Source organism: Cynocephalus volans, chromosome 14, assembly GCF_027409185.1.
Source record: "Cynocephalus volans isolate mCynVol1 chromosome 14, mCynVol1.pri, whole genome shotgun sequence".
In the NCBI taxonomy this organism is placed as follows: domain Eukaryota; kingdom Metazoa; phylum Chordata; class Mammalia; order Dermoptera; family Cynocephalidae; genus Cynocephalus; species Cynocephalus volans.
In genome coordinates, this window is record NC_084473.1 from 25797642 (window position 1) to 25869730 (window position 72089).

A 72089-nucleotide genomic window follows, 5' to 3' on the forward strand; every position below is an offset into this window, starting at 1 on the left:
TTATGCAAGAAGGGTTTCCTTTGCACAGTTCTGGCCTCATGTGTCTGTGCCAAGCCCAAAGGCCCCTGGCATCCTCCAGCTGAGCTGCTGGCAGGGGCAGCTGTGTGGGACAGACTGTACAGCTCTCCTAGTCTCACACTTCCATGCAGGCACAGCGCATCGGGGAAGGTGATGACAGAAGCAGACAATTCCAAAACACAATGTTGGGATTGGCATTTCCTTGGCAGAACTAATACTCTGTGCCTTCTAGGAGTATAGTGTGTGTGCATTTCATGAGCAAGCAGCAGCAGCTGCCATAACCTTGATTGTCCGCTAAGCAAGATGCTGTCTGTGCAGTTCTGCCTTGGAACTGCTCAACAGCAGCAAAAAAAGGGGGGGATGGGGGATTTCCTGTTTTCCAGCAAGACAGTTGTTGGATAGTAATAATTGTTACTATTTTAAAATGAAGGGCTTTCTCATGAAAGACTGCACCCCCTGGTGAACATGTTGTCCCCCCACTCCCCATCCAGAAGTCCCTGTTCCCAGCTTGCACATTACCTTAACTCAAACCCATAACTAGTTCGGGAACATAAGGAATCCATGCCACAGAATCAGGAAATTGGGGGATACGTGTTGTGTACAGTTGGATAAATCTTGGCATATCAAAGATATTCACCATCTTACTGTAAAAGGTATCATTGTTTTCCTGAATAAACTGTAAAATTCTTACGATTCCTTTATTTGCAGTGTAACACCACTCCATCAGTCTGGTCTAGTTTTCTTCAGTTCACAGTCACTGATGGTAAAGTCCAGGGACTGGAGGGAAAGTTGGGATAAACTTGATGAATCTATGCAACTGTAGAATTCCATACTTCCAATGTACTCTTTCCAAATAACATTTAACTATCTGGCATCTTTTTCCGTTTCTGCCAGTGAAGACCAACATGTGTTTTTAATTCTTCCATTTGCACAGACAAAATAGATGGATGATCATAGTTTTTGGTTAAACATATGGGCATGTGGGATATAGCCAGAAGTCTTTAAAGGAGGTGACATTTATTTTAAGGCCCAATTTTTACTTAATGATGATTTGATTATAATGCTCATTTCTGTGTAATGTAATGTGTTAGTCAGTTCAGGCTGTTCTTTAAAAAAAAAAAAAAAAACATAGATTGGGTGGCATAATCAACAGAAATCTATTTCTCACAGTTCTGAAGGCTAGGAAGTCCAAGGCTGAGGTGCTGGCTGATTGGGTTCCTGGCGAGGAGGACCCTCTTGCTGGTTTACAGACAGTGCCTTCTTATTGTATCCTCACATGATAGAGAGAGAATTATCTCTCTACTGTCTCTTTATATAAGGGCTTTAGTCCTAATTACCTCTCAAAGGCCCCACCTCCAAGTACCATCACCTCAGGGATTAGGGCTTAAACATGTGAATGGGACACCAACGTTCAGTCAATAGCATGTAGTAAGCCGGTGGGCCAGATATTGGCCCTGTCTACACAGTTATTGTGTTTTGGAATAAACAGGGTGACTTGAAGCATCATAAACTGGTAAAACTAATACTGACCTTCTATAGAGTTTATATTTCTTTCTGACTACAACCTCTAATAAGAGTGCTCTCTGGGTAGGCTGCCTCAACCAGAGCATAGGAAAGAGAGTCACAGCCAGTGGCATTTATGGTGCTTAAGAGCCTGTTTTGCAACAATTGCCCTCAAATGCTTTCCCTTTTGGGGGACTCTCCTGAGAGATCCAGAGCACCCACCCCCTCCCCGCCACCCAACCCCCTGACTCCATTATGTTCATGCACCCACATACCCACTGACAGCAGGAGAGCTGCAGAGAGATGCCAGTATCTTTCCTTTGTTCAATTTAGCAAAGACTTGCAGGGAAAGCTGTAGGAATGAGGTGCTAATGAGGTGACTGGGGGAGGTGAAGAACATAATGAATGTCAACAGTCAACAGCAAGTGGGCATTAGCAGGGATTAAGCCCGTTGGTGAGGTATACAACTTAGAAATGTAGAAACGTTTCGAGATGTAACAAGGTGATCCCACCAACACCAAACGATTGGTCTCACCCGTTCCCGCTCTGGTCTCTGGTGCGCAGTGAAGGACATCCAGTTTAAACCAATACCTGTCCAGTTGGTTTTTAGGTCTTTAGGCAAGAAGTGTTCCCTTTACCTTTTAGTCACTTAGGAAAGCAGTTGTTTGTGTCTCTCTCGCCCTCTAGACTGAGTTTCTTGAGAGCAGGACCTGTGGCTTTTTCAGAGTTGCCTCCAGTGGAAAGGAGTGAAGTTAGAGAATATATTAGTGCACATAAATGTTCATTTTAAAAGATATTCTCTCAAAGCACCATGGGTGGGGAGTGTGTTAAGCAACTGCACTACATTATCCAAACAAACCAGTGCAGGCCTAGAGTGATCCAAGGCCTTGGTAACCGTGAAAGGCTGAAGCCCTGTAGCCCCTTCTGATGACAACAGCCACACAGGGCAGCCTGAAGACAGAAGTCTGCCAGAAGAAGTCTGCCAGAAGGTCGGGATGGTGCTCACAGCATTGGGCTGAATCAGGCCTCAGTGCTGGGCCGTTATTTACACGGAAGTGACTCTACGGGGCAGCTTTAAATCTGGGGTCTGGAACACCCCCGCTTCCATATTGGTAGCATAGCTCAAGGTGGAGTGTAGGCGTTTGTAATGGTCTGCCTGATCTGCCATAACAAAATACCACAGACTGAGAGGCTTAAACAACAGAAATCTATTTTCTCATAGTTCTGGAAGCTGCAAGTCTAAGAGCAGGGTGTCAGCATGGTCGGGCTCGGTGAGGGCCCTCCTCCTGGCTGGTAGACGCTGCCTTCTCACCGTGTCCTGACATGGCCTTTCTTCTGTTCATGTACAGAGAGAGAGAGCTCTGTGGTGTCTCCTCTTACGGGGACTCTAATCCTATCAGATCAGGGCCCCACCCTTATGACCTCATTTAGCCTTAAAAACCCTTAGAAGCCCCATCTCTAAATACAGGCACACTGGGGGTTAGGACTTCAGCATATGAATGTGAAGGACACAAACATTCAGTCCACAACAACTCTAAAGACATACTGTCTGGCTTTCAATCTCTACTTTGTTACAAACTAGCTGTGTAACCTTAAGGAAGTTCCTTAGGGAAGCCAGTCTCTCCAGCCCAACTCCTCCCCACTGCCTCTCTGCTGGAGCCTTCCACACTAGGGGAGTGGAGCCCCTTTTCCCCAGAGGTCAGAACCATACTTTGCAGGGAGCAGATGTTCATGGAGCACAACTGTCACAGCCACCTGTCTTGTTTCCCAGCACTTCCCCCTTCCCCCACCCCCAGCAGCAGTCCCTCAAGGACCAGCCTTTCCTAACAGCAGGAGAACTCGATGGTTGAGGCTCTGTAGGCACTATAAGCTTTCTTGGTGCTGAGATTCCATGCACTCCAGCCTGGGCAACTTGGCAAAAAAACTGCCACCTGCTTAAACCAACTGTGTCCAGGAGAGGAGGCTAAGCTGTCCAGATATCTGATGTATTTCCTTACAAGAGATATTCCTTCAACAGATTCCGAGGCCGTTTCATCCTGGGACACAGCCTTCCTGGAACTTGCCTGGTGGCAGGCAAAATGACATGATGAAGATGAGAAAAATATGTTGCTTCCTTCCCTCTGCTCACAGTAATTTGCTGTATTAGAAGAGGGGCAAAAGCTGAGCATTATCTTCTCGTGTATTGCTGAATTCTATCTGCTAGTATTTTTTGAGAATTTTTGCATCAATATTCATGAGAGACATTGCTCTGTAGTTCCCTTTTTTGTATTGTCTTTGTCTGGCATTGGGATTAGGGTAATACTGGCTTCATAAAATGAGTCGGGAAAGGTTTCCTTCTCTTCTGCTTTCTGGATGAGATTGGTGTTAATTCTTTGAAAGCCATTGATGCTGGGGACCCAACCTGGACCAAATAAATCCTAATCGGTGGGGGTGGGGGTTGGGCATAGGTGCTTTTCAAAAGCTTCTCAGATGGGCTAAATGTGCAACCAGCCATGGAGCTTCCGTGTTGGGTGGACTTCCTGAGGCCAGTGCAGGAGCATGAATGGAGGAGAATCCACCTGAAAAATGTCATGAATTAAACAACTGGGAGGTTTGGAGAATTTGGCTCTCTGAGACATGCCCCAGGAGCCTCTGAATCTTTAGGACACCATGTGGTATAGTGGAGACATTGGTCATGCAAGACATGTAGGTTTGACTCAGCTACTTGAAAGTCTTAAATTCCTTAGGAATTTCAGCTTTCTTATCTGTAAAATGCTACTCCTTGCGTTGTTTTGGGAATAAAATGAAAGAACAGATAAGAAAATGGATTAGAACTCACACAGCATTTGGGGAAGGTAAAAAATGATGTTTCTGTGGGTCCCAGCTTCCTCCTTACTGTCATTGTGTCACAATGCCCAGTAAATCCCACTGTGAGGTCAGCACGGAGCTTGCGGCCCCTGCTGGCTATAGGACCAGCTTCTTCAGGCTGTGGAGAAACTTCCTCCCCATCCCTGCTCACCTACCCTGACCATGGAGTTTGGGCTCTGATAGGAAGGGGTGGGGCCTTGGTGACTGTGAGACGGGACTTGACCTTGACCAGTGCCCCCTCTCACCTTCTGTAGGAACATGCTTGCCAATTCAGCCAGCGTGCGGATTCTTATCAAGGGAGGCAAGGTGGTGAACGATGACTGCACCCATGAGGCTGATGTCTATATTGAGAATGGCATCATCCAGCAGGTGGGCCGTGAGCTCATGATCCCTGGTGGGGCCAAGGTGATTGATGCCACTGGAAAGCTGGTGATCCCCGGAGGCATTGACACCAGCACCCACTTCCACCAGACCTTCATGAATGCCACGTGCGTGGACGACTTCTACCATGGGACCAAGGTAATGTTTCTGCTTGCCAAAGGTGGCTTCCTCTTTGACTTTTATTCTGCTATTGGGGCTGCTCCAGACTAGACCCACAAGGTGCACCCACTGTGTTGCTAACAGAAGAAGGGTGTCTCAAGGGGCCACTATGGCAACTAGAGTAGGAATTTCCAGTTAAGTGTCACAGATGTCCATGACTATGGAAAAGGAGGCATTTAGGCCCATTGCTGGTCCCATTACTTACCCGTATACCCTGGCTGGGAACTGATTTTATTTTTATGTTTTTATGTCATGCAATATAGACCTAGAAGAAGAGAATTAGCTGCCGTTTATTATTGTGTATGGGGAGAGCGTGGTGTGATGGGTTCTGTCATGTCTGATAAACTGAATTAAATCCCCAAAGACTGTAAAAAACAAATATGCCTCTTCTAGAAGATTAGCTGTCTTCTGTTCTCTCTCTTAGCTTGTTTACTATTTTTAAAAAGAGCTTGATAACTACTTGTGGGGGTTCTCTTTTCAGAGTGACTTATCATGGGCAATATTTAACAGTTACCGAGCTAGACCTGAGCTACTGTGCATTCCTGAATGCAAAGTTCAAAAATTCAGACCTGAGAAACAAACAAATCAGGAGGAAACTATATTTTCCAAATAGAGCCACAAAGGAGTTCTTCTACCCTTCCTCTGTGCTCTAGAAGCCCCTGTCATTGCTGTCATCCCTCTTCATTGTAATCATCTGTCACACTCCAGCCTCTCCCTGGACATCAGCCTGTGGGCTCCTTGAGGGCCAGTCCTGGCCATATTCCTCTGCTTTCCCAGAGCATGGCACTGGCCTGGAACTAGAGTAGCTACCCCATGAATATTTGCTGAATGATTGAGTGAATGATGCTTATCTGTGTGCATTAGATTCACCTATGAAGATGTTTTAAAGTACAGAATTGATTCAGAATCTCAAAGGGCAAAAGTCCCCAACGCTGGCAGCAGCCCCTTCTACTGTCTGAGCTACAAAGAACGCGGCCTCTAATGCTCCCTCAGCAAAAGGGATTCACCAGCTCCTGGCCCAGTGGCCGCAGTTCCATGTCCTACTTTGGCCCACAGCCTCAAATCCCCAAGGGCACTGCACCCTAGAATCCCACCTCTGTTCTTCCTGGGGTTCTCAGGGAGCCCTTCCCCATGCTCAGAGCTCTCTCACTGGGATTCATCTTTCTGGGGGCTCAAGTGTTCTTGCTGCTAAGCACAACTAATAAGGCTTCTCAAGCCCACCCCTGAGGAGCCTGGCTGGGCTGCCAGGGAGAGGCTGGCCTTGGGGACACAGCGCTGTGGACCAGCCCACCTCAGACAGATGGCCCTTAAGGTCTCCCTGAGGATATTCCCCCTTCCCAATCCATGAGCTACAGACTACACTCTTGGAAGGCGGGGCTGTAAAGTGTCCCAATAGCCATGGCCTAGCCTGTGCTGAAGCTTGCTTCCAGGATGCTTCCAGGCTTTCACCTGCCCACACTAGCTGCACCCAGCTAAGACAGGTGGTAGGCAGACCGTCCTGCTTTCTCCTCTGAGAATACCCCTGGACCCTGCATGTGATGCTTCACTAATGAAATGGGGAACTGCATCCTCATAAGCTTGGGGGCCTCTTGCAGGGTACCCTGGTGGCAGTTGAAACTTTTCTGAAGTGAGTATATCCAGGTCACCGTCCCCACACAATGAGCCAGGCCAGGCCTGTTTTGTTTGTGGTTTTTGTTGTTGTCATTTTTATTGAAATATAGCATACAGAAAGGTGCACAAATTGTGAGTGTACAGAATTGTCACAACTGAGTGCACTCGTAGCCACCTCTCAAGTTAAGAAACCAAACGTTACCAGTACTGCCCCTCCCAGTCATTGGCCCCCACCAAGGATAACCAATATCCTGACTTCTAATACTGTAGATTTTTTTAAAAATTACAGTTTTGAGATATAATTCATATACTATACAATTCACCTATTGAAAGTGTACAAGTCAATGGTTTTTAGTGTGTTCATCATTGGTTGGCTTTGATGGTTTATTACTTTATGTTAATTAAATCAACAGCAGTATGTACCTTTGCATTGGCCTCTTTTGCTCAAAATTCATCCATGTTGTTGCATGTTATTGTAGTTCATTCATTTTCTTTGCTTTATGTTATTCCACTGTGATATACTGCACCAGTGGCCTGCTCGTACATTACTATAAGTGGGCATTTGGGTCATTGCAGTCTGGTCATTGCTATTACAAACACTTGCTGTGAACATTCTTGTACATACATGTATGTACACATTTTGTTGGGCAGTTCCTAGGAGTGGAATTACAGGGTCATAGGGAACACGTATGTTCAACTTTAGTAGATAATGCTAAATAGTTTTCCAAACTAGTTGTAACAATTTATACTCCCAGCAATAGTTAAGAAAGGCCACAGTATTAAACAACAACATAACTCTGATAACCACACCAGTCCATGCTGGGGTCCATTCTGCTAGTATGCTCAGGACTTGTACCAAAAATTGTTGCTTGCTGATTACTTTTCCTGTTTGGGGGAGAGCTTTAGTACAGGCCTGGATGCCATGCTGTCACTATGCTGTCTACCAGTCTCATAGAGAGCAGGCTGGCTGATTTCCTTCTCTTGTCTTTTCCACATGGTCAGTTGCCGGGGCCTTGTTAGCCAGGAGTGGCAGGTTTTCCCCTGAGAGCCTTCAGCTCTTTATAGCCAACGAAGAGCTCTGCACATGTAAATTTGTGCAAGGTGGTGGTTAACTCTTGATCTTTTCCAGACTTCTCATCCATGGCGGCTGCTGCCTCCAGGAAATATCTATAGGCCCCAGATCTCCCAGTTCTTGCAGGTTTAGGCTGCCTCAGACACCCTTAATCCACATAAGGCCCTAGTTGTGGGGAATTTAAGGGACCATAGACCCTCAAGCCACTCTGGCTGCCGGTGACCCCTCAAATGATATTTGTTATGTCCATGCCCTAAGCAAGATCACACCCCATCCTTGGCCCCCACCCTCACACTGAGTCTCTGTTTCAGTAATGCAGCCCCTGACCCAGCTACCTGGGCCCCTTGAGAAGACCCACCTCAGAGTCCTGCCCCGCTCCTCCCCTCCACGCTTGGATTTCCCCTCCACATTGCTGCTCCCACAGCCAAATACTTTGGCTTCCTATTTCCTCTAGTTCCTGAGAATCTCCTGGGAGAGAAAATGCTCTCTTGTTGAAACGCTGATCCTGGGGACGTGTGGATTTAATTATTTACACCGCCTGTGGCTGGCACTCGTGCAGAGGCTGTGCACCTTGATAGACCATGCTGACCTATTTAGCACAGTCTGAGAAAGGCGGATTCACTTTAAGCATCTGGGTATATAATAGAGGAATCATCCCAAGGAAAAAAGATCCCTGAGTGATGAACTAAGAGAGAGGCAGCAATCAAGTTGCACCGTTTGTTCCTGCCAGACAGATCATGGGGTCCCGAACCCTGCACCCCCTCAGTTCTTGCCTGCTTTTCGATTTGGCCGCAGCAGCCAGGACTGGAAAAACAACACAGATGAAAGCCTGGCTTTTCTGGGAGCATCTGGGTCTCCATTGTCCTCGGTCTAAAGGGATTTCTCTCTAGCACTCCTTTAGCAAACGCCTCGCCCGCCTCTGCCCCTTTCAGAGACTGTGGCAGGCTCTGCCTGGCTCCCCTGCTCACAGCCTGTCATTTGACCCTCCCCCTGCTCCAGGCACAGCCTCCCCAACACCCTCCAGCCTGCGGACCCTGCCCTCCCCAAGGCCCAGAACCAGGGTTTCCCAGAGGTACCAGGACCACCTGCTTACCTTACATAGAAGTTACAACATTGACTCTTTTGTACCTACCTAATATTGCATAATGAAGAATGTTCAGACAGACTGCTAAGCTCCATGCACCAACGGTTCTCCTGGCTGGGAAAAAATATCAGAATCTGGTTTTTTAAACTACAGCACAAGGAACTTCACTAAGATGTTGGTAGAGGGGGCAGACGTGTACAACCAACCAAAGCTTCCTAGATGCCTTTTCTGCCTCCCTCTCCTCCAAAAATATAAGAACCATTCCCTATGCCAATGGTTTTCAACTCTTGGAAGCAAATTACATTAGAACCACTTGGGTAGTTTTAAAAAGATACCAGTGTCAGGCCTCAACCCAGACCAATTAAAATCAATGTCTCTAGGTCTCCCACCTCCCTCATTAGTACGTTTTAAAGCATCTCTGGTGATTCTAACCACTGGCAGGCAGATTATTCAGGAACTTTTTGTGCTGTTTTGAATGGCAGGTGCCCGGGCTGTACTCCTGTTGCCGTCTGACCTCCACCTTATGTGCCAGGGCTGACGTCTGAACCCCTTTGAAAGCTTGGGCCCGCCATGCCTTGCTCTTGCCCATCTGATTTATTTGCTTCTCTCTTTCTATTCACATTCCAGAGTCGCCTAGTTGGACCCACCCCAGCCTGGGTCCTAGAGCCCCTGCACTTGCTAAGTTTCCCCGGCCCTGTGTTTTACCCTCCTGTCTGTCCCCTGTAGAAATCATCACTGAGAGAGAAGTTGGCAGTGGCAGAGGTGTCATCAAAGGGAAGTCCGGCTGGGGCTGGCCCTCTTCTCTGAGGGCCTAGAGACTCCCTCCTGTCTGCACCAGGGGCTGTCTAGTCACGGAGACAGCCTCCCACAAACTCAAATCAATATCAGCAGCAGCAGCAGATCTTTTCCTGCAGTCAACCTACAGGGGAACCAAATCCTAACCCCTAACCAGAGTGTTTGTCCAGCATGGGATCGGCCCGGGGGACTCTCGGTAGCATTGGCTGGGATGGCCTGCCACATCCCACCTCTGGTAGGGGGTCCTGACTCTTCCTTCCCCCTCCCACTGCAGAGGGACTGGCCCCCATCTGGCAGGGTCCTGCAATATGCCAAGCTAAGATGTAAATGAATTCCCTTTGATGCCCAGCCCTGCCATCATCCTTACCGGGGAACCCATTTTCCCATTGGGCAGACTGTTTCTGCTGTTTTTATCTTTGCAATTTACTCTCTTGGAATTAAACTTTTAAATGCTGCTCACTTCCTTTCTTTTTCCATGATTCCAGTATTATGACCCTTTCTATTGAGTTCTTGCCTAAATACCTTTCCAGTTTTTAAGCTCTGCAATAACACTTCCTGCTTGTGGGGGATACAGACTTACATGCTCCTGCTTATTAATTGATGCTCTCAAGTTCACATATTTCTTCTTTCCTGTAAAAAACTGGGTGGCACCTTAGAAACCATGGAGTCCTACCCTTCCATTGATAGGAGACTTAGAGAGGAGGAATGAGCTGCCCCCGGACCCAGAGACAGTTAGACCAGAATACAGGTTTCTCAGTCTGAGGCCTTTTTCACCACCTGATATAGACTGATTGTGAATGTGTCCCCCAAAGTTTCATGTATTAGAAACTTAATCCCCACTGTGACAGTGTTAAGAGCGTGGGAAATCCTATTATGATAATTGAAAGGTGAGGCCTTTAAGAGGTGACTGTGAGGACCATGCCCTACTGAACGGATTGGTCCATTCATGGAGTAATGGCTGTAGTTCTGATGGCTTCAAACAGAGGATGAGTGAGAAGCTTAACTCTCTCTTGCTCAGCCATTTTACCATGTGATACCCTGCATCACTGTCACCACCCAACAGCAAGGCCATCACCAGATGCACCCCCTGGATTGTGGATTTCCCAGCCTCTGAAACTATAAACAATAAATATTGTTTCTTTACAAATTACCCAGTTTCAGGTATTTCTGTTATAAGGAACAGAAAATGGACTAATACACCACCCCACTCAGGATCTCCTGAAACCCCCAGACTGGACAATTGCCCCTTTCCGACAGCCTGTGACCTCTCGGTTGGCTGCCTGCAAATGCTTTCCTTGACACTCTATGGCTCTAAGCTTGCCTGGACCAGACAAAGACGTCAGTGATCTGATATGCATCAGGCAGACGCTGATGAGCTTCTGCCTGCCCCGGACGGAGCTTTATAGAGCTCATTCCTCCCTGCAGGGATAACACTGGTGTCAGTGCCTTAGACCTGGACAGTTTTTGTCATTTATAAGAGAGGATAGTGAGGGTTAAGTGAGGTGATGCATGACAAATACTTCTCACAGTGCCTGGCACAGAATATACATAAAATAAATGTCAGTCCCCAGGCGGGGGATACCTACTACCATGCCAGGCCTGGCTTTGGCTCTGTCTTCCAGTCTCTTGGGTTCCTTGAGAAAAGATCCACTCACTTGGGCTTCACAATGAACTTGTTCTACTGTCCATCCAAGTGCCATGCCGTCTGTGTCACTGGGCTATGCCGGCAGGGCTCCCTGGCAGGCCTTCTGGGAATCAGCCCTCCCCTGCAACTTGTTGTCCTGGTTCAGCTGCTGTTACATGGTGCCTGTTCTTCCTGCTGCCCTCCCACCCCTCGGGCCGGGCTGTATTGGTTGGGATGAGCATAGCTGGGCTCCTCTGTTCACCTTCTCTTCATCACGCACAGGCACACTAAATAGCTCAATGAGTGCTGCATGAAGTGACTCCTCCTCCCCAGCCACCTGGATGACATCTCTTCTACCCCCTCTCTGTGCTACTTAGTCCGATTGCAGGGGCTGTATTCATTTTCCACCATGTAACTAATTACTGCAAACTCAGCAATTTTAAACACCCATTTATTAGCTCACGGTTCTGTAAGTCAGAAGTCCGGACACACATGGGTCCTCTGCTCAGGGTCTCACAAGCTACAACCATCAAGGTGGCAGCTGGGCTCCATTCTCCCACTGGGCAGACTGTTTCTGCTGTTTTTGTCTTTGCAATTTACTCTCTTGGAATTAAACTTTTAAATGCTGCTCACTTCCTTTCTTTTTCCATGATTCCAGTATTATGACCCTTTCTATTGAGTTCTTGCCTAAATACCTTTCCAGTCTTTAAGCTCTGCAAAGTCAGAAGTCCGGACACACATGACTGGTCCTCTGCTCAGGGTCTCACAAGCTACCACCATCAAGGTGGCAGCTGGGCTCCATTCTCATCTGGAGTTCAGTGTCTTCTGTCAAGCTCGTGTGGTTGGGACAGAATTCAATTTCTTGCGGTTCAAGGCCTGAGGTCCCCATTTCCTTGCTTGCTCTCAGGCAAGGGCCGATCTCAGCTCCTAGAGGCTCCAGCATACCTGCCAACACACTTGCCACATGCCCCTCCATCTACAAAGCCAGCAACAGAATTCTCACCTCGAATCCCTCTCTCATTTCAAATCTTTTTCACCAGGAAGAACCCTGTCTCCTGTATGAGCTCACCTGATTAGCTCAGGCCCACTGAGGATAATCTCTCTTTCTTACAGTCAGCTGTGCTGTGTGACATAATCACGGTTGAGGTTTCCCATCTTATTCACAAGGTGCCTCCCACACTCAGCAGGAGGGGATTGTACAAGCATGTGGGTCACTGGGAGTCATCTCAGAATTCTACCACAGGGGGTTACGTGCAAAATCATGGCCATCCTATAAATATTTTGCCTGATACATCTCCACTTATCAATTTTGCTCAAACTACTTAAACCTTTTTAAGATTCCACATTTACATTTTTTAATCAAAAGTTACTGTGGCCACCCTTCACCTCACAGCTCCCACTATGCCTCACACCACATCCCAGCTCGAGGATCTGCACAAGCTCCCTGTTGTCTAAGATATTGAGTATGGATTTCTGATCCTCGCCCTGGGCAACTGCTGGTCTGGTCCTGCCTTCCCCATCTAAGCCTCCTGGCCAGTTGCTGCAGAAAGGTGATTTTCTCAGTGCACATCCCCCTTGTCCCAGAGCATCCCATGCTCCCTGCTCCTGCCACTCTCCCCAGCCATCCCCAGCACCCCTCCTTCAAGGCCTAGGTGATGCACACCACACTCTTCCACCAGCTAACTCAGCGCCAGGACTCCCTTCTTCAAACCAGCTGAAATAATTCGTCATCCTGGGGCTTTCAGATTTTTTCCTGCATTAAGTTTGTCTCAGCAATGAAATCTCTAAGGGACAGACCACAATTTATGTTGAACTTTATGACTCACCACAGAATTCACAGAGCTCTGAACATGCAGTAGACATCCGAGAAATATATGAACGTGGGCATGGCGTGGAGGTATGAGCAGGGACCAGGGCAGACTGCCAGAGCCAGAATTTCAGCTCCACATTCTCTAGCTGTGTGATTCGGGCAAATTCATCTTTCTCTGCCCCCTGATTTCCTTATCTGGAAAATGGAGATTATAATGGTACTTTATGTCTGTTACTTGAGTTTCTATTCATAAAGAATTTAAAATAGTACTTGGTGCTTATAAAGCACTATATGAGTGTTTGTTAAATAAATAAATAGATTATGTTGAGGACTGACCCCTTGAAACCCTATTTGTACGGTTTCCTCATGAGGAAACATATTAAACTGTTAGGTATCAAATAGGAACTAAAAAAAGTAGATTTCACTTCTACTATTAGGGTTGACTGTGTTTTAAATTTCAAATGGAATCTAATAGTATCGGTGAAAAATTCTAGATAATTTTCTCTCCTATCTTTCTCTCAAAAGCAAAAAATAAAAATAAAAAACTAGGCAGGCATCAGGAGCTATATAAAGATGTTCTGCTTCATACCAGTTAACTTGCTTACCACACCCTGCTGGCAACTTTCATTCTAGATCTACATTAATTGGCCCGGCCAAAATGCAGGCCACACTGACCCTTCTTAGAACAAATATGAGAGAGGAGATCTATCGTTTCTTACAAATGTTTAACTCTAATACAGGACAAAACCTCCTGTGGTGACCAAGTAGCTCCACAAGTCCTAGAATAAAGAGTGTTTGCAAAGAATTTATTAATACAGAGAGATCATTGCATTTTAAAATCTTTGGCTGAGAATAGAAACAAACACACCCTCTGAGATTGAGCCCAAGCATCTTGGAACCCTTTCATCCCTAGTACAAGAAGCTCTCTCTGCATTATTCTCTTATCTTCTTAAAAAAGAAAAAAGAGGAAGAAGATAGATACGTCATGTACCGTATGTATACTTCAATGGTACATATTGCATATGAATGACAGTTTTCTCTTCCTTTTTTCCTTTCTTAAAGGCTGCATATTTTTTAATATTTCAAGAAATATTTGAATGTGCTATTATGGAAAGCTTCATAAAAATCTCAGTTGAAAATATCTGTTCTCCCACACGTCGCTGAGGTCACCTCTGAAGTTGCCATTTTCCTGAGTTGAACATAAGGTACATGTCTTGGAGCGGTTTGTTAAAAGGTAGAGATGTGACTGTAGGTGCTACATCTTTTCCCCTGGCTGGCTTCAGCCGCATTTGTCCCTGAAGTTACCACTGCAGCCAACCACGTTTTTCTCTTCTGATCCTTTTTTATTTCCTGCTAGTTAAAAATTAGGTGCTATAAGGATCCTTAATTACTGACTATGAGAAACTATAACTGTGGGCCAGCTATCATAAGAATTTACTCACTGACCAATGTTAATCTCTCATACTACACACGCATCCACACTTACAGATTCTCACACACACACACTCTCACACTCACACACACAATTTTAGAGCTGGAATTACCATTCGAGATTAATGAATTCAACCCCTAATCCATGAATAACTTTCCTGTTTAGATTTAAACTCTCCACAGTATTCTCAGTTAATATTTTAAAATAAAATTAGTGCTACAGCCTGTGGCCTGATGTTCATGATTCCCTATTTTCACCCAGTGGCTCAGGTCCAATTCCTGGTTTAGGAATCAATCCCTTAGAGATATAAAACCCTTTGAAATGTTAACATCCAAAAAATTAACATAATAAATAAATTAATTAAATATTTATTTAAGCTTGTTATTAAACTTGGTATTTGTTTCCCTCTATTCTTGGGAAGAGTATGTATAGGAAGGTCTGATTAGGTAACCTGGAGGGGAAAAGCTTTTTTTTTTTTTTTTTTTTTTTTAATTTTAATTTTAATTTTAATTTTTTTTTTTAATTTTATTTTGTCGATATACATTGTGGCTGATTATTGCTCCCCATCACCAAAACCTCCCTCCCTCCTCCCTCCCCCCCCCAACAATGTCCTTTCTGTTTGCTTGTCGTATCAACTTCAAGTAATTGTGGTTGTTATATCTTCTTCCATCCCCCCCCCCGGTTTTGTGTGTGTGTGTGTGTGTGTGTGTGTGTGTGTGTGTGTGTGTGTGAATTTATATATTAATTTTTAGCTCCCACCAATAAGTGAGAACATGTGGTATTTCTCTTTCTGTGCCTGACTTGTTTCACTTAATATAATTCTCTCAAGGTCTATCCATGTTGATGCAAATGGCAGTATTTCATTCGTTCTTATAGCTGGGTAGTATTCCATTGTGTAGATGTACCACATTTTCTGTATCCACTCATCTGATGATGGACATTTGGGCTGGTTCCAACTCTTGGCTATTGTAAAGAGTGCTGTGATGAACATTGGGGAACAGGTATACCTTCGACTTGATGATTTCCATTCCTCTGGGTATATTCCCAACAGTGGGATAGCTGGGTCGTATGGTAGATCTATCTGCAATTGTTTGAGGAAACTCCATACCATTTTCCATAGAGGCTGCACCATTCCGCCAGCATTTATCGTTCAGGGTCTTTTGGATTTTAGCCATCCTAACTGGGGTTAGATGGTATCTCAGTGTGGTTTTGATTTGCATTTCCCAGATGCTGAGTGATGTTGAGCATTTTTTCATATGTCTGTTGGCCATTTGTATATCTTCCTTAGAGAAATGCCTACTTAGCTCTTTTGCCCATTTTTTAATTGGGTTGCTTGTTTTTTTCTTGTAAAGTTGTTTGTGTTCCTTATATATTCTGGATATTAATCCTTTGTCAGATGTATATTTTGCAAATATTTTCTCCCACTCTGTTGGTTGTCTTTTAACTCTGTTAATTGTTTCTTTTGCTGTGCAGAAGCTTTTTAGTTTGATATAATCCCATTTGTTTATTTTTCCTTTGGTTGCCCATGCTTTTGGGGTCGTATTCATGAAGTCTGTGTCCAGTCCTATTTCCTGAAGTGTTTCTCCTATGTTTTCTTTAAGAAGTTTTATTGTTTCAGGGTGTATATTTAAATCCTTAATCCATTTTGAGTTGATTTTAGTATATGGTGAGAGGTATGGATCTAGTTTCATTCTCCTGCATATGGATATCCAGTTATCCCAGCACCATTTGCTGAAGAGGCAGTCCCTTCACCAGTGAGTAGGCTTGGTGCCTTTGTCAAAGATCAGATGGCAGTAAGTGTGTGGGTTGATTTCTGGATTCTCTATTCTATTCCATTGGTCAGTGTGTCTGTTTTTATGCCAGTACCATACTGTTTTGGTTATTATAGCTTTGTAGTATAGCTTAAAGTCAGGTAGTGTTATGCCTCCAGCTTTATTTTTTTTTGCTCAGCATTGCTTTGGCTATGCGTGGTCTTTTATTATTCCATATAAATGTCTGGATAGTTTTTTCCATTTCTGAGAAAAATGTCTTTGGAATTTTGATGGGGATTGCATTGAATTTGTATATTGGAAAAGCTTTTTTTTAATCTATACATCTTACTTTTTAAAAAGCAACTTGATTGAGGTATAACCGATGTACAATAAGCCACAAATTTTTAAAGTGTACGGTTTGATTTTTTTTATTAAAACATAGTTGATTGTACATATCTATGGGGTACAGCATTGAATATCAATTCCTCTGTGCAATATGTGATGCTCAAATCAGGATAATTAGTATATTCTACATTATACAAAGTTCTATTAATTTTGACGTATGTACACCTTGAAGCCATCACAATTAATATAATAAACATATCCAGCACCCCCCAAAGTTTTGTCATGTCCCTGTAATCTTTCCCTATCTCCCATCCCCCTCCCAAGTGACCACTCATCTGATTTCTGCCACTATAGATTAGTTTGCATTTTCTAGCATTTCTATATAAATGGAATAATATGATATGCATTCCTTTCTTGTCTGGTTTCCTTTCCTCAGCACTATTAAATTTTTGGCTATTACAGATAAAGCTACTGTGAACATTCGGTTACATGTGCTTGTATGGGCATTGGCTTTCTTTCCCTTTGGTAATTACCTAGAAGTGCATTGTTTAGATCATATGGTAGGTGTATGTTTAACTTTTTAAGAAATTGCCAAACTGGTTTCCAAAGTGGTTGTAGCAGTTTATATTCCTATCTGTAGTTGCTGCATGTCATTGCTGTCTCTTGTTGTGGTCAATCTTTTTCATTGTAGCCATTCTAGTAGATGTGTAGTGGTATCTCAGTGTGGTTTTAATTTGCATTTCCTTAATGACTAATGCTGCATATCTTTGCATGTGCTTGTTTGCCTTCTGTGCATCTTTGGTGAAGTGTCTGTTCACACCTTTTGCCCATGTTTTAATTGAGTTGTTGGTCTTCCTTTTATTGGATTTTGAGTTGTTTATGTAGTCTAGTTACAAATCATTTGTTGGATACATATTCTTCAGGTATTTTCTCCCAGTCTGTTACTTAAACTTTTCATTTTCTTAACAGTGTCTTTTGAAGAGCAAAAGTTTTTCATTTTGAAGTCGCTTATCAATTTTTTTTTCTTTTATAATTTATGCTTTTTGTGCTGTAATCAAGAACTTTTTGTGAAATCCAAGGCCACTAAGACATTTTCTTACGTTTTCTTCTAGAAGTTTTATAATTTTAGCTCTTACCATTAGGTCTATGATCCATTTTAAGTTAATTTTTGTATATGGTATGTGGTAAGAGTCGATGCAACTTTTTTGCATATGGCTATCCAATTGTTCCAGCACCGTTTGTTGAAAAGATTATCCCATGTCAAAAATCAATTGACCATATATGTGCGGGTCTATTTCTGAACCTCTTTTCTATTCTTTTGATCTGTTTGTCTGTCTTTTCACAAGTACCATACCATCTTGCTTAATGTAGCTATACAATCAGTCCTGAAAGTAGGTAGTATTAGTCCTCCAAGTTTGTTCTTTTTCAAAGTCATTTTGGCTATTTTATGTCCTTGGAAGCAAACATTTTAATTTTTTTGTTTGTTTTTATTGAAACATAACTGATTGCACATATCTGTGGGGTACAGCATTGAATATCAATGCTTGTGTGCAATATGTGATGCTCAAATCAGGATAACTAGTATATTCAACGTTACACAATGTAATCATTTTTTGTGACCTTTTACCAATTTCAGGCTAACCTCCCTCCCCCTTTCCCACCTCTGGCGGCCTCAATTCTGCTCTCTGCTTTTGAAAGTTCAACGAATTATTGTGATTGTTATTTCTTTCTTTTTTCCTTTACTTTTTTTTAGCTCCCACTTATGAGTGGGGACATGCAGTATTTCTCTTTCTGTGTCTGGCTTATTTCACTTAACATAATTTTCTCTAAGTTCATCCATGTGAAGCAAACATTTTTAGTGCAGGCTATAAGTCAAAAACTTAGAGAACTATGAACCAAGTGCATTAACCAAGCACTTGATAAATATTTTCAGTCTTTTTCATGGTCCCTTTCTGTTAACTAAAAATTAGGAATTTTCTTTAAGAACTTCTCAAGTTATTTGGAGGAAAAAATCTAAGACACCTTTATAAACACTGATGTATGTCTATTGTCTTCATGTAATTCATGTCTTAATTTAAAGTAGATTGTGGTGACATCAAGAGGGAGAGTTCGTTCTGCTTCCTCTTTGCCTTAATTTAGAGTCAGTGGAGAACAGGCGTAGGCTGGGGAGACCCGAGCAGACTAGATTGGGATAAAACTTTTCCTGGACTGAAATTCCGACCACTGAGCCATGACCACCTTCTCCTCCTCCCTCTGTCAGGTTTTCATTCTTTATGGTGTCCTTTGTTACCACCAGGCCTGGGCCATAACTTCTCTTCTCTGCCTTAGTGCCTTGGCTCTCACTTGCCAGGCATGACACACTCTAGAACTTAGGTTTAGAAGAGCTCTTCCTGCCACAGTGTTCAGAATGGGGCATCTTCAGCTCCTGAAAGGCACCGGGGTCCCAGACCCCCAGCTGGCACCTGACAGCACATGGCTGTCCACAGGACCTGAAGTTTAGCTCCCATTCCCCACCCCCCTCTACAATTAGGGGTGCACCTGAGCTGCCAAGCCAGGGCCTCGGGCCCACTTGTGAGAGCACTTCTATACCCATTAATCACTTATTTTAGTCTTTGAAGCCCCCCTCAAGCAGGTCCTATTACCTTTCGTTTACAGGTGGGAAGCTGGGTTGCAGAGAGGTGAAGTAACTTGCCAAGCTAGTTCATGTGAGGCAAGGCTGTCTGCCTCCCGTTGACTGGCAGCCCCACTCCTCAATGCCACATCTCCAGGAGGCCTCCTGGCAGCCTCCCTCAGCAGCTTTATGGCAATGCCACCACTTAGCTCTGGACTAAAGCGAGGGCCTCGCCAGTGTTGCAGCAGGCGGGACAGGGAGCAAATGAGGTTACATGTGTTTCATTTCCAGATTATTGATGAATTCCTGGTCTCTGGCATCTGTGGGCAGCCTGGACTTTTAATAAACATCATTGTGGCCTGCCGGCCTGTAAACTTACCCCCTTTTGGATCAGAAGGGGCTTTGCTGAGGAGGCCGCTGACAAAGGGACTCTCTGTGCAGCTCTGTTTTAGAATGGTTCCACAGCCCCTTGGCTTCCCAGGGCTGGCAGCCACGCTCCCTCTGCCACATAGCTCCCTCTGAGGATCATTTGCAGTCTCCATGGTAACTGCATGTCGGGAGACAGCCAGCTCCGTGCTGTGGCTTTGTATTAAACACAATGAATTTAAATGGATGCTCCCAGCCTGGAGCTCCTCATTTCATAATTTTAAATGTTGGCACAATTCTCAGTTTTAGCCCTGTAATTCAAGCCTAGGCCACTCCACTTCTCTGTTTCTAAGCTGCAGTTCCGTCTGATTTCACTTGGGCTTTTCTGCATTCTTTGACTGAGGAATCTTGGAGCTGGGGAGCCCCTCAGTCAGGCCAGGGCCACTCTGATTTCTGGAAAGGGCAGCATAATGGAAAGGAAACCTGGGGGCTCTAGAGTCAGAAAGCCCCTCACTCAGTCTGGCTGTGTGATTTCCTCTGAGCCCCAGTTTTCTGATCTATAAAATGAGAAGAGTAACCCCTACCCTACAGTCATATTTTTAAAAAAAATTTTAGTGTGGTAAAATATACATAACAAAATTTACCACTTTAGCCATTTTTAAATGTACAGTTCTATGGGACAAAGTATATTCACGTTGTTGTGCGACCATCACCCATCCATCTCCAGAACTTTTTCATCTTCCCCAAATGAAACTCTACCCATTAAACACTAAGTCCTCATTCCTCCCTCCCTCAGTCCCTGGCAACCACCATTCTACTTTCTGTCCCTATGGATTTGACTGTTCTAGGTCTGTAATATAAGGGGAATCATGCAGTATTTGTCCTTTTGTAACTGGCTTATTTCACTCAGCATAATGTCTTCAAGGTCCATCCGTATCGTAGCATGTGTCAGAATTTTCTTCCTTTTTAAGGCTAAATAATATTCCATTTTATTATATACCACATTTTGCTTATTTATTCATCTGTTGATGGACACTTGGGTTGCTTCCATCATTTGTCTATTGTGAATGCTGTGTGATCATGGTATCTCCCCTGCCAGGTAAGTATTATTGTTGTGAATGCTGTGAACAAGGGCATACAGATACCTGAGTCCCTGCTTTCAATTAGTCTTTTTTTCCATGTGCGTATTTGGTTGCACTTTACAGAGTCATTTTGAGAATCAAATAAGATAGTTGATAGTCATTTTAAGAACATTGCACACAGTAGGCCATCAGTAAATGTTAATTTTTTTTTCCTGAAGTTAAACCCGGGAGCTACTGCAACAGTGGTCTGACTTCAGTGAGAGCGATGTCCCTTTTTGCTAGCAGGCTGCTTCTGTATCCCTGGAACTTCAGAGTCTGCCAGGTGTAGAATTAACACAATTCATTGCAGAGTTTAAAGGAAATGTCGTAACCACAGAAATGTGTATCACGTCTCACCATAAAAACCATGCTTGCTTTCACATTTCTCTCAACAGTTGGTATTCATGTATTCCTAGTTCCAAAATGAAAAAAGTTAGGGCTGATATATGACTTCCTTATCAGTGGTCTATTTTAAGTATAGTACATCCTCCGGGAGACCCTGGAGCAGGGAGGTTCTGTGCTTAGTTACTATTTCAGCAGTATCAGACCTGCTGTCAGTATTACAGAAGAGTGTGGGATTTGGCATAAAAATATCTGGATCGTAGCCTTGGCTGGTCTCTAAGAAACTGAGACATTGACAGTGTCTGCCGCACGCTGTGAGTGTGAAGATCAGATTAAGGAAGTCCTTTGCTGCGCTGATGACCTGCACCTGGAGCACTTTATGCGTGAGGCAGGAAGGGACCAGGTCCTTGGGCTGTTTGGCAGCTCTCCAGGAGATTCTCTCTGGGTCCAGTTTCATCAAAAAGCTTCCATAGGGGAGCACCCCTTTGCTGCCTTGTGCTCCTTGAGGGGTGAGAATCCCGGAACTTGGAGCCATCTTTCTCTGTGGGGTCCTCTGCATTGAGCCTTTCCAGGCTCTGGCAGGTGGTTCTGCCACCACTATTGTTGCCTGAGCAGCCCAGCAGAGTGCCAGCTCCCCTTTGTACTTGGCAATCTGTGACAGAAGGGAAGGAGGGGCAGGAGGCTGTTGCACAGCCTCCTGCCCCGTGCATGACCTGGCTGCTCCCTGCAGCATGGCACATGGCAATCAGGCCTGTTCTTCATTGAACAGGCTGAATGGAGGAGGGGGTGGGGATTTCACACCGAATCACAGACCTTTCTCTCACTTCTCAGCAGTGACTGCTGCTGTGGGGTGCACCTGGAGTCTGTCTACCTGTTGGGCAGGAGCCAGGGCAGGCTGGAATTGGGGCTGCCTGAGCAGATGTGTTCATGGTCCCTGGTCTTCTCACCTATGGGGAGTGAGAGCCCATGTCTCCCAGGGAAGGCCTGCATCTTAATCTCTAAGGGCTGCTCACCTCTTCTTGAAGCCAGTGAATCCAAGGAGTTGTTGTGCCTTGGTAAGGGGCTTTGCTTGGCTTCCCTAACCCCCAACCAGCCTGGGCTTCATCCTGCCTCTTGGTGATTCCTTCCCAGTCTTCTTCTGGATTTTGTCTTCATCTTGGTCCTCTCCTGTGCTGCTGCCTCTCAGGGTCTTATCCCAAATTGTCTTCTCTTGCCCACCCTCTCTCCCTAGGTAAACTGTTATTAATGACTTCTACTTTGTAGCTACAGCCTAGATACCTCTGTGCACCTCCCTACTAGACATCTCTCCTTGGATGCCCCAAAGACTCCAGACTCAACACATCCACCACTGGGATCCTTGTCTTCCACCACAAGCCCACTCCTCTTCCTTCAGGGAATGGAACCCCCATCCAGCCAAGCCAGGGCTTACTTGCTCAAGACCAAAGGACTCCTGAGTGATATAGCCAGAACATGAATCCAGGTCTGCCAAGTTCAGGCTGCTCCTGCCACTGCATCCTGCCTCTATGCACCATCAGAAAATTGAGCTGCATTTCTGACAACCTTTTTTTTTTTTTTTTTGGTGGTTGGCTGGTACAGGGATTCGAACCCTTGACCTTGTTGTTATAACACCACGCTCTAACCAACTGAGCTAACTGGCCAGCCCCAATTTCTAACAAACAAACTTAGGAACTCACATGTCACTCTAAGGCCCAACTGAACTCTGGGCTGTAGGTAGCCAGAGGGACAGAGAGGATGGTCCTGAGGAACTGATGATCATGCATCACCTGCACGCCCTAGAAGAGGCAGTTTTCTCCAGAGGAAAGAGGCATTTGATCTGGTGGTGGGGAGACTCAAGAGGATGGAGTAGAAGTCGGTGTTCAAGCAGCCTGGAAGGGAATTATCAGAGAGGGGTCAGTGATGGAGTGTCCTCAGCTGCCACTGAGCTGGGTGACTTGGTAGTGAAGGCCAGTGTAAGGCTGTTAAGAGTCAGACCCTCCTACATCAGGCCAGTATAGGTGATGAGTTGGGGGCAGGAATGGCTACGTAATTTGTGGGACCCAGTGCAAAAGGAAACTGCGATTCCTTGTTAAAAAAATTAAGAACTTCCAGACGGTTACAACAGAACATTAAGCCAAGTGCCAACCCCTTCCAAGTGCAGACCTTGTACAGCTGCACAGGCCACATGCCCATGAAGTTGGCCCAGACTGGTGGGCTTGTGTTCCAGGATGGGAGAGGTGGTCACTGGGTGCCAACATGGTTCTTAGCACCACACCTGCATCATCTCACTTGATGAAAGCCTCTGCCCTTCTTTTGGGGGGCTCACATGCCAAGGCATGGTGGTGCTAAGAGCTGGCTTTCCAGAGGACTAGTAAGGAGCCAAAGCAGGAACCTGACAGTGAAGGAAGTTACCCTGAGCAAGAGAGAAACTACTGAGCTGGTTATTTTTTTTTTCCCTTGTACTTGGTGAGGGTGTGAGTAAAAGAAGGAAGATCATTTTAATGTGAAAAGAAAAGGAAGTGGTTCAGCAATTCCAAGAGAAGCAGATCCATCTGAACAAATGATGGCTTTCCCAGCTGCATCAAGAGATGCAGAAATGTTTGCATTGCACTTGCTAGTTTATAAAGCACACATAGATACTTGTCTTTTGATTCTCAGTGCAATATTGTTCCCTCTTTAAAGATCGAGCTGCTCTTAATCTATATGTTTAAGTAGTAGCAGATCCTGATTTTCTGATTTCAATCTCTTCCTCAAACACACACCACTTTTCTACGCATCCCTATGAATATAGACTCTAGGAAGTCCCTCCCTCTTCCTCAATGAAAAACCCCATAGATTGGCTCTGGCCCAGATGCCTTCTCAATAGCAGAGCACCATTTATTTGTGCCTTGACCTACTGGTTCATGACCTTGGAGCAAGAGACCCAAAGTCAAGGGGTGAGGGGTGGAGGCTAGGCAGGGGGCAGGGAGAAATCACTGCTTCAGGAAACTTCGCAAAACATAATTAGAACTGCGGTAATGTGGAAGATGGTAAGAGAGTGACTCTTCAAAAGTGTTTGTGCAGATAAAGCCAAGAAGGACCAAAACATTATTCTCTCCAACACAGTGATGTCAGCAAATAAATCATATCTGAATGGGCGCAAGTATCTGAAATGTCTTTCCAACTTGCGGAGCAGGTCCCTGGTCAACATGGAAACCCCTGTGTGCCCCACAGTTGTTGGATGAACTGAAGCATAAAGATGACGTCTGTAAAGGTTTAGATTGAGTTCTAGTACAATTTCCCGCTCTTTGCCGTGTGTATGCCTGGAAACCGTGTCATAAATGGATTACCATTAAGTATATTGGGTTTTTTAGGGAGCAAATGGAGGTGGCATTACTGGGCATCAAATAAGTCCAGATTTACCCAGCAGTATGTCATAAATGTCAAAAACAGAACAATGGTGATCCTTTGAAACAGTAAAATTATGTTTTTTATCCTGCCAAGTGTGTATAATAGTGCTGTGCCTGTTGGTTAAACAAATGGCCCTAATGCCCATATCATTTTAATAGTGAGAGATGTGAGGTCCTGCATTTAGGATAAAAACAAATGCCCCCATACAGAATGGGACATGCTTAGCTGGACAGAAGTTTATATGAAAAGATCATGGCTTGGGTTGATAAATGGGCAGTTTTGGTCAGCCACCAGGCTTGAGGAGGCCCTAATGAGGTCCATGGTCAGGTCTGTTATAGTTGGAGATAGACATGTTCCACAAAGCTGGAATTCCTCTTCCTGGCAATGTACACCCTGAATGTGGGATCTGTTGATATGTGCACGAGAATGCTCATGCATGGTGTGAAGTAGTACGTGTCCATGGACTCAGAAATGAATACGTACAGGAGGAATGCTCATGCAATGGATTAATTAAAATGAAATAAATATACATAAATAAATCTTAAAGATAATGTTGAGTTAAAAAAAAAAAAGAAAGTTGCAAAAAGATATGGACAGTGTGATACCATTTGTACAAATTTTTTAAATTCACCGAACAGAGTAAAAGCATAAAAACATAGATGGGAGGGATTTATATCAGCCTTAGGGAAGAGAGGGATGGCAGAAATGAGATGGAGATTTTGGTTGTATCAGAATATTTTATTCTATTTAAGAAAAAATCTCACGTAAATACAGCAAAAATATTAACATCTGTTAAATTTGATTAGTGGGTACATGGGTATGTATTTTATTATTTTATATACATTTATTCTGCATTTGAAATATTTCATAATTTTGAAGTATTTTAAACATATAAGCACAGCTAACTAAATTTTAAATAGTTTTAGCTTCTTCCAAATTTATTTTTTAAGTGTGTATTATAAAAATAATATATTCTATTAAATAAATTTTGGAAAAGTAGAAAAAATAAATTACTCAGAATCTCACTACCCCCAAACAGCCATTGTTAATGTTTTGGAATATTTCCTTCCATTTTTTTTCCCTTGTGTGGGGGTATGTGTTTTTAAACATAGTTCTGAGCTTATTGTATACACATATTGGATCCTACCTTTTTCAGTCGTTATAGCATAGCCCTCTTTCCTCATTATGACTTATCCTCCATGAACGTCATTTTTACTCACTTCCGTGAGAGATCTTCTACAGCTTACTTAACCAACACTGTTTGTGCATAAGAGCAGCCATGAATGCACAGTCACGTGGCCACCTATTCTTAAACATAATCTGTTTGAAAGCCTCAGGAACAGGATTGGGTTGTGCTCTGCTGCTGATTTCCACAAGGCTATTTTGTGCGGGATGACACTGAAAAGGTCTGTCACATCTGTGATATCACATTTCTGCAAAGACTGAGCTTGTCAGCATTCATCCGTGACTTGGAACTGTACGTATTTTGAAGCCAGCTCTGTGTGCGTCTTGCCTATGAGGAAACAAGTGCTGGAACATCCTGTGTCTGGCCTGGGCTCCTGAGCCTGCAGCTGGGGGAGCGTTTGCTGGTCCTGGGAAACTCTTGTTTGGAAGCCTGGGGTAATAGCAGTTACTCCAGATACTTATATGCCCCTTCCCAGCTTATAGAGAGCTCTCACATCCATTGCCCCCTGACTCCCTCTAGTCTCCTAAAAGGTGGGGCACAGAGGGTGCACATGGCTGCTTCCTAGATTATGACCAGTAAGTGGGAAAGTCAAGACCACTGCTTGATGCTCTGGACTCCTTCCAGAACTCTTCAGTTTCCATCCTTAGACCCAGGCAAGAGGGGCCTTTGCCCTGGGCTCTGGACTACAGAGGATCCCCCTCTGACAACTTGTACCCCTGCTTCATGGGTCCATGGGCCATGTCTACTAGCTCTCTTTTAGACCACTCTGGATCCTTGATTTCAAATGGCCCTGAGCACTTCTAGGACCTACACAACCCCAAATCTGCCCTCCTGGGGGCCAGAGCACCAGTATGTGCACAATAGGCCCAAGGGCAGCATTTTGCAGGAGATGGACAGAGCTTAGACCTACAGGCTGCAGGATGAATCCGGGGTGAGGGTGAGGTTCTGGGGCAGACACAGAGGTTGAGGCCAACTTTCCCTGTAGTGTAGCTCAGAATTGCAAGGACCTCAGGAATTATAAATTCAAGCCTGGGATCATTATGAAGATATATTTGTCAGAGTAGTAGGCTAGAATATATTCTGTGTAATGATTTGTTAGCTTGATCTATAACTTTTAAATATTTAGAGATTTGGCATGTGAACCTCCTTTTCTACTCTTGCCCTGGGACCCACAGATAGTAAGAACAACCCTGGCTCTTTTATCATACCGTGCTGTTCCCAGGTTCCCTTTTTTCTATCCAAGCCTGCAGATGTCCTGAGGGAGTGTGAAGGAAAGTAGTCTAGAACCACAAAAAGTAAAACAATTTAGTGTGTAAAATCCCAGTATGTCATGCACCCCCATATGTATGTGTAAAAGCAAGAAATACATTTCAGGACAAAATAGAGTACAACCACCTGCTTTGAGGATGAATCCGCCTGGCACTGTTGGCAAAATCAAAAATAGAAGCCAGCTAGTAAAGCTACAATCTGCACTGCTATTGCCCTTCTCTGCATTTCTCTGCTGCCCCCATCACAGTTCCTGCACGTACCACAGAACTACCACCCTCTGTTGGTTGCTTTAAGCTATACAAGACATCAGACCACTGAGTTTCCAATGAGAACATGGAGAATAGTCTCAGTGGCCCAGCAGCCAGCATCAGCATGGGAAATCAAGGTTGTGAGATTTTTCATTTTAATTGTTGTTCGGCTACTGAACTAATTTTTTTTTCAATGCCTATTCCCCAGCAATATTTCTGATTTGTGATCAAGGATTTAACTGAATAGCAAAGTATGAAATCAATAAGACAATTTCATTATGCTCTTTTTTCTACCCTGCAGAAAACACAGATAAAGACCTAAAATCTGGATAATTAAACATACACATTAAGGCAGCATTTTACCAAATTCATTCCATGAATGACATTTTTATTTGACTTAAACAACTATCCAAAAAGGAAGCGATTCCATTGTATAGGTAAAGAATCCACACCTCAGAGAAGTAACCTGGCTGAGGTTATCCAACTAGGAGATAGCAGAGCAGGAACTCGAATCTGGAGCTCTGATTCCAAATCACTGTAAGGACTCAAACAGAAGGACAGATGTTTTCCAAACTTTTATTCATCAGATAAAAAGAATCATCTTATATTAGAGTCCTCACAAAGACTCTCACATTGTGGAGTGCTCTCTCAATTATTTTAATTTTAATAACAAAGTTTTGCTTGGGAACAACATATTAGCCTGAAACATCCTTTGGTGAATGATAGTTTTGGAAGTTCATGGAAATCACCTGACCAAATAAGTTTTTAAAAAGTTGAGGGGGAATCTTTAATACAGATATAGTCATTTTTTCCTAGGGTACACATCGTGATTGAGGTTGAGGTTTTTTAAAGATTTCTTTTTAAAGTGGTATGTTGTTGTGGAGATCGTGAGTAGGACTGTTTTCCATTGATAAATCATATGTGCATCTAAAAAATGCTCTGTCTTAAACAAGGCAGATGGGATGGAAGCTAATGTGCTTGGATAAACTGAACACAAAGACCCCGACATTGAAGATGCATGTGAAGAGTTTGAATAAAATTGCTGTGTGTTATTTGAGATAATAAATAACTGTAATGTGCAAAATATATACATTAATAACTGTAATGTGTCTATCCAAATTAATATATATTAACAATAATATCCAAATTAATGTATATATTTTACACATTACAGTTTAAATATATGTGTGTAACTAAGTTAATTGTTACAAATAGACATTTGGTTATGCTATATTATATTACATTATATGAGGATACTTCAAAAAGTTTGTGGAAAAATAGAATTAAAGATAATGCAAATCTTTCCACGAACTTTTTGAAGCACCTTCATATTATGTTATATTATATCATGTTATGTTATGTTATATTATACCATTTGATTATGTCATCTGTATATTCAAGCTGGCCAAAAATCATTTGGGGAGATCTTCTTATTGGGAAAATAGGGGTTGGCCTTAGGCTTGATAACACACTTAGTGGTTTTTCCAAAGCACTTCATTCCAAGATGAAGAAGAAGCAGGTTTGTGTGCTGGATCCACAGTAATGATAAGGGTCACACAGTGGCTCCTGGCCTCCCTGTAGCCCCTTACAGTTTCCCAAACACTGCTGCATTTGGTCCTACAGCCTCTTGTGAGGTAGGGTCTGAGTTTGTCCCGAGTGCACCCCCAGGACCGTGTCTCACCACATCAGTGACCTGGCTACAGGCAGAGCTGTGACGCGACTGTCTTTCCCGTCTCCCTCAGGCAGCACTCGTTGGAGGCACCACCATGATCATCGGCCACGTTCTGCCTGACAAAGAGACCTCCCTTGTGGATGCCTATGAGAAGTGCCGGGGTCTGGCTGACCCCAAGGTCTGCTGTGACTATGCCCTCCATGTGGGGATCACCTGGTGGGCACCCAAGGTAACATTGCTGGTGGAATCCCAAAAGAAGGCGTGAGTGCTCTTGTAGGTAGAAGGGCTGTTTGGTTGAGCCAGCTGGGGCATGATGCTGTCCTGTATGTGTGGGGCACCCCTCCCACCACCATCCTGACTCCCCTCAATGCCAAAAGAAAAAACACTTAGGATTCCATAAGGGGAGTGGGCAGCCTGTCTTATGTAACTTAGAGCCCATTTTCCAGCAGACAAAGAGGGCCCCATGCTAGAAGAGAGTCCAAGGCCAGGACAGGCCTCAGGAGCGCAGGCTCCTTGCTCTGACTGCAGGCTCTTAGCATCCGAGGTGCCACTGACACCTGGTGGGTAGTGCTGCTGAGTAGTGGACTGAGCAGGACTCGCGTGCAGAGGGTCATGTCAACAGCACTGAGCTGAGGTCTCTGAGCTGAGGGCCTTGCCCTGTCTCTGTACCACCTGGTAGGAATGGCCCCAGTATGCTTCTTTCCTACTGGGGCCCACTCGGGCTCTGAGAATTGCTGAGGCTGGCTCCCACAGAGCCCTTTCTCAGGTCAGCTTCTGTGCTCACCTTCTGTTTGTGCCCCTGGCCTCTGGCTTTCCTGTCCTCCTCCTGCCAGAGTCCTCTCCCCAGATTCCCACTTCCTCATTCTTCCTGGAACCACATATACAGGCATTTAGATTTTGCTTCGTTGTTGGAGTGTTACTGCTTATTATCCCAGGGAAGCAGCCTGCATGTTCATTCTTTCATCAATTATTTATTAAGCCCCCATGTGCCAATACTTCAGTGGGTGCCCCAAAATCATAAAAATGGCAAGCATTAAGAAGTTTTACAAAGTTGTTCAGTTGTAGACAAACTGGTCTAAAGGGTCTGACTCCCTTCTGAGATAATAGTTTAAAGCCTTGCTATTACTTCTGCCCTTAGGCTTTAACCTTGAGTTGGGAGCTATATAGTCCCTTCCATTATTTCTGTCCTGGTGCTTATAAAAGGCCTTGGAGCCCCCTAACTGTCACATCATGAAGGCTCCTCTTCCTGGTACTGGGCTAAAGGTGCAGACGACGCTGAATGTCAGCCATCCCTTGTCTCAGATGAGGGTGTCCTTTGTGAACACCCTCCTGGGTAGATAACCCCTATCCCCCAACCTCTCTCTATTCCTCCCCCTGGAGTTGCCATCAATAGAGGGTCCATTCAGATTCCCAGCAACTCTGAGGCCAGGCTGGCCATCCTGTTTCCAGAGGTTGTGGGGACTCTCATGCATCTAGAATTTTGCATTCTTTTTTATTATAATCAAATAAATTTTTCTAATTACAGATGTAAAAAATAGAAAAGAAAGCACTTAATCCAATAACCCCAACACATTCCTTATTGTTAGTTTATCTTCATTCTTTCCAGTTTTTATACATGCTTTCACAGAGTAACTGTTTCGCTTAAGTGTGAGCCTTTTCTATTTTGCTGCATAGTCTTCATGACCATCAATGTAACAGCCACTTATGTTCTATCCAGCAGATGAACCTCTAGTTATCTTGCTATTGTTAGACCAATGTTGCTTCCATATTTTTTTTCCTAACATAAATAATGTTGGGATGAATTTCCTTTTTTGCATAGCTTTGCTCATGGTTTGCCTTGTTCCTAAATTAGATTTTCCCAGGATCTCTGGGTTTTTAGCATTAGTGTGCCTTCTTTGTGACATTGCTTCCATTATGGGGGCTGGGGGAAAGAGGCCTCAGGAATAAAAGTCATTATTCCTGAGTTTACCAGTAAGGCTGGTTTGGAGGCAGAAACACAGGACAAGCCTGTGTGATGGGAGAAACGTGCCTACAATGTAACAATATGGTTCCTGCAATTCTGTCAAGCTGGACAATCTGCAAAGTACTTCTGCATCCATTTGCTCAGGTGCCCTCATAGCAGCCTGTGGGGGGGGAGGAAGGTGAGGGGCTGGCAGGTTGTCAGTGGTCACATGATGACTCAGCCAACTGAGCTGGGGCCCACGTCTGCCAGCCTGCCTCTTGAACGTCTATTCTCACGTGGCGTTGCCTCCGCGCTTTGCTCTCCAGGTGAAAGCAGAAATGGAGACCCTGGTGAGGGAGAAGGGTGTCAACTCGTTCCAGATGTTCATGACCTACAAGGACTTGTACATGCTTCGAGACAGTGAGCTGTACCAAGTGTTGCATGCCTGCAAGGACATTGGGGCGATTGCCCGAGTCCATGCTGAAAATGGGGAGCTTGTGGCCGAGGCAAGTCTGCAGTAGAGAATGTGGGATGGGGGTACTACTGGGGACAGTTCTCAGGGAGATTTCTGACCACTCATCCTATAGGTTCAGACAAAACATGTTGTAAAACGAAGTGTGAGGTGGGAACACCCCAGATGACAAATCTTGGTCAGAAAATCCAAACTTTCCTGCTGTTTGTAAAAAACAAATCTCTCGTTATGGTCCAAAAACTTTTCTAAGTCTTAGGTAATGATGTTTTAGTTCTAACAGTATGATATTTAAATTCCATTATAGCAGAGAACTTGGAGCACCTCTTAGAAATATTTTTAATGAGATTTGACATTCAGAATAAATAAGAATCAGCCTTCCACTCTCCTGTAGCTCTTCAGAGATATTATAGATATTATAGAGATCTATTCACTGGTACCAAGAAAGATAAACCCCTTTGTACTCCTAGGTTTGGGGGATAAGGGCTAGTCTAAGAGTTGCTGGAAGCTAGAGATTTATCTAGATTTACAATAAGGAAATTCTGACCTTCAAACCAATAATTAGTGCTTGTCTTTGGTGCCCCAGACCTGTTGATAATTACTGAACTGTATTTTTAAGAGGAAAAGATCTGTTTAGTCATTATGAAATGAGGATCAGAACAGCTTTTCTGCATGGGAGTCCCATACTGTTCTGCCCTCTTTAGAAGATTAATATCACAGAAGTGAGAAAAGTAGCAAGCTTGTTGGAATGGGCCGTGTCTAGCATATTTTACTGTCCTTTGAATTCAGTATTTGCTTATATCTCTATGATTCTCTCCATTTTCTTTCTCTTGCTATTATTCAGGGTGCTAAGGAGGCACTAGATTTGGGTATCACAGGCCCAGAAGGAATCGAGATTAGCCATCCAGAGGAGGTGAGAAAGACTTCCAGTGTCCTTTATCAGCTTCTTTCATGTAGATTCACAGAATCTTTTAGGATAAAAGAGACATCCAAAATATAAGTTGTATTGTATCACTTTCTCCATGGGTGAAATTCCCATCTGGAAGCTTCCCAGGGAACAATTTCCTCCATGCTGAGGCCAACTTGACCTTGAGCTTTCTTAGAAGGGACAACTGGGGGGACCATACCTGCCCCATTTGATTCTGATTTCAAGTATCTGAGGAAGACAATGTCAGAACACCAGGGGTCGCTTTGCCCAAAACTGAGTTGAAAGACAAAAGAGACTGAAAGGGCCTTTAGATGTTAGAAGACATTCCAAACTATAAGCCAGCGACTCAGTGTCTTGGGGCTGGGATCCCTTTGAGCATCTGAAGAATACTTTGGACTCTTAACACCAGAAACAGGAAGCACATACTTGTCTAGGCTTCTTCCCTTATTACTCCCTGAGGTGGTCATTGACAGCCCTGCTCTTCTTCTGCCTTCTGGTTTTATCCTTGCAGACATCCACACACATCCCCATAGTCCCCCTGCTAAAGAATTCTGCTCTGGAATCCCTCTGGAGGGACCACATTAGACAAATAAAGCCCTCTTGCCCTATGACCCTGCTCAGACATTATCTACCACTTGTGGGGGCGGGCATCTACTTTTCATTTCTTCAGAGCCTTAAATGCAGAGTGGTGGTTGGATGTCCATGAGGGATTGATGGGGAGGCCTTGAGGGACGAGGAGCAGGAGACAGGATGTGGTTGTACGACCATCATACAGAAACCAAGGTGGCCCATAATGGGTCAACTGGGGACTCCCATTTTACTCCTGCCCTGATCTGTCCCTGCCTGTCAGAGCCCTTAAATATAGGTCCTGTTTTGGCACCTCTGAATTGGTAGAGAAAGACACACCAGATTCAACAAAAGAAATACACTGAGGGTGTGCCTGAGAGAATAGGAGCGAGCAGGGGGTGGACACAGGATGGGACTTCTTTTTTGTTAAGTAAAATGAGGGAAAAAGAAAGGCTTTGACTCAGGGATAGCAATAGCAATAATTATCATCTGTTGGTTAGAGGAGAGGGTCCTGGGTCTACACCACGGGAGATTTTGCTCCCCAGGGCACATTTGGCAGTGTCTAAAGACATTTTTGGTTGTCCCAACTGGGAAGGGAGCAAGGTGCTACTGGCATCTAGTGGTTAGAGGCAAGGGACGCTGCTAAAGATAGTGCACAGACAGCCCCCACCACAAAGAATGATCCCACCCAAAATGTTGGTAGTGCCAGGTGCAGAAACCCTGATCCAGGCTAATTTCCAGCTTGAAATTAGTCATTATTTCTCCTTTACTACATTTCTGAGGTGGCTATGCAGAGAATACACCAGAAAAGAGGGAGAGATGTGACTCCAGGTTTTTAATTTTGTTCCATTGCCTTTTAATTAAGCCCTGAGTAGCGTCAAGCAAGGATGTGCCTGTAGACTAAATCCTAGGATTCTCTCTCAGTGTGAGCCTTAGGTGATTGGAACATGGTGCCCCAACCCAGGCCTTGCCTGTGCCAGCCCCTGTGTGTGCAGTTGGCCCCTCCCGTCTCTGTCAGAAATTCCAGCACTTTCTACACAGTGGGCTTCCAGGCAGAACTAGGCTTGCTTGGAGGAGATGGTGATGCTTGATTTCTTCCTGTCCTTTGTTTCTAACAGCTGGAAGCTGAAGCCACGCACCGAGTTATCACCATTGCAAACAGGGTAAGTAGCTCGATCTCCACTCTGGGATCAGAAAGCAACCTACACAGTGGAGGCTCATTCTGCTCTGGGTGCCAGCACCATGCCTGGCTCTCGGGACCCCCAAACTGTTTGCTGAATGTGCACTGTTATTCCACAGTTCTGGCATGTGTCCTTCTTGCCTCCAGTTCTTTCCACCCCACTAAGCTTGCTGACGCCTCGGTTCATTGCTCAAGTGTAAACAGCTCCCAAGGGAGGCAGGGGAAGGTAAGGGGACCACAGAGCCTCACTGCAACTGGAATCTGTTTCTTTTAGAGGAATAAGTAGACTTTTGACTTAGAGAACCATAATTTATAACTATGCTGCTGGACCGTTGTTTTTGGACTTTTTTCTTGGTATAGTTCAGGGTAAAGCCTTGAGGGTAATGAGGTGTTGGGTGTGTATAGTAGTAGAAACAAGCAAGAGTATTGGGCCAGAAGTTCTGTCTTGGCCTTTATCAAATAGAAACTTCTTGACCATATGCAAGTCACTCAAAAACTCAGATACATTATTTTCTTACATACAATTGCAGTGATAGTATCACTTACTTTTCACAGGATGATTATGAGGATCAAAAGAGCCATGGGAGGGAAAGCATTTTATAAATAGTAGAGCACTGTACAGAGGCTATTTCTCTTTCTAAACCATCATTTAAGGATTCCATTTGCTCAGATCATCTGCCTCTTTTATTTAGAACAGTGGTTTTCAGAGTGTGGTCCCTGGATCAGCCATATCAGCATGACTTGTGAGAAATAGGAACTTAGAAATGCAAATTCTTGGGCCTTTTGCAGACCCACTGAATCAGAAACTGGGGCCAAGCCCAGCATCCTATATATTAACAAGCCCCCCAGTGATTCTACTGGTTGCTTATGCTTGGGAACCTCTCTTCTAGGAGAACCCAGGCTGCCCTGCAGGATGTAAGCCTGAAGGTGTGGCTTTAGGGGGAAAACAGAGAGGCTATTGTGCCAGCTCATCCCAGGATTAGTCAGTAAACTTGTGCCACGCATATCAAACCTCAGGCCAGTTCCTACACTCTATTTCCTCCTAATTTGATAAGCAAAGAAGGTATCAGGATAACATTTGTGGAAACAAAGTTTCCCATTAGCAGTTTGTAAGTCTAGCAACTGGACAAGGACATTGTTTTATTGTCATGACAATAGTTATTTTATCGATTACCCCAGAATAAGGAACCGAGCAACAAAAAAACAGTTCCTTTTTTTTTTTTTTTTTAGCTCAAACATATGCCCAGAGAAGTTAAGCCATGGACCATGGTCTCATAGCTCAGTAGAGGAAAAAGCCAATCAATATTATAATCCAGGTGTCCGTTTGCAAGATCAGTCTTGTCTGGCCTCAACTCTGAACTGATCCCCTTGTATTTTGTTCTTCTCCAGGGTATGTTCTGTCTACTGATAAAGCAGCCTTCAGGTGGCAAGCAGTGTAATTTTATTTTATTTTACCTTATTTTGGCAGCTGGCTGGTACAGCAATAGAACCCTGGACCTTGGTGTTATCAGCACCACACTCTAACCAACTGAGCTAACCAGCTATAGATATAGAATATAATGTATGACCGTCTCTAGGTCATCATGTTTATGAACAGGAAATTAAAATAGGAGAAACAGTCCCTCCTTTTAATTATAATCATGGTTGTCAAATGGGAGAAAATGTAACGTTCCAACTCAATAGTCTTACCCTGATGTTGCCTCACGGGACAGTCCCCTGTGGGCTCCAGCGCTGGATGCTCCCAGCAGCTTGTACTGTGGCTGCCGGCCCTGCATTCCCAGGATGAGATGCCACCTTGAGGGTGGGGTTGAGCGACGCAGGGGGAGGTGCTGGTGTCAGGACTGATTTTGCCGGGTTGCTTTGGTGCCTGTCACATTTATGGGTTGCTGCTCCCCACTGCCTGCTGTTTCTTTTGTTTAGACTCACTGTCCAATCTACCTGGTCAACGTGTCCAGCATCACGGCTGGTGACGTTATCGCAGCTGCTAAGATGCAAGGTGAGTCCTTGGCCCTGGCTGGACAGTGCTCATCATGTGGTGGGATTGGAGAATGGTGGGTCCACCAGCTCAGCACCGTCCCCAGCCCTTCCTTTCCCCTGCTGCTGTCTTCCTCAGACACTGGGTTCAGTTCAGTAGAACCCGAGGTTTTACTGTGCACATTTGTATGCATAGCAGCTTTACAGAAGTGTCTGTCTCCTCTCCTGGGTCTGATAAAATTTTCCAGGATTTAAACTGACTCATTGATTAGTGTCTTTTTGGCCTTTTAGGTTTTATTAGTGAATGCCTTGCAACTAAAATAAAATCCTGGACAGTTCCAGTGGACACTTCAGGGAAGTCCCTGGAGAAATGACAGTGTGTGGGCCTAAGTTTCCTTTATAGCCACTGGAACCCTATGTACAAGTCCTGAAGGGCATTTGCAAGACTCCTGTTGCTGATCACCAGGCTACACCTGAAGGCTTTGTAGTAGCCTGTAGCCAGCCCAGCTCGGGTGCTAGTGAGGACCTGGTAACAGGAGAAACAAAGTCATGGTCACAAACCTGGGAAGAGAAGTCAGAAGCCAGGGCATCCCAGCCTTCACGCCGTACTGCCCTCTAGATCCCACCCAGTAGAAGCCTGTGGGGGTCTCACTTGGACTGTTGTCCCAGCCTGCTGTCTCCCTGCCCCCCAGCCCTGCGACAATGCCCACTCCCAGAGATTTGCTTGAACTGCACCCAGCACCTGCCTGTTCACAAACAGTCCAGATTGCTCCTTAACAAGCGGTTCACCCTGAGTGCCTGTCCACCCCGCTATCAAGCCTCTTCTCCCAGCAGCACCCTGCTCAGTCCCGTGCTCCAGCTAAACCAGACTCCTCTGAGGGCCACCAGTGCTGCCAGCCTTGGAGTCCAGGCCCTTCTGTCCCCCTTGCCTGGAGTCGGCAGGAGAACAGGGAAGCTCTCTGGCCTTGAACCCAGCTGTGCTCTCAAATGCCTGTAAAATGAGAGGCCCCGACCAATGATCTCTCGGGCTTGGTGGCTTCCTAGTTATGGTTTGACCCTTCTTCTTCCAGGGAAGGTCGTGCTGGCTGAGACCACCACTGCACATGCCACACTGACAGGCTTACACTACTACCACCAGGACTGGTCCCATGCGGCCGCCTATGTCACGGTGCCTCCCCTGCGACTGGACACCAACACCTCCACCTACCTCATGAGCTTGCTGGCCAAGTAAGGCACTTCTGCAGGACCGCTGCGGCCCCCACAGCACAGCCATTGAGTCCCAGTGCATGCCTTTCAGGGAATTTGTAGATCTTTAAGAAGATGTCGTAGAGGCCACGGGAAACAGATCTGACCCGTTTGATTTCATTGTGCCCATAGGCTGATTTCTCTTTTGTTACTTTCACCATCATACCTAACTGCCATCCTATTGGGCTTCTGTGACCACTTGATTTGGAGTGAGAGCTTCTGAGGTGTAGGAATAAAACTGTGAACAGTGGCTATTCAGATTTCAAAGGACATTGACAACTTACTCTAAGCCCAGAGGGAAGCTGTAGGACGTGGCCTCCAGCTCATCCTAGGATACATTTGGTCCTTTCTCTTTTCTTCGCCTCTCCCTCCTCTCATGCCGTGCGTGTGTTTTTCTCTCCTTGCATGGGCCTTCCTCCTTCTCCCTCTTCCCTTCCCTCTCCCGCTTCTTCGTCTGCACTTTCTCCCTCTTTCCCCTCACACCCTCTCTCTAGATCTCCTTTTCTCCAGCTCCTCTCTCATACTGCTTTTTCCCATTCAGTCCCAATCTAGAGCAAATGGTTTCACAAACAGTCCACATTTGGTGGGACTCAGTCATGAAAAGGTTTCATTTCATCCCAGCCCCTGCTTCAAGCTCCTCTCTCCTCAAGTGACACTTTGGGCAGAGGCCATTGCTTTCTCTTCCCTTTTGGATATTAAAGTCCCATCCAGTTGAGAAGGTCATCTCGTCCCGTCCCTACCCCCAGTTGGGGTAGGGGTAGGGAGGTTAGGGAAAAAAGGTGGGGGATTCTTCTTCTCACCCAAGCATACATCTGTCCCAGCTCCCAGCACTAGCAGCACCCCCACGGGCTAGGACCCTGATGAGGCAGCCTTAGCCTGGCCGCCTCCTACAGTGTGTGGGGCCCAGGGGGAGCTCACACGGCTTTGCCATTCCCTGCGGTGGGAGAGGAGCTGTCCTGCTCCACCAGATGTCCTCACCCAGAGGCTCAGAGACGGTCCACCAGTCCACTGCCCAGGCAGGTGCCCACTGCTCTCACCTCTGCACTCCACAAGTGAGCATATTGAAATGTCCCCTCCTTGACTTTGGGGTAGACTGGGGGAAAGGGAGAGAAGAACCACTCAACCCAGGAAAGAGGGGGAAGGGAGAGACTCCAGGACTCTCTTTCCTGCAGATGCGTCAGTCTCCCTCCCTGCCTTCTGCTTTTATAGGCCTATAGGGCAGGGATATGCCTCTTCTAGGTGCTGGTGGGGGGAGGTGAGGGTGGTGACCGGCCTCACTGAAAGTGGCTGTCTTTAGATAATGGGCACTTACTCCATCTGTGTGCATAGCCATCAGTCCTGGTTGCCAACAACAGGAGAATTCCCACTTGACATCCTGTTGTGTTAACCCCCTAAAGAGAGGTGTGGGGTGCAGGGCTTCCCAATATGAGTGGCATGCAGCCCATGGGGTCTCAGGTAAAGGTGGCCTGGCACAGTGGCAGTGATTATATTCTGTCCCACAGTGTTGGTGTGATTCCAAGCAGCCACAGCTCTTACAGATTTAAATAAATTCAGAGGGTAAAAATGAAGGCAGAAATGCTAAATCAGCTCTTACTTTAAAAAATGCTTTTTAAAGCATTGTGCTTGCAAAAAAAAAATGCTTTTCATTCGGAGTAATCAACCTCTGTGTCATCATTATCAATACAACAAAACAAATAATTATCAAGAACCTACTATAGTAATTTGGGCTTGGTTCCAAGGTCAAAGAACTTTGACATACCTCCACTGCTACAAGCAAATTTACTGAAAGAACAAAACGATAATAAGTTCCCAACCCACCCAAATTATAGTGCCCAAACCCACACAAATTCAAGTAGACAGGGGAAAGAAGTGTTATTAATTAAATAATTTAAGTTTTTACATCTAGCCTGTTTTGTCAAATTTATTTTAATTATTTAAATAAATTCTATTCATTAAAAGAGAATTATCATTTCATCTGTTACAGGAATAGTTTGAATCCCTTTTTTAATCAGTGCATATTGTAAATGTATACTATTTTATAGGATTTGGAGCATAATTTTGACATTTTAATTATTTATATGAATTTATGATTACTATAATTTTGCTTCTGTAGCATAGCACATTGTTGGTTATAACTTACATGATGCAAAATACCTGATAGAAAACCCATACACCAATTATTATTCCTATATGAAAATATTAGCTGCTTCATAATTATCTGCTTTAGGATGTGATTTCTTAGGCTATCAAGGAGTAAAAAGTACAATCTATAGGTATAAAGATTTGTCCTTTATTTAAAATGTGACTTCTTAAAGAGACCTGAATTTTTTTATTTTTTTAATTGAAACAAAGTTGATTTTACATATCTGTGGGGTACAGCGTTGAATATCAATACCTGTATGTAATCTGTGACACTCAAATCAGGGTAATTAGTATGTTCAGCATTATACAATGTAATCAATTTTTGTGGCCCTTTTCCAATTCCTTCCTTAGCCCCTTCCTCTCTCCCATTCTCACCTCTGGTAACTTCAGTTCTGTTCTCTCCTTTTGAAAGTTCAACATATTATTGTGATCGTTGTATCTTTTTTTCTCTTTTTATTTATTTATTTATTTATTTATTTATTTATTTTAGCTCCCACTTATGAATGAGGACATGCAGTATTTCTCTTTCTGTGCCTGGTTTATTTCACTTAACATAATTTTCTCAAAGTTTACCCATGTTGCTGCAAATGGCAGTATTTCATTCTTCTCTATGGCAAAGTAGTATTCCGTTGTGTAGATGTACCACATTCTCCTTATCTTGTCATCTGACAATGGACATTTAGGTTGGTTCCAACTCTTGGCTATTGTGAACAGAGCTGCAATAAACATGGGAGTGCAGGTGTCCCTTCGACATGACGATTTCCATTCCTTTGGGTATATACCCAGCAGTGGGACTGCTGGATCGTATGGCAGGTCTACCTGTAGTTGTCTGAGGAAATTCCATACCATTCTCCATAATGGCTGCGCCAATTTACAGTCCCACAGCCAGTATAGTAGGAAGTTCCCCTTTCTCCACATCCTCGCCAGCATTTGTTATTCTCTGTCTTTTTGATAATAACCAGTCTAACTGGAGTGAGATGATATCTCAAGATAGTTTTGCTTTGCATTTCCCTGATTCTGAGTGGTTTAGCATTTTTTCATGTGTCGGTGGGCCATTTGTATGTCTTCCTTTGAGAAATGTCTATTCAACTCCTTTGCCCATTTTTTAATCGTGTTACTTGTCTTTTTACTAAGTTGTTTGAGTTCCTTCTATATTCTGGGTTTAATACTTTGACAGATGCACAGTTTGCAAATATTTTGTCCCACTCTGTAGGTTGTCTTTTCACTCTGTTAATTGTTTCTTTTGCTGTGCAGAAGCTTTTTAGTTTGATATAATCCTATTTGTTTATTTTTCCTTTTGTTGCCTGTGCTTTGGGAGTCATATTCATAAAGTCTTTGCCCAGTCCTACTTCCTTAAGTGTTCCCCCTATGTTTTCTTTTAGGAGTTTTATAATTTCAGGTTGTACATACTACCCAAAGTGATCTACAGATTCAACACAATCCCCATCAAAATACCAATGACATTTTTTGCAGAAATAGAAAAAACAATCCTAACATTCATATGGAATAGTAAAAGACCCCAAACAACCAAAGCATTCCCAAGCAAAAAAATAAAGTCAGAGGCATAACACTGCCTGGCTTCAAATTATACTACAAAGCTGTAGTAACCAAAACAACATGGTACTGGCATCAAAATAGACCCAAGGACCGATGGAACAGAATATAGAACCCAGAAATCAACCCATACACTTACAGCCAACTGATCTTTGACAATGGTACCAAGACCATGCGTTGGGGAAAAGACTGCCTCTTCAATAAATGGTGCTGGGAAAACTGGACATCCATATATAGAAGAATGAAACTAGACCTGTACCTCTCACCATATACCAAAATCAACTCAGAAGTTTTTTTATTTGAACATGTAAAATTTTCAAGTACTTGACAAAGCCAGTTGCGTTTTAAACTTTAAAGAGTTTGAATGGGGGGGGTTCTATCTCCCAGATTCAGGGTAGCACAGGGAGACCTCGAAAGTCCTTCTGGACTGTGACCACATTCATTCACACCTACTTAGCAGGCACTACTTGTACAAGAGCCTTTTTGGAAAGTTACGTGCTTAGTAAGACTTGTTGGTTAAGAAGTAGAAGTTGAGCCCCTGCTCCTGGGTCCCTGACCTGCAGCCTGTGATTCTGTGAAGGGCACCTCTTCTGATCTAAGACCTGCACAGGTATCTGGAGGGCCCCTGAGGAGAAAATGAAACCCAAAGATTCCATTCTTCTCTGGTGAGGTTTGCAGGTGTGGAGGGTGTGGGGAGCCTTCAGGGGCTGTGGAACGCATGTCTGCTCTGTGGGAGAGTCTCTTCTGCACTCTCTGCAGCCCAGGAAATATCAGCCTAGAGCACAGAAAGAGCTAAGTCATCTTCCTGTGGAGCTGGTCAAGGATGTTCGTCATCTGGCAAGAGCTGTGGCTGATGAGGCCTGGGGCCCTGGGGATACAGCCCTATGTGCAGCCTGACTGGGAATCGCCTGAGAGCTGAGAGAATATGCCTCCTCACCAAGTCAAATAACACCTTTGGCTGCCAGATTCCCCTTCTGAAGTGGCATCTTTGATGGACCACATGCACTCACAAGGCTTTGGTGCCTCCTACAGAGTGAAATTAGACTCCTGCACATGACGCTCAGGCCCCCGCTGTGTGGCCCCAGCAGTTGTCCCCTCTCCCACGGGGCCCCCCTGCTGCAGCCAGGCCTGTCCCCACCCTCCAGGGGCACTTCCAGCCAAGGCTGCCCTGCCTGGCAATGTGGGTTTTCTCTCGCCTCTGCCCCTCATGCCTCTGAGCCCTTGGCCTATAGAGACCTCTGAACCCTGGCTGGCCTCCTCCCTCTTTGGCAGAGGGTCTGCAGCCATGTGCATCTCCACTGTCCTGCCCTGAGTCTTAGCTGGCCGAGGAGTACCTGGAGAGCCTGGCCGTGCCTAAGCCACACGCTGCCTTGTGTGGAGAATGGCCTTGATACCTGCCTGAGGGCCGAGGTCAAGAATGGCATTGTTGGTGATGAACCAACTGACTTGCATGTATTATTGGTTTATGAAGTCAGACTTCTCTTCTGTCTTGTCTCTCCTTTCCTTTCGGGGCCATCAACGCCCCACATCCAAGGAAGGAGGGCTGTGGCTCCAAGTTGTTAGCAAAGCTTAACATTGTACTTATGAATGTTTAAACTGGTGGGGACTAGTGGGGGATGGGGGAGCTGATGGGAGGGAGTTGGCATATGATTCTGTGACACTAAAACCCCTGCCACCATCTCACTTTAGCTAAACTCTAAGTTCAATTTTTCTCTGCCCACTATCTTAACTCTTAAAAATTGCCATCCCGGGCCGAGCCTGTGGTGCACTCAGGAGAGTGCTGCGCTGGGAGCACAGCGACGCTCCCGCCGCGGGTTCGGATCCTATGTAGGAATGGCTGGTGCACTCACTGACTGAGTGCCGGTCACGAAAAAGACAAAAAAAAAAAAAAAAATGCCATCCCAAAGACTGTCACTGAAGTTTCACTCCTTTGACTCAACAGTCTGTGCCACACTCCACGCATAACTCCCATCCTTACAGATGAGCAAACTGAGTTTCACACAGATGAAATAAGTCATTAGAGCCACACAGCCACTGAGTGGCAGAGGCAAGACTGGAATCAGCTTTGCCTGGTTTCCAAGCCAGGGCTTTTTCCCTGTACCTGTCCCCACCCTCTGGGGTCCTGTCCTCCCCTCCCTTACTGATCACTTCCTTCTGTCTACTCAGTGACACTCTGAACATTGTGGCATCAGATCACCGGCCGTTCACCACAAAGCAGAAAGCTATGGGCAAGGAGGACTTCACTAAGATCCCGCATGGAGTGAGCGGCGTGCAGGACCGCATGAGTGTCGTCTGGGAGAGGGGAGTGGTATGTTTTCTGGAACCCCTCCCCACTCTAATCCTAGTAAAAATTTTCACTCTGACGATCTTGCCAAAGAACGTTCTTAGGAAGACTGTTTCAACAGCAGCTCCTTGTCTCACTCAAAAACAAAACAAAAAAGGTCTTTCCCCCCCTGATTAGAAAAGTAATAACATCTATTATAGAAATTTGGAAAATACAGAAAAGTATGAGAAAAAAAATTCCCATAATTCCATGCCTAGAAATTAAACTATTAACATTTTGGTGTGTTTCTTTCTAGTTCTATGCATGTACTATACATTATTTTAATAACTTGTTTCCTCTTTTTTTGTCATATAATAGTATACCTTGAGTGTCTTCCTATGTTAGTAAATTCTTTTAAAACATCATTTTTTATGGCTGAATAATATTTCCTCCAATGAAAATACCATACTTTATGTATTTCTTCCCTATGTTTAGAACTTTTTGGCTGTTTCAAATTTTTGCACTTACAAATAATTCTGTAGAAAACCTCCTTTGTTCAGGAGTATATGTCAGCATTTCTAGTTATTTCCTTGGGGCAGATTTCTAGAAGTGGATTTCTGGAGCAAGGGATATGAACATTTTTAAGGCATTTTAAAGCTATTTTGTTTAATTGCTTTTTTTAAAAGATAGGAACTGGGACTTCATTTGAATACCACCTGTTCTGCCCATGAAGAATAAGTATTTTTGGTCTTGATTTATCAAAGATTAAATTCAATATGGAGTATGAGCCCCAAAGAGATTTGAAGTCCTCAAGACAAAAAACTCTATCTCAGGGAAGGCCCATGGGATGGCTCAGGAAGTCCTCCTCGAAGAGGGTCCCCGGTGCTCTCATGGGTGGGTGGGTAGGGCAATAAGATGCTTTTCCAGAGTATGGAATATAGAGCCCTTTGTAGATGAAGGGAAGCTCCTAACTCATCCGCAGTGGGAGCATGAGCGGAGCTGGTTTTACATATAAGAGGTAGATTTGCATCAGGTACGCAGCCTTTCAGAATGAGGGCCCACTCACCATTGTTGCTGGATGAAAGCAGAAAGGCGTAATGAGCCCATGGGATCAAGCCACACAGGTTGGTTCATCTGAGATGGTGCCCACAGTACTGTCCTCTTAGGAACATTGTCTCTACTAACTGAGCTCAAAGGCCACATGCCAGGCAGGGTCAAAGATGACCAAGGGTTTAAGGCATACACCAAGAGCCTGACTGACTTGACACTTTTGCAATATTTCAGGTTGGAGGAAAGATGGATGAGAACCGTTTTGTGGCTGTCACCAGTTCCAATGCAGCTAAGATTCTCAACCTGTATCCCCGCAAGGGCCGCATCATCCCCGGAGCTGATGCCGATGTTGTGGTGTGGGACCCAGAAGCCACAAAGTAAAATTTGCTGCTGATCTCCGGGGCTAGAGGGACTTGGGATTTTTAATAACGTATATTACAGAACTCCAAAAGCATATCGTCATTGCACTACTTCTAGTGTAGAGACACATGACCCTGGCTTATAGATGGCTGTCTTCTCCCTCTGTCTTCACGTGGTCTTTCCTCTGTGCACACACGTCTGGTGTCCCAGTCTCCTCTTCCTATAAGGACACTGATCAGATTGGAGTGGCGCCCACCCTATGACCTCATTTTACCTTAATCACCTCTTTAAAGGCCCTATCAATTTGGATATGGTCACATCCTGAGGTACTCGGGGTTGGGCCTTTAACATACAAATTTTGAGGGGCTGCAGTTCAGCCCATCACAACCAGCCTTTGGGGATCATCCCTTTCCACTGAGCTGTGACATCGTTCCCTCTTCTCAGAGCTTTCTCTCCTGCCGTTGCCTCCCCACCAGGACCATCTCAGCCAGCACCCAGGTACAGGGGGGAGACTTCAACCTGTATGAGAACATGCGCTGCCATGGTGTGCCGCTGGTCACCATCAGTCGGGGCCGTGTCGTGTACGAGAACGGCGTCTTCATGTGTGCTGAGGGTACCGGCAAGTTCTGTCCCCTGAGGTCCTTCCCAGACACTGTCTACAAGAAGCTGGTCCAGAGAGAGAAGGTAAGGTGGGGACGGAAGAAAGATGCAGCAAGAGGTTGAAGCTCCCTATTGGGAGGTATCTAATTTGACTATTTAAAATCTCAAAGACATTCTCACTGTTTTTCCACCGAATCCTATTGCCATCTTTCTGGTGTTGAGAGGGGAGTGTGTGGCCAGGCAAGGGGAATACTAGAGTTGGAAAATGCTAGAGCTGGCTGGTTACCTCAGTTGGTTAGAGCACAGCCTTATAAGAAACACCGAGGTCATGGGTTTGGATCCCCGTACCTGCCAGCTGCCAAAAAAAAAAGGAGGAAAATGCTTGTTTCCATTCCCCATCTTTGATTACCAGGTAGAATTTTAAATGATCAGCAAACAGGGAGTCTGAGTCCTGAAGGCACGAGAGGGAAATGTGAGTGCGTCTGTGATCGCCAAGTCCCTCTTGATATGCAGGCTTGGGGGCCCCTGACTTACTGCTATTGCTTGGTTCCCTCCCACTTAAGTGCAGGGGATAGACCTGGCATTTGGAAAGCCATCATCTAACACATGGTAACACAGATCATCCACTCTGCTGGCAAGCTCTCCACACACAAGGGCCCAGAGTTTCCAGAGAAACTCAGATTCCTTGTCTGCCAGAGGCCAACAGGCAAAGAAATCCGCAGCCAGGTCTGCTGTAGGGGATTAGACTTGGGTTGCCTGAAAAAAGCATGACTTTAGTTATCGCAGTGTTAAATCCAAAAGCGAATTCAGGGTCTCTCAGGTAAGCAAATGGTCCCATCTCCAATACACTTCCCAGACAAGGACAATGGGCAGGAGGCTGCAGCCCTACCTCTGGAGGATGTGCCAGAAAGAGCTGTAAGAGCAATGCATTCACATCAAGGGTATCTGACAAAGGTTGGCTATAAACAAACCACATGAAAAATAACAAGGATTGGTGAGGGTGTGAAGAAATTAGAATGCTCCTCCATTGCTGGAAGGAATGTATAATGGTGTGGCCACTTTGGAAACAGCTTGGCTGGTCACCAAAAAGTTAAACATAGAGTAGATTGTATGACCCAGCAATTCCACTCTCAGGCATATACCCAAGAGAAATGAAAACCTATGTTTACACAAAAACTTATACATAATTCTTCATAGCAGCACTATTCATAAGGGCCAAAAAGTGGAAGTGGAGACAATCCAAATGTCTGTCAGCTATTAAATGGATAAGCAGATTGTGGCAGATCCATGCAGTGGAATATTATTCAGCTAGAAAAGGGAACGGAGTACTCCATAAATGCTAGAAAACATGGACGAGTCTTGAAACCATTATTCTAAGTGAAAGAAGCCAGACACGAAAGGCCACATATTGTATGATTCCATTTATACAAAATGTCCAGGAGAATCAAATCCATAGACAGAAAGTAATTAGTGATTGCCACTTCTGGGGAGAGGGCAGAATGGGCAGTGACTGCTAATGGAGTTTCTTTTTGGATCAATGAAAGTATTTTGGAATTAGAGAGTGGTGATGGTGATGACTCACTGTGTGCACATAGTAAAACCCACTGAGTTGTGTTTTAAAACAGTGAACTTTATGGTATGTGAATTATACCTCAATTTTAAAAAGAATATCTGACAACAGTCTGTGGCAATTCCTAAAAAAGATATTTTAGTTTGGGAATAGGGTCAAAAGAGGGCCAAGAAAGTGTTTCAAGCTTCTGAAAGCCAGCCTCACAGAAATGTAAGATAGTTAGCAACTCGCAGGAGACCACTGCTCAGCCAGCCGCAGGGGAGGAGCACCAGCTCCAGGACTCAGAAGCAAGCTTCCTCCAGAACTTGTGATCAAAAGCCTAATGCCATTACAAGGGCAGGTTGGAGGACCAGACAGAGACTAGGTAATTTGCAGCTCACACCAAGGTATGAAATCTGGCCCCTCATGGAAAAACTACAAAGGAAAATGCAGTTCTTGAAGATATTCCTGCGCTCTCATGAATGCAGCACCTCAACTGAATCGGAGAGACTTGAAGACCCAACATTACTAAGAGGTAGTTACTGAATAAGTGAGGTCCCATCTAGACCAGTTTGTCCTTAATGTGCTTTATTTGCGGACCCTGAGCTTCCACCCACTGGGGGCTGTGGTGGACGTCTGTTTTGTAACCTGCTTACTCTAGGAATCGCGTATCTCTCCCTTTTGAGCAGCAGCTCCTTTCTTCCACTTTGATCTTGGGGCTATAATGAAGCTGACAATTCCTAATCTCCATCCAGTCAACTGTGGGGAGGAGGAAGGCGCGTGTCCCAGCCTGACCCGATTAGAGCACTTCCCAAGGAATTTGCTAAAGGAAGAAAAGCTCTTCTGGTGGTGAGCTGAGATGACACCAGTGCAGAAGCCGCGGCAAGCCATCTTCCCTTGTGGAGAAAGCTGAGAGAATAGAGCAAAATCATCTATCTGCTGTCTAGTGCCCCTGCTCACAACTTCTAGAAAGAAGTAAGGTCTTTGAAGCAGATGGGATTACTTTGCAAACACCATATAGAAGGTTTGGCAAAGCCAAAAGATACAGATAGATGGGGAAGGTGTTTTATTAAGAACGAGAAACAACTTTTAGGGAAAGGCTGCACAAGCCTGGAATCGATAATAAGTAGACCGTCACCTTCTTTCTGAAGCACATGGAGATCATGACCTGCTTACAGTGTTGAGCCAGCAAGACCCGGAGCTAGACTTATATGCAACCTGGCTCCACTCTCTGACAGCCGTGTGACCCAGGCAAGTTGCTTAACCCCTCTGAGCCTTAGCTTTCACCTCTGCACGTGGGGTAATAATACTTTCCTTCATAAAGCTGTGTGAGGATTAAATGTGTTAATATGTGTAGAGTTCTCAAAACAACATTTGGCGTGTGATACGTGCCTAATAAACGTTAGCTATTACTACTCTCTTCTCTATCTCTAAGTGGGAAAAAAATAAGCAAACAGGTTGATAAAAAAAATTCAGAAAGAACATTTCAATGAGTATACTTGGGTTGATACAAATTCAACACACAGTCCCTTTATCTAAAGCACTTATTATAATGACAACTCAAAGTCCTCAAGAAGAAGCCAGTTGTATTTCCCATTCTCTGTTTTAGCCCTTAGGTAACAGAATGCAGGCATGCAGAAAAAGAAAACTATCAAATAACCATGTTTTCTAAAAATTATAAAGAGCGAGGACCTCGGAGAAGAGAGCAGCTCTGATACAGGACTTGATGTATAAAGCCAAGAAGCGAGGGGCTGTTAGAAGCCGTCACCTGCCAAGGTCACTCACACAGTATGTGCTCCAGCCCCTGACCACTAGACCCTGACCCCTGATGTGGGGACACCAAAGTGCAGCCTGGGAAAGGGCAAAACAGCTCAGACCCAGGCTTGGCACTGTGAGGGCAGAGCTAAACTACGAATATCTTGTCAAAGAATATAAGGAATATGTAGCCTTCAAGAAATCACCGATATCAGTTGTTTCTCTCAACAAGATTTTTGATTAGCAGCAAACAGCAAGGAGTTCGTGATTATGTCCCTGAGGAGTGCCTGGGGTGTAGGTCGTCTGTGCTGCTCTGTCAGACCACGTGCACACACCCCAACACACTTCTTCCTCCTTACAATACCTCTTTTTAATATGGTGAAGCACCATAAATGACCTCTGCAATTATAACTGCTAGTACTTCTGTATCGTTTGCCATGTGCTAGAGCAGTTCTAAGAGCTTTACATATACACGTATTAATTTGTTTGACCTCATAACAACTCCATGATGTAGGTACTGTTATCGTCCAAATGTTACAAATAAGGGAATAGGCACAGAGAGGCTGGGCAACTTGCACAAGCTCACACAGCTTACAAGGGGCAGAACTGGGGTTGCAGTCCAGTCAGTCTGGTTTCACAATATAGGCTGTTAACTCTGCTGCCTTTTAAGTACAGAATTAACTAGTATTGCTACTGGGGGACTCTCACCTCCAGACCAGCTGTCTTTAACCTCTGTCCCCACAAAGTTGTCAGACCACAGTAAAGGGCATGTTGGGAGCCTGACAAGGAAGGAGATAACACTGCTTCATGTGAGGGGTGCTCTCCATGGTTAAATAGCTCAGAAGCCTACCTGCTACCGTGGTGGGGATTCCACCAGTGCTGAGGGGGAGCCAGCGACTGTCTCTCCTCTCACATACACGTATGTGTGTACACATGCATGCACGCTATTTAGGAGGTACCGAAAAGATATCTCCAGCCCCTAGACTCGAGGTGTAAGAAGCCTTGTCACCTGCAGTAATGCGGGTCCTGAGCAGAGTGGCAGCATCTAGGAGGCCCGTCAGCCGTCTAGGAGGCTGCAGTCCTACCACCTGGCTCTGATGGTGTTGTCCTTTCCCTTTTGCTTTTTTGCCGTTCTTCATTAGACCTTAAAGGTTAAGGGAGTAGACCGCACCCCCTACCTGGGGGATGTCGCTGTCGTTGTACATCCCGGGAAAAAAGAGATGGGAACGCCACTCGCAGACACTCCTACCCGGCCCGTCACCCGACATGGGGGCATGCGGGACCTTCATGAATCCAGCTTCAGCCTCTCTGGTAAGAGGGAGCAAGGGTGTGGCGGGAGGAGGGCGGGAGTCCAGGAGGAGAGACCCCCCCAGGCGGCGGGCCTCTGCCTGCTTCTCCTCTGCATCCTCCCCTCCCACCCCATCCCATGTCCGGTGATGGGTGTTCCATATCAGAGACACACAAATACAGGGACACTTCAAAAAGTTCATGGAAAAATAGAATTAAAAGATCATACAAATCTTCCATTAACTTTTTGAAGTCCCCTCTTATTAGGGGGGACATGACCCACTTCGGGCTCTCTCCATGTTTTCTAAGTTCAGGTATTTCTGTCCTTTGACACATCTTGAGTGCTGTGCACAGAGGGTGCCCCAGAGATGACCTGGGCTCAGGAGGACCAGCCCTCTCCTCACAGCCTCTCTGCAGGGCCTGTTTTCTGTGATTTCTGTTATTCCCGTTCCTCCCTCTGCCCTTCCCGCATTTATCCCCCACATTTGCCCTTTTTTACCAGGAATTGTATCATATGAGGGTATGTCCAAAAGTTCATGGAAAAAAATAGAATTAAAAGATAATAGGAATCTTTCCATGAACTTTTTGTACCCTTATACATATTTTATTAATTCTAAGTAAAATATTTTTCTTGTTTGACCTCTGATTCCCAGTTTCTTTCCTTATCTTTCTGTCCCATGGGTCATGTCCTGGCCCCACTCTGTCTGCAGTCTCTGGGTTCTTGGGAAGTGTCCTGTCCTAGTTCTTAATGTCAAGATCTGTTTCCTGCCCCTCCCACCAGCACCAACATGCGGCGCCATGGGCTCCTCTAGGCCGTGGCTGTCTGTGTACCAACTTCATTGTTGTCAACAACACATGTCCCAGGTGCTCTGCAGTATTTGAAGGGGGGCAGGGGTCTTTGCCTTGTAAATGGTAACCCTCAGTGGAGAGCAAGCAGAGTCTGCAAGATGCTCTGGTCCCCCAGGCAGCTTTGGTGGAAACTCACCACTGCTTAAAAGGGGTAGGGGGCCTGGGTCTTCCTGAACACAGCTGAGCAGCCTTAGGACTACCCCAGAGAGACACCAAGCATCTGCTCTGCAAGAGCTTTGCTGGGGCCAGAACCATGAGAGGAGCAAGACCCAAGTCCTCCCACTCAGATGTTTAAGCATAGAGTTTGCTGGAAAGGCAAGACCCATACACAAACCATCCTAATATGAGAGGTGGAGGGCTCAACCCAAGGATGCCGAGCAAGTTGGGCCTGCCTGCTTTGTGCTAGGAGCACCTTGTGGCAGAAGATACATGGTTCCTGTTGGAGGTACCAGGAGCCTCTGAGAAGGGGTCCTCTCCACCACTCTCCCTGTCCTCTCAGAGCCAATGTCATTGCTGAAATAATGGCTCTCTCACCTCGAGGGCCACTGCCGCTCTCACCAGTGATCGGACATGAATGCCAGGACTCAGAAAGGGACCCATGACTGGAGGACTTCTCCACACACACCCAGGCTGTGCCAATCTGGGGTGTGGATTCCCGCAGCTGCCTGGGCACAGCCCCACCTGCAGCAGCCAGCCCCACGAGAAGTGGCAAGACCCCAGAGCTGAGTCCCTGCTGGCCTCTTCTGCTTTTGCCCAAGAGCCAGGGCCAGGAAGAACTCCCCTCAGAGGAGCAAACATCAGGCAGCCTGTCACCTACCTCTGCCCCAAATCTTGTCTGTCCTAGGTAGGACAGGCTGAAGAATGTCCCACTGTGCTCTTTGGGACACTAGACCCTCCCTTTCTAAGTCTTGGGATTTCAAGATGTGGGGCCTTTGGGGTATGGTTCTCTCACTTTCTAAAACAATGGAGCGTCCTCCCTTCTCCCTGTCTTATTTACTCACCAAGGCATGTACAAAGGCCCGCATGCTAATGGGCAACCCATGGTCTGTGTGCACAAGAGACTATATGCCCAGGCTTGGCAGCAGTGAAGTTGGCAGGGTGGGGCAGTTAAGAATGTAGGCTCCAAATTAGGAAAACCAGGGTTCAAATCCAGCTCTACCACTTACACACTACATAAGATGGGCCAAGTTGAGTAACTCCTCTGAGCCTCAGTTTCCTCATCTGTAAATTGGGCTGGAGTTGCCATGAGTATGAAAGTAGACAGTACACATGGAGGGCTTAGCTCAGCCCCTGACATAGTATGCCTGCAGTAGCTGGTGGCTGTGGTTTGTCACCAGGCAGGAGCAGCCCCACTCACCCTCTGTGCCTCCTTCCTGCAGGTTCTCAGATCGATGACCATGTTCCAAAGCGAGCTTCGGCTCGGATCCTCGCTCCCCCGGGAGGCAGATCAAGTGGCATTTGGTAAAGGCACTGACCAGCCCCCCCAAGTGAGGATGCACCGCTGGCACCAGCCCGCACACCCTCCGGCCACAGCTGCAGGGGCGGGAGAGGCTGGGCTGGGCAGCAAACAACCTGAGGGGGCCCCAGGACCCGGGAGCCCTCCCCATGTCTGAAACGTGATTCACTGTGCTTTGAGCCGACCCTGACAGGCACTTTGAGATATGTTCCTCCTGCTGTAGTCTTTTCCTGCCTTGGCCTCAGCGGCGGGCTTTTCTGGGGCCCAGGAAGCCCACACTATGCACAGAGCCCAACACATAGAGCCCGGCCCAGCCCCTCCTCTCACACCTGCCTCCATGTGCTGGCCTTGGGAAAGCCCAGACTTGAGTGCCCTGCCCCTGGCTGGGCGGCCAGGTGTCCAGAGCACTTTAGCAGATGTATTGTAAAAGTAAAGGCCTCCCCACCCACCTCCTTAGGCCCCATGGTGACATTTCCCAAGTCAGACAGGTGTCAGCTTCCCAGCCATGCCCAGGACATCCCGTTTCTCCTGACTCACCTCTGGCCCTGTGTGGGTGTGGTTGGGACACCCTGGGTATGGGTGTGGTTGGGACACCCTGTGCCCTTTGCCAGCTTTTCCTTCCCCCACCCATGCCCTCTGGGAGTCACAGGCCCAGAGGGTAGCTGGGGGGTGGGACAGGCACGAGGCTGGTGCCAGGCACGTGTACATGGTTTTGTTTTGCACGTTTGGTTTGCGCAGTGGTTTGGTTTGACTTGTTTGTGCATCCTGTGAAAAATAACGGTGCTTTGTGTCCCTAGCATAGCATAGAAACAGGAATAGATGTGGTCCTTAGGAGACGCTGCACTCAACACCAACCAGACAGCACAGGGCAGAGGCAGTGGAGGGCTGGCCTCTCAGGCCCCTCTTCTTCCCACCTGGGGTCCTCTGGGCTGCCGAGGCCCTGGCCCAGGCCTTCTTCTCCCCTCTCCTCCTGGTCTAGTTTCCTACATTCTGAGAGGGCGCCTGGGATACTGGCCCTGGAGACCTTCAGCAGCCTCATGGCCTTTCCCATCTCTGCCCCTGGTCAGTCACAGCACTAACCACACACCCCCCCCCGCCCCCTATACACACACAACTTCCTGTAACATCCCCCTGCTGGACAGAGGCCCAGCCACTCCTCCTGTGTGATTGGCAAGAAGCCTCCTGCCTGCTGAGAGGGGGAGGTGGGAGAGGGGTTCTCCAGACATGAAGGGAGGGAGACTCCAGGCCCAGGGGAACTGGCTGGAGAACCTACCTTGCTGCACAGGTTTTGTGGCCTCCTGTGGTCAGCACCGTGCCCTCACCAGCTTGTGGCCTTGTCACTCCCACGTCCAGTTGGGCCCTCCCTGTCTCTGACTACAGGGGTTCCCATGGAAACACCAGCAGCTGGGTGATCTCCATGCACCCCAACTGATCTGGGAAGTGACACAGCCACCTGCCCTTGCTAAGCCTTGTCCCCACCTCTGTGAAGTGATTTCATATTGCACATTTGGCTTGAGCACCCCAGGCTTACGCGAGGCTCTTGACTCCTGGTGAATGGTCATACTCTGCACATTTCTATAGTGCTTTTCGTGTTATCAAAGCACTTCCATATACGAGCTGTCATTTGCTCCTCGTGATGGTGGAGCACATATTATTCTCCCCATTTTACAGATGAGGAAACTGAGTCCCAGAATGTTTAGGCCCTCTGACCCCAGACGTGTCCCTTATGACATTGGCTGTCTGCCCCAGCTGTGGAGAAGAGGTGTGGGGAGATGTCTATTGTAGATCCCACCCAAGAGTTTAACCAACTAGAAGACTTACTCTCTGGTAGGCATTCTGCTTTATTTTGCACAGGTAGATAGATTTTTCTCCTCTTTGTTGTAAACAAACTAATGCATGTTCTCTGCTTGAGCCAGAACTAGTCCAGTGTTGGGGGCTTGCCATGCAGTTTGAGCTGCAGCCACATCTTCACTTCTCCTTTCTCTCCCATTTCCCTCACTTAGTGGCTGAGAGGACAGAGATGGTAACCCAGAGAGCAGAGGCAGCGAAGGGACTCATGGAGGGTGACAGCCATGGGGACAGTTGGTGGGGACCTGGGCCTGGGAAAGCCACTATGGAGAAGGGAAACCGTGACATTAACCCCTGGTGCAATGCACATCATCTTTATCCCTTTCAGCCCTTGCTGGGTCGTGAGCCTTGGGCAGATGCCAAAGAGCCAAGCAGTGATGGTGGCCAGCTGGGCAGAGCATCCCTGCTTGGCTAGGAAAGCTTTACTTCTCCGAGTGCCTCCACCCAAGAGATGCATGATCCACAGTGCTGAGAGACCACATCTTGGGTTGGTCCCCTGTAGACCACCAACTTCATTTGCCCCCAACCCTTACATAGACCCTACCCTTGCCCAGGAGCTTCTAGATGGAAATCAGAAGGTAGTCCAAGGAGTCAAATGAACAGTCAGCCCCCACCACCCACTCCTTGCCCCATGCAGTGCTCCAGCCAACTCCTTCAGCAGCCCCATGGGCTCCTGGATGGAATGAAAGGGTCTCTGGTTGCACTGAGTGCAGCTCTCAAACTGGTCTTGTACTTGCTGAATAAATACTGTTGTTCTTGCCTTAGCTGCTCTCTAGGTTTGTGGGGTTAAGTTACCAGAAAATTGTGCTACTGTGTGTGCGTGTGTGTGCGTGTGTGTAGTGCTAGGAGTCCACAGTAGGTCTCTGTCAAGCCAATGCCGTGATGAGGGCTTTTCCAATACTGACCCAGAATCCACAGAACCGCGCAGAAACCCAAGCCCCCTCCAGCTGCTGAGGCAGCAGGCACAGCCTGGGGTCGGGATGGAGCCTCTAGCACCCCAGCACCCAAGTGACTTCCTCACTCCTCTGTAAATGTCATGGTGCTAAGATTGTGTCAACTCTGAGCTGACACATGGTCCTGTGCTTTGGCCACCCGTCTGAGGTAAAAACAAAACAGCCCGACACGTTGTGTTCTGGTGCAGGTTTGTATTAAACTGTAGCTACTTCTCACTTGGTCTCTGTTGTGTTTCTTCAAAGAAGAGGGTGCTTGGCAGGGCCCTCTTCTACTTGCCCCAGTCGTGGCTGGGGCAAGGCTTCAGTTGCTAAGAAAACTCAGCTTGGATCACTTCTGTTGGGTGGCAGCTCACTGGGAGGCCTGAGCACAGTGTGGAGATTAAAAACAAAGCTGAGGGACCAGTCTCTCTCCTGAGAGCCCAGAATTTCTGATGGGGAAAAAAACCCAAAGTTTTTGGTGCCATATTTCCCAGGACAAGGTTGCTAAATTACTTGAAACAGGAATAATTAGGGGGAAGCATTAGATATAAAGGGGAAAAACAGTAGACACTCCCAACCTACCCTTCATTATTCTCTTGGCTACCATTTTGGAAGTCCATGGCCCTCTCTCCATTCAGCAGACCCTTGGCTGATGGAGCTCTGGCCTCATAAATCCTACAACAAAGGGCTGTCCCATAGCCAGTATGTCTTTTGAAGGGTTCCTGGCTGCTCTCTAGCTTTCCAGAATCCCACCTTTGGGGTTGGCCCATTGTACCCTCAAACCCCTTTCCACTGTGTCAAGAATCCTCTGCCTTCAGTCTAGATCTCAGCCAGATGTTGGGAGGGACCATCAATCCCTCTTTCATACTGAAGAGCAAGTAAAATTGCTTCTTCTAGTACTGTGGAGTCACTTGAACCTATTTCTTAACCCCAAAAGACAAAACCTGAATGAGGGAATTTTAGGTAGTAGGGGAAAAAATATGCACACAGGATTTGGGAGCATGCCAGAATTTGATTAACTGCCAAAAATTTATTGTAAGTATTGTAATTTATTGTAACATGGCCACACATTTGATAGGCCGTGTGCATGTTGTCAGGCAGTCTACAGAGAAAAATAAGATACTCAGGAAGATGCTGGATACCTTAGTATGTATGTAGTTGTAGAAAAATAAAAGACTGCAGATTCAGACTTTAAAATAAGATTTGATCATTTATGAGAATCTGCATTTGGGGTAACTCAAGCTAGTCAGCAACTAAGCAAGCCTGTTTCTTAACTCAGAATTGCAGGCTGACTTTTATATACGAGGGGTCTTCAAAAAGTTCATGGAAAGTTTCCTATTATCTTTCAATTCTAGTTTTCCACAGTTTTTTGAAGTACCCTCTTACAGGCACAAGCTAGCATTAAGAATTGCCTTGTGTTCCGTGGAGGAGGAAGGGTCTCATGACACCCCAGGTATGAAGAAGAAACCTTATGATACACAGAGGGGGTACTTCATAAGGCCTTACGAGTTAATAAAGGCTATTTGACAGTGTTGCTGATAACGTACATTTTCTTTTCAAGCTTAAGACTATGCTAAAAATTTGGTTTAAAAACATCTTAATTTTTAGCTTTACATAAATACACTCATGCTGTCATACCATCTTTCTGGCTAGAATCACACAGATGCATTGAATATTTTCCTTGAAATGCAAATTCTTCACATTTTTACTGTTTAAAGCAAATCATCAGTCCTGAGACCTTGAGATTTCTGAATGCCTTTTTTCATTGGACACATTGACAACACGGTTATGTGAGTCACAGCCTTCCAAGACCCTTTGAAGGGAAACCTATTCCTTACCTGAAAATTTAAGATCACCTTGCACTGGAAACAGTTGCTTATGGTTATGCATATTTAAACTTCATCCTCTACTCAGAGCCTCTTGCTTTATTAAGATTCTTGATTTTAAACTATCTTCTGAAGTTTTGAGGTCTAGGTTTACCTTGAAAGGAGTTACTACCTTTTGATCAATTCCCAATGACACCAAATTTCAAGATATTTGGAGGGGTTAATTTCAGTAAAATAGACCTCCTGGGGATAGTCTTTCATCCCTTCACGACTGAGGGAGCAGAAGCCACTGGAAAGCAACTTGTCTTGGGGAGGACCGTGGGTATCTTGAGCCCTAAAGGAAAGGAGACAAGTGGCGGTACTTCCCGGACCTGTTCCCATCTTGCAGTTGTCTGACGAGAATTTCTGGTGTCCACAGAAGAGGAAATCTGGAGGCTCCATTTTAGGACTAGGCACCACATGTCAGAGTTGCTAAGGTTTATTCAACATCCAATTTTCCAACAGACAGGCTTCTATTGTGAACATTTCCCCTGATGTGGCCTGGCGGATTGTCAGGCTGGATCTTTTCTAAGGTATGAGGGTTTGAGCTTGTGCTTTAGGAGCACTTCATACGTTTTACTTGATGTCTGTAATACAGTTCTGTAACCTCTCCCGGGTATCTATATAGAAAGCAATGAAAGGATGTTGCCTTTCTTTTGTAACTCTCTTTTTTACAGATATGTCACACTTTCATCTGGCATCACGGTCACAGGAACTATCAAGATGAAATTGCAGTTTTGGACACCTCTGTTAATACCAGTTCTGTTCTTTAAACAGTCAATAGATTGGGGATCATAGTGGTTTAACGTGATCTGAGCAGGGTGGGGCGCCCTTCCAAACCCTCGGGCTGAAGTAACCCACAAGTCAATCCAGCTTAGTGGTTCTCAACCAGGGGCAATTTTGTCCCCCAGGAGACATTTGGCAATGTTTGGACACAATTTTTGGTTGTCACAACTTTGGGGGGGTGCTACTGGAATCTAGTGGGTAGAGGTCAGAGATGCTGCAAAATATCCTACAATGCACAAGGTGAGGCCCCACAATAAAGCATTATCCAAATCAAAATATCAATAGCACTGTGCTTGAGAAACCCTGGTCTAGTTTAAGGGTGAAACAGAACATTCAATCATTTTAGGAAATCATGAAGAAAAAATTTAAGAGGTGGGGAGAGGTAGCTCAGTTTATGATGCCTACCTCATGTGGCAAAGCATCCTGAACTAAATTACCCCAAAGCTGGAGTTGAATGACAGCATCCCAGGCAGCCGAGGGGAGATTAAAAAAAAGATGCTGGAGTGTAGGACTCCAGTGGGTCTTACCATTCCCCGCCCCCGGGGTCTTATCTGGCAATCCTCTGCCACCATTATCAGGGGCCAGGTTGTGCCAGATCCTGTCATAACCAATTAACAATGTTGCAGAAAGTAAAAGACCACAGATGCAGAATTTAATACTAGCTTTTGTCATTTGCTGGCCTCTGCATGCAGAGGAAGGAGGTTAAGCACTCACCAAGTGACAGCCTTGATGCCGGTCACACCTCAACTCTTAACCATCAAAAGTACAGACTTTCATTTATGTATGGGTGTAAACTAAGACCCTCTCCAGGAATTGCCTTGTGGCCAGTAGAGAAGGAAGAGCTTCTTAAAACTCAGGAAGGGAAAAGAAGACCTCATGATACTCAGCTGAGGAAGGAAGGGTGCACATTATGGTTATAAGCAACATTCAAAAATCCTATTTGAAGGGGTCATAGTGTTTGCTCAGTAAAATATGAAGGATGTATCTTTTTTCTCAATTCAAATGTTTTACTTTGAGTGTAACAGTTATACAAAAAGTACACAAGATCTAAGTGTACATCTTAATAAATTTTTATGAAGTGAATGCCCAGATGGAGACAACATTACTAGCATCTGAGAAGCCCCCTTTGTGTGACCTTGCTGTCATTATCTCCCACCAGGATAACTGCTCTTCTGACTTAACACCATATATTAGCATTGCCTGGTTTTGAACTCCATATAAGTGGAATCATACAATACAAACTCTTTGTTCTGCCTTTTTTTTTTCTCAGCATTAAATTTGTGAAATTTAAAGGACATATTTTCTTGTCTAACTTTTCTTCTCTGCTTATGTGCAACACTGTTTAAGGTGGAGTAGCTGACTTTGTCTTCAGTCTGGGCATATGTATAAACTTAGGTATGAAGTGAAGGCATGTATACACGTGAAGCACAAGTGCAAAGTGCTTTTACCATTGATGCAGAGTGAAACCTGTGCAACTCGATCACCTCAATCATAATCTTCACATAGAAGTAGAGAAAGTCTTCCAGTCAAGATGGCAGAATGGGTTCAAATGAAAACCTCCCTCCAAATGCACAGAAGACAGCATACTTGCCAAATATTTAGAAAGCAAAGTTCGTTAAAAATAATAAAAACATCTCTGTGGACCACAAACAGAATGAAGTGCATAGCCCTAAGGAGAGTGGATGCCATGAGGGCCACAGGTTTTTTGGTCTCTGAACAAAAAAATAGATTGGTGGGGGGTACCACATACTTGGGCAGTGGGGGCCTACAGCACTTTGTGCACAGAAGGGGACCAGAGCTAGACCCAAGCCATGAAGAAGGTGGCAATGACTGGGCTCCTCCATCCACACTCAGAGCTAAATAGGGCTACTGCCCAGGCTGTGGCTGATAGTGACCTAGAAAAGTGAGAATGGGTGGAGAGAACTTGGAAAATGGGAATGGGACAAAGCTCAAAGCTACATGCTGGCTCAGGAATAGAATCTGAAATATCCCTGAAAGCTGAGAGCCCAGAGCCATTAATTTAAGTACTATTTCTGAATTGGGGATCTTTAGAAACTGGGAAGAGGCAACTATACTGTATGGAGGGGTGAACACAGAATAAAAGCAAAACAAAATAAACTGCTTCCCAAGATAAACTCACAAAGTAAAATTTCAAAGCCATAAAGAAAACTAATGCTGAGAAGGATACCAAGGAAAATCAATAGATAGAAAAATTAATTATTGAAGAAAGAGAAATAACAGTGATTGAGGAAAGGATTTTTTAAATAAGTTAAGATCCTCAAAAATATAAATGAATAACGTCTATTCTTAAAAAATAGATAGATATACATTAAAGAACAAATGAATATGAAAAAGAACCAATTGAAAATCCTAGAAATAAAATGTTTAAATGTAGTAGATGGGATAAATTCTATGTCGTTTTATTAAGAGAGAATTAGTGAATTAAAAGATATTAATGAGAAATGCACTTAAAATGTAATACAGAGATATAAAGAGAATATTTAGGAATGAATTTAACAAAAGAAGTACAAAAATTGATATATAGATTCAATATAATCTCAACCAAAATTCTAGCAATAATCTTGTGAAAATTCACAAGCTAGTTCTAAAATGTATAAGCAAACACAAAAATGGAGGCAAAATAAAAACATTCCCAGATAAACAAAAATTGAGAGAATTGTTGCTAGCAGATCTGCCTTACAAGAAATATTAAAGGAAGTTCTTCAGGCTGACAGCAAGTGACCCAAGACAGTAATTTAAATCCACACAAAAAAAGAGCACTAGAAAAGGTAATTTTGTAATTTTTTTTTTTTAAAGATGAGTGGTAAGGGGATCTTAACCCTTGACTTGGTGTTGTCAGCACCACACTCAGCCAGTGAGCAAACCGGTCATCCCTATATAGGATCCGAACCTGTGGCCTTGGTGTTATCAGCACCACACTCTCCCGAGTGAGCCACGGGCCGGCCCCGTAATTTTGTAATTATAAAAAAATGATATAATTGTACATTTCTTCTCATTTCTTCTGTAAACTGACTTAAATGGCTGTTGTATAAAACAATATGTATATAATATACTGTTGGGTCTATGATATATAGAGATGTAGTACATTTGCCAAGAGCAGCAGAAAAGAGGTTGCTGGGAGCAAAGCTGTATTGGTAAGGAAATGAGTCCAGATGGTAACTTAATTCCACAGAAACAAATGAAGAGAAATCAAAATGATAAATAAAAAGGTTAATATAACAAAAGATACAAATATACATCTAGTGTACTATAATAATATACAGAGACTACAGTTAACAACAAAATAGAAAACATACAGATGCTCCTCAACATGCAATGGAGTTACAGCCCGATAAACCCATCATAAGTCAAAAATATTGTAAATCCAAAATGCATTTAATACCTCAATAAACCTATCATAAAGTTCAACAAGTGTAAGTCAAACCATCATAAGTCCAGATGCTCCTCAGCTTACAACCAGGTTATTTCCTGATAAACCCATTGTGAAGCTGAAAAATAGTAAGTCAAACCATTGCAAGTTGGAGATCATCTTTATACTTGCTCTCCTTTCTTCTCTTAACTTTTTTAAAGACAAAAAATTATATAAAGTAATAATTAGAATAATGTAAAGTTTTGTTGCATTTACAGATACAATGTGTATAACACAAGACCACAAAAAAGGAGGAAAGAAATAGAGCTATACAGGAGTAACATTTCTTTATCTCTGGAATTAAGTTAGTATAAATCTGAAACTGATTCTGATAAGTTAAGATCTGTATGATAAGCCTAGAGCAACCACTGAGGAAATAACTTTAAAAAATAGTAAAAAAAATTATTAAAGAAATTAAACTAGGGGAACACTTATTCTATTTTATTGAATAACATGTTGCCTGATTCTAGAATTTCAGTAAAGACAATTGAGATCTTCAACTAAAACAAGAAAGAAAGATAGAAATTAAACTGGTATGTTAAAAATATTTATTTAATGCAAAATAAAGCAGTGAAGGAAGAACAGAGGAACAAAAAATACATAAGACACATCAAAAACAAAAAAAAATGGCAGATGCAATTCAACCAAAGCAATAATAACATTAAATGTGAATGAATTAAGCAATCTAATCAAAAGGCAGATATTGCTAGACTGGATTTTTAAAAGATCTAATTATATGCTATCTATAGGAGACAGACTTTTGATTTTAAAAATATAAATAGATTGAAAGTAAAAAGATGGAAAATATATATCATGCAAACAGCAATCACAAGAAAACTGTGATAAACTAATAACAGATAAATAGACTTTTTTTTTTATTTTACTATTTTTAAATTTTTATTTTTTGCAGCTGGCCAGTATGCAGGTAAGTAGACTTTAAAGCAAAAAACGATGTAAGTGGTAAGGAGGGATATGATGGTGATAAAATGGTTAATCCATCAGGAAAATATAACAATTATAAACATAAATGCACCTAAAAACACAGCACCAAAATACATGAAGCAAAAGCTGACATAAATGAAAAGAGATATAGATATAATTCAACAATAGTAGCTGGAGAATTAAAAAACACAGTAGTTGGTAAAATGGTAGCCCTGAAAAGATATGTTCATGTCTTAACCCTGTAATCTGCGAATGTGACCTTATTATGAAAAAGGATCTTTGCCAATGTAACTAAGTTAACAATCTCAAAATGAGATCATTCTGAGTTTAGGTGGGCCCTAAATCCAATGACAGGTGTCCTTATAATAAAAAGGCAGAGAGACATTTAAGACTTGGACACAGAGGGACTAATACTATTTAAAGACAAAGGCATAAATTTGAGTCATGTAGCCTCAAGCCAAGAAATACCTGGAGCCACCAGAAACTGGAAGAGGCAGGGAAGAATTCTCTAGAGCATTTGAAGGGAGTGTGGATATGCTGACAGCTTGATTTTGGATTTCTGGTCTTCACAACTATGAGAGAATAAACTTCTGTTGTTTTAAGCCACCATGCTGTGGTAATTTGTTATGAAGGCCCTAGAAAACTAATACATTGATAGAACACCTAGGCAGAAGATCAACAGGAAAATGGAAGACTCAAACAACACTATAAACCAACAAGATCTAATAGACATCTATAGAACACTGTACCCAACAACAGCAGGCTATACATTCTTCTTGAGTGCACCTGAAACATTCTCAGGATAGACAATATGTTAGGCTATGTAAAAAACCTCAATAAAATTAAAAGGACAGAAATAATTCAAAGTATGCTCCCCAATCACATGGAATAAAATTAGAAATCAATAATGGAAAAAAGTGGGAAATTCACAAATATGTGGAAATTAAGCAATACACTCCTAAATAACCAATGGGTCAAAGAAGAAATCAGGGCTTGCTCAGTTGGTTAGAGTGTGCTGTTGTTGTAACACCAAAGTCAAGGTTTCAGATCCCCATACAGGCCAGCTGCCAAAGGAAAAAAAAGAAGAAATCAAAATGTAAATTAGGAAGTATTGAAGAATAATTAAAATGAAGACACAACATACCAAAATGTATGAGATGAAGCTAAAGCAGTGCTTATAGAAAAATGTATAGCTGTAGATGTTAATACTAAGAAAAGAAGAAAGATCTCAAATTAATAACCTAATCTTCCAGCTTCAGACACTGGAAAAGGAAGAGCAAACTAAATCCAAAGCAAGTAGAAAGGAAGAATAGAGATTAGAGAAGAAATTAATAAAATAAAGAATAGAAAAACAATAGAAAAAATAAATAAAACCAAAATCTGTTTCCTTAGGAGATCAACAAAATTTACAAATCTATAGCTAGACTGACCAAGAAAAAAAAAAGAAACTAAAATTACTAGATAAGAAATGAAAGAGGAGACATTACTACTAACCTTACAAAAATAAAAGAATCACAAAAGAATACTATGAACAAAATATTAGCAAGCTGAATTCAGCAACACATAAAGAGTATTATACATCATGACCAAGTGGAACTTATCCCAGGAAAGCAAGATTGTTTTAACACCTGAAAATCAATAATTATAATACACCATCTCAATAGAAAAATATATATGGTAATATATAAGATAGTAATATATAACATAATACATCATCTCGATAAATGCAGAAAAAGCAATTTTAAAAATCTAACACCATTTCATTATAAAACACTAAACATACCAACGACAGAAGGAAATTTCCTCAACCTGATAAAGGACATCTATAAAAACCCACAGTTAACAACATATGTAATGGTGAAAGACTATATGCTTTTCCCCTAAGATTAGGAATAAGACAAGGATGTCCACTTACCACTTCTTTTCAATATTGTACTAAAAGTTCTAGCTAAAGCAATTAAGCAAGGAAAAGAAATAAAGGCATCCTGATTGCAAAGGAAGAAACTCTATTTGCAGATGACATGATCTTATACAGAGAAAATCACAAGGAATTCTCTAAAAAATAAAAATTAGAACTAATAAGTGAGTTCAGCAAGGTTGTGAGACACAGTATCATATACAACACTCAATTGTATTTCTATTCACTAGCAATGAACAATCCAAAAGTGAAATTAAGAGAACAATTCCATTTACAAATAGCATCAAAAAGGATAAAATGGGGCTGAGCCCATGGCGCACTCGGGAGAGTGCCGCGCTGTGAGCACAGTGACGCTCCCGCCATGGGTTCGGATCCTATATAGGAATGGCCGGTGCACTCACTGGCTGAGTGCCAGTCACGAAAAAGACAAAAAAAAAAAAAAAAAAAAAAAAAGGATAAAATGTTTAGCAATAAATTTAACAAAACAAGTGCCACATGAAAACTACAAAACGGTTAAAATAAATTTTAAAAGATCTAAATAAATGAAAATACATCTCTTGTTCATAAATCAGAAGACAATATCATTAAGATGGCAGTACTCTTCAAATTGATCTATAAATTTGACGCAATCTCTATCAGAGTTCTACCTGGATTCTTTGTAAAAATGGACAACCTGATTCTAAAATTCATTTAAAATGTCAAGGGACCCAGAAGAGAAAAAAAAAAATTCTTGAAAATAAATAAAATTGGAGGGCTCACACTGCCCGACTTCAAAAGTTGCCACAAAACAACAGTAATCAAGACAGTGTAGTACTAGTATAAGGAGAGACATACAGATCAATCAAATAGAATTGAGAGTTCATTAAGAAAACCAAATGTGTATAGTTAACTGATTTTTGACCAAGATACAAGATGATTCGATGAGGGAGCGGGGAAATAGTGTTTTCAGCAAATGGTTTCTGGATAACTGGATATTCATATGCAAAAGAATAAAATTAAAACTTTACCTCACACCATATACAAAAAAACCTCAAAATGAATCAACCATTTAAATGTAAGAGCTAAAGCTATAAAATTCTTAAAAGAAAGCATAGGGGTAAATCTTCATGACCTTGGTTTAACAATAGAGTCATAGATATGACACCAGAAGCACAAGCCACAAAAGAAAAATAGATAAATTTGACTTCACCAAAATTAAAAACTTTTATACTTCAAAGGATACCATCAAAAAAGTGAAAAGACAATCCACGGAATGGGAGAGAGCATTTGCAAATCAGGGATATGATAGGTGACCTATATCTGGAATGTACAAAGAACTCTTATGATAATAAATAATTAAAAGATAAATAACCCAATTTAAAAATGGGCAAAGGAGGGAGGTTTTGGTAAGGGGCAACAATAATCAACCACAATGTATATCGACAAAATAAAAGTTAAAAAAAAAAATTTTTTTTTTAAATGGGCAAAGGATCTGAAATAGACATTTTTCACTGAAGATATCCAAACGGCCAATAAACACATGAAAAGATGCTCAACATCACTAGTCATCAGGAAGATGGAAATCAAAACCACAATGAGATTTTACTTCACACCTATTAGGATGGCTGTAATCAAAAAGTCAGACAATAACAAGTGTTGACAAGGGTGTAGAAAATTGGAACCTTCATACACTGCTGGTGGGAATGTAAAATGGTATGAACACTTTGGAAAACAGTCTGGAAGTTCCTCAAGTGGTTAAACATACAATTACTATACGACGCAGGAATTCCATTCCTAGGTATACACCTATTAGAAATAAAAACATATGTGTACACAAAAATTTGTGTACAAATGCTTATAGCAGCATTATTAATAATAGACAAAAGGTGGAGACAATACAAATATTCAGCAATGGATGAATGGATAAACAAAATGTGACATATCCATACAATGGAACATTATTTGGCCATAAAAAGAAATGAAGTCCTGACACATGCTACAATATGGAGGAGGAGTCTGGAATATCTTATAATGTCAAAAAGTAAGGAAGTGTTCAAACAATGATTGATTTATACAATCTAGCAATCCCACTCCTGGGAAAATATCCGAAAGAATCGAAAGCAGGGTCTCATGTTCATAGCAGTACACTTATGTTCATAGCAGTATTAGTCACAATAGCTAAAACATGGAAGCAACCCAAGTGTCCATCAACAGATGAATGGGTAGCAAAATGTAGTGTACACATACAACGGAATTCTATGCAGACTTAAAAAATGAAGAAAATCCTTCACATGCTACAACCTTGAGGACATCATGCTGAGTAAAATAAGCCAGTCATAAAAAGATAAATACTGTGTAATTCCACTAACAGTGTGGCATAGCTAAAGTAGTCAAGTTTATAGAAATAGAAAGTAGAATGATGGTTACCAGAGGCTGCAGGGAAGAGTAAAAGAGGAGTTGTTTAATGGGTATAAAGTTCCAGTTCTGCAAGATAAAAAAGTACTGGAGATCTGTTTCACAACAATGTAAATGGTTAAGATGATACATTTTTTGATATGTGTATTTTACCACAATAAAAGAAAAATTCATTATAAAAATTGACCACTTACTAGACCACAAAAGCAAGTTTCAAAAAACTCCAAAGTATTAATATTGCACAGAACTTGCTCTCTGCCGACATAGCAATCAAATTAGACACAAATAAACTACAGCATCAATAAGCCACATGTTTAGAAACTGTTTTAAGCTGTTAAATAACTTATCCATTAAAGAAAAATATAAGTAAATTATGATGTGTTTATACAAAACAAACATTTTAGTACAAAATATAAAATGTGTTGTATCTAGCTAAAATGGTATTTAGAGTTATAACCTTACATGCTTTTAAAACAAAGCAAGAAATTAAAATCAATGAGTAGATTAATGGTTAAATGTGGCAAAATTAACAAACTTGTTTCTCTATATTTCCTCTCAAATCCTCATAAAATGACATTTTAAAAGAAGTAATAAGCCACATGAGAAAAGATAATAGGAAATGAGATGATGACCTATGAAGGATATCAACAAAAATGTGGAAGGTATAAAGTAAGTGATGAGTGGTAACTAACATTGCAGCGTGGAGAAAGCTGAAATTTCTGCCTACCATGAGGGCAGCCAATAAGAAGCCATTTCACACCCCAGAACCCAATAAAGGATCCAGAATAGAGACTCCTGGTATCTCCAAAGGCCACGGAGTGAAAGCAGAATATTGACTAAAATCTCCTATGAAGAGCAGTTAGACCCATGGATTCTCCAGCTCCTGTAAGCAACTGTCCCGCTCCTTCCAGGCTGCCAAGAAGAGAGGACAAACTTAGGCGGATTTAGTACAGAGCAGAATACTGAACAGTGACATCGGCCTACTCCCAGCCTCCTTCCTATGTCATCCAATCATAACCAGTATAGAGGATTGTATGACCCCAGACAGGAAATCTGAGGATTCTTCTCTGGGAAAGCTGATTGGCTGAGGAAAAAAGGCTATGTTCTGATATTTGGGGGGCCCTGCAATGATTTGGCCAGTTCCCATTCAATCACTCTGTGGCAAGATACCTCAGCCAAAATGCCCCACCCATGAACTCAAATCTTCCAGTCATCCTGTGTGTGTCTTACTCTTAAAGATGAGAAAAACCTTCAAAAAGACAGACAATTCAGAATAAACATAAAAATAAGCTATCTCAGAGGAAATTAAGATGACTCAAGGAGGAGATGAAAACTTCAAAGATAAAAAGAGAATAGATTCATATAAAAGAAGAAAAGACAATAGGAGAAAAAGACAACAAAATTAGATGATTAATCTAATAGGAGTTCCAGAAATAGGAGTACTGAAAAATCAAAGGGAGTTTATTGAAGAAATAATACAAGAAAATTTCCCAAACTTAAAGACATGCATTTCCAGATTGAAGAGATCTCATCACAAAAGAGCTGGCAAGAGACAAAACACTACCTGCATACAAAGGACTTGAAATTGAACGTAACTGATTTGTTAACAGAAATACTAGAAGATAGAAGATCATGGAGAATGTTTTCTAAATTTCTAAAATTTTGAGGGATAATCATTTTCAACCTAGAATTCTGTACCCACCCAAACTGTTAGCAGAGTGTGAAGGCAGAATAAAGTCATTTTCAGACATGCAAGATTGAAAATATTGAACTTCCTTTTACCCTTTCTTGAGAATCCACTTTAGAGTGTGCTCCTCCAAAATGAATAATACAAAATAGAAACACGTGGGATGGAGGTAAGAGGAGACTCGGCTTAGGTGAGAGGATAAAGAAAGTCTCAGAACAGTGGGAGAGGGAAACCTGTGGAAGGCAGCTGTGCAGCAGCCTCAAGAACAACTGGTCCAGAATGGAGCAGTTCTGACAGAATCCTGACCAGGAGGCTAGAACAGCCATTTGGTCTCAGTATTTGCTCATTTGTAACAATGTGATACAAGTACTTAACTGAAAGACATTCTCAGAAATGGCAGAACAACCAGAAAGTATTGCCCTAGATCTTAATAAAAGAGAATTGAAGAAAAAAAGAGGATTTGCAAGAAGAATGAATCATGGATTCTCTGAGTTTGGAGACGTCTTACATACATCTACTTTAACCTCTGCAGAAATTTCTACCACATCCCTTACAGATCATCTAGCCCAGGACACAGGACATTTAGCCCAGTGACAGAGAAGTGCCTTCACCAGGCATACTATCCCATCCCCCAAAAGTTCTATTTAGTCAATATTACTTCCGTAACAGAAACTGAATTCTATCTCTGCAATGTGTGCCCGATTTTCCTAACTCTTCTCTCTGGAGCCACACAGAACAATCTCATTCGTGCCACAGCTCATATACATATTTGCACATTATTGCGGGCTTCACGCCTGCCCACCACACTCATGTTTTCTCTAAGCCAGTAGTTCACAAATTATATCGTGCATCAGAATTACCTGGAGGGCTTGTTTAAACACGGCTTGCTGGGCCTCACCCGCAGAGTTTCTGACTCGGTCGGTGTGGGACCTGAGAACTGGTATTTCTTACAGGTTCCCACGTGTGCTGAGAGCCAAACTTTGCATACCACTGCTCTAAGCAAACGGCTCCCATTCCTTCAGTTGTTGGTCCATGGCATTGCATTCATGCCACTCATCCTTATCTTAAAATGTGGCACCAAGCCTCCAGTGGAGGTTTCTCACCAAAAGTTCCCAGAAAGAGTACCCACCCATGCAGAGGAAGGGACTAACAGGGTCTTGCCGAAGCAACGACAAAGCCCCCCAAACCCTTAACAACCTGAACGGATGATGACCTCAGCATGGATACAGGAGTTGCCTCTGGAGTCTCCTAGAGCAGCCGTCACAACTGCCCTCCACAGCCTCAGGTGACATCAAGGACAGTAAATTATCTCAGCCAACCTATTGTGACCAACCCGGGCCCTCACTGAGCAGCAAGTGGAATTGCTGCCTTTCTCTGGGATTCTCCAAGAGACGTGAACCTCCCTGGCCCTCAGACAGGTCCTCCCACCCCCCCGGGCAAGGCATTAAGGTGACCGTCAGGTGAGGTTCCTGAGACAGAGTGGGAGGAACAGTCTGTCTTAGACACATCTTTTCTCCACGATGTCTGCTTCCCAGCCTCTGGATCTTTTCTGACTCTTCCTCACTCACTGATGCTTCCCTTATACCTATTCCATTGTTTTGTTTTGTTTTGTTTTGTTTTGTTTTCTGGATTACCTACCACAGCGTTTCTATTAACCTCTCCATGAGCAGACCCAGAACCTGAACCTGAGCTGCCAGAGATGATGAGAATCTGGCCTTCCACTGCTCTGAGAGACGATCCTTTGGAGATGTGGCAGTGCCTGCCTGCTTGGAAGGTAAGGTAGTCAAGGGACCGCCCTCAGGGCCTGCAGCCCCGGCTGAGGAAGAAGGAATGCTAGGGGTAGCCTTCCTTTCCATGCAAGAACCTGGCAAGGTGTGGTAGAGGTGAGAGGAAAGGTGTTCCCACCAGCAGCAGGGCCCTCCCCATCCAGAGAGAAAAGGGAAGTGACACTCGCTAAACACCTACCGCATGTCAAGTTATCTTCTGTATACTTTATGCTTTCTTAATTTAAAGTTGGGGTGGGGCTGAAATCCCCTTTATCTATTGCCACATAAGAGGAAAGAATTTGTTCTCGCCTGGAAGATAATGACGTCTGACGAGCTCTGAGAAGGGAGGGTAACATTTTTGAAAATCACCCTTAAGCATAAGCCTTAACACACTTAACCAAGCCAGGTCATGATGCTACTTCTAAGGCAATGACTTCCAGCCTGGAGAGGCAGAGGATCCTGGGAAAGTGAAGCCCTTGGCAATAACCTCCTTGGGACAGTGCCTTCAGCTCCTAGGCAGCCAGAGCAGCAGTGCTGCAAACTGAAAATGCCAGGAAGGTATATCTTCCCTTGTCCCTATCCACTTCTAGGCTGGCCTCCTCTTCTACCTTGTCTCTGCCTTGTGGTCTTTCTCTGCTCCCCAAGTCCTTGGTCCATGGGATGGCCCCTGGCCACAGTACTACCCACAAAGGCCTCCAGGTGGCGCTTTAAGCTCATCAGTGGCTGCTTCTTGGCTTCAGCATGCCAAAGCTGACTTAACCTAGGTGAACAGGCAAAGCTCAAGAAAAGGCAGCTGTGATCAGGTTACGAGGCCTCCATCCCAGCCCCCAGAGCAGCTAAGGGTCAGAGCAGCCTTGAGTGTGAGTGAGGAACCATAGCAGACTTTCTCCCATCTGGAGTTCCCTTGAGGAAGTTGTCCCTTTCAAAGCCAATCTCAGAATTTAGGATAAGGTTGCCAGATTTAGCAAATAAAAATACAGGATGTCCAGGTAGATTTGAATTTCAGATAAACAGAAAATAATTTTTTGGAATAGGTATGTTCCAAATAGTGTTTGTGGTATACTTACAGTAAAAAATTATTTGTTGTTTACCTGAAATTCAAATTTAACTAAGGCATCTTGCATTTATCTGGCAATTCTAGTTTAGACTTACTTAGGTGAGTTTTCCACTTTCCATTTAGTATGCGCTTATGGAACATCTATCACTGACATGTGTTAGACACTACGAACGTGAATCAAGTGCTGCTCCTGAATTTAGACATGAGTTTGGGAAAAGACATATTGACAAATAAGTGTAGTACAGAAAGTGTAGGAAGCATGGGATAATGGAAGAGGTTTGGATTTTGGTGTTGGCTTTAAGTTCAAACTCTACTTCTGATGCTCACTAGCTGTGTGATCTTAGGCAAGTTAGCTAACCTCTCTGGGCCTCTTGTTTATTGAAAAATGGAAATAATACCAACTTCAGACGGTGACCAGGGAAGTTATAGGAAATGGTATGCATCTCATGCCTGGCTGTAGTAGGAGCTGAATAAAAGCTAGTTTCCCGTTTTATAAATAAAAAATACTGTGAGACAGAGAGATACCTAGAAGTGCCATGGCAGCAATGAATTTTACCTGCTTTGGGAGGATCTCTAAAAAGGATGTAACAGTTCATTTTTAAGTGAAAATAATAGCTGATACTATTCATTAAATACCCACAACATGCCAAGCATTGTTCTAAGCACCTGATAAACATGATCTCATTTAATCCTTATATTAACTCTCTGAGGTATTTGCTACTATCACCCCCACTTTATGGATGAAGAAACTGACTTAAATAGCTTGCCATAGAGCTAGTAAGTGATAGATTTAGTATTTCCACCCAATTCCATCTAACTTTCAACCCGTGCTCCTGACCTCTGTCTTATGCTGCCTTCATACAGATTGGCTCTAAACATTTGATGATCACTATGAAGAGGAGAACAAGTTGTGCCCGCTGAGCATCAGGAACAGCAGACGATGATGCAGAAGCTGGGAAGGGTGAAGTGAATAGTCCCAGGGCCCTGAGGCCACCTCAGACTCATCCAAGTTAGTCTGAGCCTTTATCACCCACCTGCTCATCATGGTGGGCATTTTCCACTGAAAGCAGGGTGACATCTTGCAATCTAAACTACTGGTCTAGAGTTGCTGGTCATTCTGGAACAGTAGGTCACTAATGTTCACAGGAGATTTGTCTTAAGAGCTTTGTAAAGTCCCAATTTGCATATTTGCTCCTATATTATGTAACAAGGTATAAATGGGCAGGGGGACAGAGGGGAGAATCAAGTGACCTCACGACTCTAATGAGAGCTTTGGTTATTATTGATAGTTAGCATTTAAAGGGTACATACAGTATGTCAGGCACTGCTAGGCATTTTTCATACATTATCTAATTTAATCATCACAACAACAGATGAGAAAAACCAAGACCAAGTTCACATAGATGGGAAGTATTGGACCCAGTTCTTTCGTGACTCCAGCAGGGTGGGGGGTTGATGCACTCTCTAAATAAGGATGTATTTGCTTCAAGGCTTGTAATTAAAATTCATTCCTCAGCAAAATTACATATTGTTTACAAGGATCTCTCGTAAATGTCCAAAATCATGTCAAGGATTTCCTGAACTGTGGGAATCAGTCCTATTTTAGTGCCCTGTTCCACTTTTAGCTAGTTTCAAATGAATAATGAACACGGTTGGTAAC

The 72089-nt window shown here is 43.9% G+C and overlaps 1 protein-coding gene across 1 annotated transcript; it reads left to right on the forward strand.

Moving 5' to 3' along the window:
* Window positions 1-4626: 4626 nt before the first annotated feature.
* On the forward strand, window positions 4627-51813 carry DPYSL5 (dihydropyrimidinase like 5). The gene is made up of 12 exons (XM_063078866.1): window positions 4627-4887; window positions 28705-28863; window positions 30903-31082; window positions 31890-31958; window positions 33659-33703; window positions 35641-35716; window positions 36765-36921; window positions 42802-42943; window positions 44183-44325; window positions 44785-44992; window positions 49355-49523; window positions 51728-51813. The coding sequence occupies exons 1-12, from the start codon at window positions 4627-4629 to the stop codon at window positions 51811-51813; spliced, it is 1695 nt and encodes a 564-aa protein (XP_062934936.1).
* Window positions 51814-72089: the final 20276 nt, after the last annotated feature.

What these genes read in the sequence shown, in the direction of transcription:
- DPYSL5 (XM_063078866.1), top strand. Translation starts at nt 4,627, where the DNA reads ATGCTTGCCAATTCAGCCAGCGTGCGGATTCTTATCAAGGGAGGCAAG. An exon ending in ACTTCTACCATGGGACCAAG is followed by an intron (nt 4,888 to 28,704) that starts GTAATGTTTCTG and finishes CGTCTCCCTCAG; the next exon opens with GCAGCACTCGTTGGAGGCAC. An exon ending in TTATCACCATTGCAAACAGG is followed by an intron (nt 33,704 to 35,640) that starts GTAAGTAGCTCG and finishes TCTTTTGTTTAG; the next exon opens with ACTCACTGTCCAATCTACCT.